Here is a 55,989-nt window from a genome sequence, read left to right as displayed (position 1 = left end):
TTTTTAGATGAGAGATCTCTTGTTTTTTAGATGAGAGATCTCTTGTTTTTTAGATGAGAGATCTCTTGTTTTTTAGATGAGAGATCTCTTGTTTTTTAAGTCTATTTATTTATTCACTCTACATCCTGAGTGCAGCCCCTCTCTCTTCTCCTCCGGGTCTCCCCTCTCCCCCTCTTCTCTCTTCCACTCTCCCTCCCCCCAAAAAAGGGGAGTCCTCCTCCCCCTGTATCAACCCTCTCCAGCACATCAAGTCACATCAGGACTGAGCACATCCTCATCCGCTGAGGCTAGCCAGGGGGAAGTGATCCAAAATCAGTCAACAGAGTCCATTTTAACACCACCTTCCACTCATCAGGTGATCCACATGAAGCCCAAGCACTCCATCAGCCACATGTGTGCAGGAGTTCTAGGTTTAGACCATGCCTGCTCCTTAGTTGGTACCTCAGTCTCTGTAAGCCACTGTGGGTCTGGGTTAGTTTTCTATGTTGGTCTTCTTGTGGGGTTCCTGTACCCTCCAGGTCCTTCCATCTTTCCCCCACACTTCCACAAGACCCCTGGAGCTCCCCTCCATGCTTGGCTGTGAGTCCTAGCATCTGTCTTGACCCACTGCTGGGTGGAGCCTCCCAGAGGACAGGGCTGTCTGCCAGCAGAGCAGAGCATCATTAATAGTGTCGGGGGCGGCTCTCTGTGGTGGGGGAGGTCTCAGGTTGGGCCAATCACTGGTTGAAAATTCTCTCAAGCTCTGCTGCCTCTTTTGTTCTAGTATAAGAATAGCCACAGAAACCACTCAGACTCTGGTCTCAGATACATAAGGATGGTTTATTGGAACATCTTTTCCAAGCTGATTGATCAGGGCCACAGTAAGGTCTTGGCAGCCTAACCATAACATCTACAAGTTCTCCCAGCAGGATGTTTATAGAAAGAACCAAATGCAAAAGACATGGGGAGGGCAGTAACACATTTTGGCTAACCATACAAAGCAATATTACATTTCTGGCTAACTAGACTGTTGGAATAGTGTTCTTGTGGAATGTGTACAATTTACCCTTGTTCATTCAAATGCTGATTTCTCTACCCCACTAGTTTAAATTTGGACATTGCATTGTGATGGTCTCAAGTTTGTGTAAACATACTATACTACCATTTGTTCTCTGTATTGCCAATAGAACAACCAGCCAAAACTGAGCAAAGGAGAGACTAGGGTGGGACATCCTGGTCTGGAAGGGAGGAGAAAGAAGTGAGTGGGAGGAGGGTTCAGAGAAGAGAGATCTGAGAGGAGAGGACCTGTAAACACCAGGGGAGATGAACCAGACCTAAGATATGACTAGAAAGCAACTATAATGTGGGAAATCTGAATGGGAGGAAGCTATGTGGGCTTGGAGGTTTAGGATGGAGTAATTATTGCCTAATATCATGCTCTAATTTAGCAAATCCTAGTCTCTGTTTAACTAAAAGACAAATCAATATTAAATATTAATAATCAACAACACTAGACAAACTATTATCAGCTAATAAAATGCCTGCACTTCTTATAGTCAGCATAAGTTTTGGGTCAAAGGTTTTGTGGGTTGGTTGTTGTTCTCCTCCCTCCACTAGGAGTCCTGCCTGGCTAGGAGATGGTCCCTTCAGAGGAGTGTGACCTGTAGCAGGGCTCCAGCTTGTCAAAGAGATGCTCCCCTCAGTTTCCCTTCTCTCTCCCAGCACTCTCACATCCCGTCCCCTTCTTCCCCCAACTGACCCGCAGCCTCCCTTTCCTAGCATTCCATCTCCTGTCCAGTTCCCTTTCTTCACCCACTTCTGATGTCTATTCTATTTCTCCTCCTGAGTGACATTTAGGCAGCATCTCTTGGGCCCTCCTTGTTAATTATCTTCTTTGTGTCTGTGGATTGTATTAGGGTTTTCCTGTACTGTATGTCTAATATCTGCTAATAAGTGAGTGCATGCCATGTGTGTCTTTCTGGGTCTGGGACCTCCCTCAAGATCTTTTCTAGTTCCATCTATTTGACTGAAAAATGTCATGATTTCCTTATTTTTAATAGCTGCGTAATATTTCATTGTATAAATGTACCATATTAAAAAATCCATTCTTCAGTAGAGGGACATCTAAGTTGTTTCCAGTTTATGGCTGTTAAAAATAACATTGCAGTGAACATCATTGAGCAAATGTCCTTGTTACACAGTAGAACATCTTTTGAGTGTTTGTTCAGGAGTGGCATAGCTGGGTCTTGAGGTAGCACTGTGTTGTCACTTGAGTTTTTGATCTTAGCTGTTCTGACTGGTGTAAGACGGAATCTCAGATTTGTTTTGATTTGCATTTTTCTCATGACTAAGGATGTTGAGCATTTCTTTAGTGCTTCTCAGCCATTAGAGATTCTTATGTTGTGAGTTCTCAGGTTAGCTCTGTACCCCATTTTTAAATTGGATTATTGGATTTGTTGGTGTTTAATTTCTTGAGTTCTTTATATAGTCTGGATATTAGCCCTCTGTCTGATGTAGGGTTGGTGAAGATCTTTTCTAAATCTGTAGGCTGTTGTTTTTGTTCTATTGATAGTGTCAGTTGTTTTACAGAAGCTCTTCAGCTTCATGAGGTCCCATTTTTAAATTGTTGATCTCAGAGCCTTGCTGTTGGTGTTCTGTTCATGAAGTTGTCTCCTCTGCCAATGAGTTTTAGACTTTTCCTGGTTTTATGCCAGGACCTTTATTCCACTTCAACTTGAGTTTTGTACAGGGTAATAAATACAGATCTATTAGCATTTTTCTTTTGTCTTTTTTCATTAATTAATTCCTTAATTCAATTTACATCTTGGTCATAGACCCCTTATTGCCCAGCATTGTGTTCTAGGTTAGCTAAATAAACCCAGTATCTGTGTGGTGATTTGGTTATACAGCTGTTTAGGATTAACAGCAGCTTTACTAGAAGATAAATCAATAGTAAATATTAATCATCTCATACAGCAAATGGTGCCCAACTAATCTAAGCATCCACACCCTTTAAACCATACTTTATCATAATTTGGAGGGGGGAATAAGCTCCCAGTGATACAAACCAAACTTAAAACCTAAAAACTCCCAGGTCAATTACTATCTGTTTAAGAGAAACTCTTAAACCTGCCCAGAAGCAAAAGCCTCCCGTGGGCAGACCTGAGACTTAACAAAACTGGCTGCTGCTGCAGTTTAACTGAGGGTAAACAAGCATGGCTCCTTTATACTGTGGCTGGCTCAACTGGCTCAGCTCCACAGACATGGCAGGAAAGAAAGTAACTGGAGGCAGACAAACCTCTAAACAGAGTTTGGCCTAAACTGCATCTAAAATAAAAAATTGCCATGGCAGAGGGAGTTTTAATCCCTTTTGGTTTCATTTTAGCTGTCATAGTCATGGATCTGGTTGCAATATGTTTAAAGGTGTCGGTTCTTTTCCATACCTTCTCCAAGAAAGTTGAAGGAGAAAATGGGGAAAAAAAATTGGAATACTAAGTTACAGACAAGAAAAAGGGCACTCTTCCTAATAATTAGATCAATAATGGCTAAAATTCAAAGCTCTCTGGCTGCAAGATACTTGTCAGCTCTTTCTAGTAAGGGTCCACCAATTCACAGAAACATCAACTAAAATAACCAACTGGGCTTTGTTTGTTACAGCATAAATTGGCACAACTGACCCCAAGCTTAAAATTTTCTTGTCTCTTTGTTTGATTTTCACTTAAAGGCTTTGAGTTACATCAATGTTAATTTGAGAAAAAATATTTAAACAAGTTGGTGCAGGCATATGCCTTTATTACCAACACAAAGTTAAAAGAAACAGGTAGATCTCTGAGTTCAGGATCAAACTTATTTACATAATAAAAGTCAGGATGGCAAGCCACTTACGGAGATAGTCTAAGATTCAAAATGACAAAATTTTCCTTAAGGTTACCATGTAAATTCTTTTTTTTAAATAATAGATGTCATGTCCTTACTGATCTGAAGGTTGGGTTCACATTATTTTTAGGTTTATGTAAAGACAGATAATGTCACACTGCTCTGGAAACTGCCTTATCCTTTTAAATGTGAGACATTTTCATGGGGGAAAAATGTTGGTCATGCCTATGTAAAAAACAAAACAAAACAAAACAAAAAAAAACAAAAAAAAAACAAGAGCCTTAAAGATGGCAAAGTATATGCCAACCTAGTTTAGTCCTAAAAACTCAAAAATTATATTCATATGTTTAAAAAACAAAACTGTCCTTCCCATATCAAAAAGGGAGCAAGCCAAAGATAGCCAAACCAATGTAAAAATCCAGGTACAAGAGGCCTAGGATATACTTAAATGCTAAAGGTAAGAGAGTTTATATAAAGTTTGTCTACAAAGGCATAACTGCCCAGTCTGTATAAAAAAGGGTAAGCCAAAAAATAGCCACTATCAATGTAAAGCCCAGGTACAAGATGCCTAGGGTATGCTTAAATGTGAAAGGTAAGAAGGAGTTTAAATAAAGTTTGGCTATAAAGGCATAACTGCCCATTCTATATAAACAAGGGGATAGGACAAATAGTTATGACATATGTAGAAATCTAGGGTTAGGCCTCAAAACAGGTACAAGATACCTACAGTATGCTTATATTTTAAACTAAAAAAGAGTTTATATAAAGTTTACTTAAAACATGTGTTTTCTATTGCTCAAGGCAACCAGCTTGTCTTGGCATAACACAACAGGCACGCACGAGCCCAGAATGATATTTTAATCTATCCAACCTTGTTTTTATTTCAACATGATAATTATTGTATGTTCAATAATAATGGTAACTTATATTGCTGACCCCTTTACATGGGAACAACTCTAAAACTGATTGAGACATAAAATATGTCTCCAGAACTCCAACAATACTTGGGCTATAATATCCTCAAAATGTATTATGCTAACCTTTTAATTGGCATAGATAAAATTGGCTTTCAGTTTAGTTTCATCCTGCACATATCATATATTTATAATATTAGAACTCTATAATGCTTGTGAGAAATTATATGTTTTCAGAACAAAAGAACTGGACACCATAGATGCTGGATCAAACCTAACAGAATCATTCTTCAGCATGCTGAGACATTGACACATCTGTTCCAGCATCTTGCATGTTCCAGCATTCTGCTTGTTCCTGCCTCAACTGCTTCAATTACTATTTCTCATCAAAGCCTGCTCCCAAAAGAACTTTGAAGAAAGCTACTAATCTTAATTGGCCCAGCATTTTAGACTGTTCCAAAGAGGACTTTTATTAAGCCTGAAATTTTTCAACATTCAAAGACTGGACCACAAATGTTATTGCTTGCTTAATTAACCATTTTTTTTTCTGATTTTATTTGGGCCCCCTACAGGATTTCTGCATGCCCAAAATGTCAGCTAGAAGAAATCCATGAGAACAGCGTCCAATTTTCCGTTAAGGGGGTTGGGTAGGTTTTTGGTTGTTTGCTATGGCTACAAAATTTTATTGTCATTGGGAGATGTGTATTATTAATGGTCTTATTCAAAGAGAAACAAGGAATATACAGGTATATCATATGGGAATAAGACAAAAGGTAGATTATTGAATCTACTCAACTTAGGGTTTTATTTGTTATTCTCCAATAAAGTTAATTTTAACTCGTATAGGAATTTGCATATCGATGCAAAAATAAGTATTTTTGATACATTGGTATAAGCTTTAGGTTACTGATACAAATTCAAAGTTACTTCCAATACTTTTAATCTACTATTAAAATTGGATTAAGGCATTAGGTAATCCAAGTTAATTGCTAGTTATTCAACTCATAGTCATATCAGACACTAGTCTAATTTATCTAATTTATACATCCTAGGTTTAACAGATAGATATGATTTTGTGGACAGATCGATTACATAAAAATAGGTAGTCTTCAAAAACTTCAGAGACCTACAGTATATGGCATTTAAAAGTATCTTTATTATTTTAAAGATTTTTTGATAATGAGACAAGTCATCTCCTGGCAGCACCCCACCTACCTTGAAGAAGATGATGAGCATCGAAGAACCTCCATATGGAGATGGCTTCAAATGTGGCAAACAAGCCACTCGGGTAAAGAAAATACCCTCACTTCATGACAGACAAATTCTGCCAAAAATGGGCAAACTTAAATGCAGGACAAATCAACTGCCAAACTCTGCCAAGACAGGGTAAGCAAGTCCTAAATAGTTCCTGCTTCACATATGTCTGTCAAATATTCTGAGCCAGAAGGCTGAAGATGATGCTCCAGTGTTATAAAGAGTTATGGGTAACTGTTCAGGCAGCAAACTGTCTCTGTCAATTTTAATTTTTGGAAGCTGCTAACATGCACTTCCTATTTACTCTAATAACTAATTTTATTCCTTCTCAAGTCTCTGATGGGGTTGAAGACTAAATAGTCATAGTGCCACAATTTAAGCTTAAGTTGTTTAGAAGTTAAGAAATGCTTTCTTATAGGGAATACCAATAAGGTTAAAAGTTAATTTAGGTATAGAACTTTTAACTTGTCAAAATAGATAGAATAATCAGATACTTTCTCCTAAGTTGCTAAATACACATGGACTGAACATTGCACATGTAGATTTTCCCTAACAGTTTTCATAATTTCATAATTATTATTGTATTGAAAGAAAAGGAGCCTTTTATTGGACTTAAAGTGGGAAATGTTGGTATAATGTTCTTTTGGAATGTATACACCTTACCCTTGTTCATTCAAATGCTGATTTCTCTCCCCCACTCTCTGGTTTCAATCTGGATATTGCATTGTGATACTCATTCTAAGCATCCTGTCTTAACTCTTGTGTAAACAGGCCAAAATAAAGCAACTAGGCATGATGTTGAGCTGGGAGGAGCCAGAGGACAGGAAATGAGTGGGAGGAGAAGGTGTGAGAGGAGAGCGAGGAGAGAGCGGGAGGAGAGAGATCTTGGAACTACATGGAGATGGACTGGACATAATAGTTCACAAAAAGCAAGTATAATGTGGGAAATTTAAATGTTAGGAAACTATGAGGGCTTGGAGGTTTAGAAGGGAGTAACCATTGCCCAGCATTGTGTTCTAGGCTAACTAAATAAGCCCACTCTCTTAGTTATATGATTTGGTTATACAGCTGTTTAGGATTAACAGCATCTTTACCAGAAGATAAATCAATAAATATTAACTGTCTCCTACAACAATCCCTCCCTCCTCTTCTCCCAGTCCCATTTTTCTCTCTCGCATCTCCTGTCCCCTATTCCTCAGGAGAGCCCACTTCCACCCAGACACCCCAGATCATTTATTCACATGAGGACTGAGTTCCTCTTCCTCCCCTGTGGCCTGGTAGGGAAGTCCCATCAAAGGGAGGTAATTAAAAGGCAGGCAACATGGTCCATGTCAGAGACATCCAAAAGTCCCTGAACTAGCGTGTATACACGAAGCCTAAGATGCCCATCGGGCTTATCTTCTTGGGGTCTGTGCACTGTAGAATGTCTATCCTGTACTATATGACTAAAATCTGCTTGAAAGTGAGTCTATACCATGTGTGTCTTTCTGAGTCCGTGTTACTTCACTCAGGATAATCTTTTCTAGTTCCATTTATTTGCCTGCAAATTTCATGATTTCTTTGTTTTTAATAGCTATTCCACTATGTGAATGTACCAGTTTCTTTATCCATTCTTCAGTTAGGGGCATCTAGTTTTTGTTCCCAGTTCTTGGCTATTATGAGTAAAGCTTCTATGCACATAGCTGAGGAAATGTCTTTGCTGTACAGTGGAGCATCTTTTGGGTGTGTGCCCAGCAGTGGTGGTGCTGCATCTTGAGGTACGGCTATTTTTAGTTTTCTGAGAAAGCACAAGGTTGATTTCCAGAGAGGTTGTACAAACTTGCACTTCCACCAGCAATGGAGGAGTTTCCTCCTTTTTCCACACCCTCAGCAGCATGTGTTGTCACTGGAGATTTTGATCTTAGCCATTCTGACAGGTGTAAGATGGAATCTCAGAGTTATTTTGATTTGCATTTCCTTTCTGACTAAAGACATCAAGCATTTCTTTAAGTGCCTCTCCTCCATTCGAGCTTCCTCTCTTGAGAACTCTCTCTTTAGCTCTGCATCCTATTTTTAGTTGGATTATTTGGTTTCTCGATGTTTAATTTCCTGAGTTATTTATATATTCTGGATATTAGTGTTAGGCTCAAATCATGAGCCTGATACTGGAGAGGCGGTTGAAAACCCAGAGATGGATCTTTGCAACAGCAAGAAGTTTATTTTTGGCCATAGCGTGATGGGGCCACTCTATAAATCAGCAAAGAGTGGCCCCAAGAAACAAAAGCCTTGGGTTTTCGTAGGAAAAAACACGGGGAAGCTCATGGGTTTTAGTCTTGGCAACTCAGGATTGGATGAAGAAGCTATAAGGTAATTTATTTCTAAGATAATTGGTTAGTAGTAAGTGCTCAAATTTCTGTCCAGCTAAGAGTGAATGCAGCTGCAATTAAAGGTGGGGATGGAGGGTGATTAGCTCATGCTTGAAGATCAGAGCTGCAGGCTTTTGGCTGGAGGTCAGGGTCTACTCAGAGGAAGGTTTGAGTCCATCTGGGTTGGTTGCTAAGAAGCGCTGTCTCGCAGACATGTCTGGTCATTCTTTTTGTTGGGTGAAGGTCGTTGCTTGCTTGCTTTCTTATCTGTCCTCACAGACGGTCAGGGTCACATTCCTTTGTTCTCTGGAAAAGTACTACGGGCTTTAGCGTAACCTGGTCCTAAAACTCAAAAATATAGGTTTTAGAAGACATATAGGTTACAAAGTTAGTCTGATCCTTTCATTATCACTTTATCTGAAAAGTATTAATACAACAGTAGCACAGCAGCAGGAAGAAATCAGAAGCATTTTAATCTATTTATCTATTTTGGATACTTTAAATCATATATTTTTTTAGGCCCACAAACATTTTTTAGATCCTCATAACTTAAAATTTTGTATCTTTAGGCCTTCTAGCCAATTATTCACCATGGGACACAGGTGAAATTGTTGGGAGCAGTGACAGTCCTTCAGCCAAAGGAATGGTAGAAGGGTACATCTGAGACCCGCCTTTTGAATCTGATGACAAGGTAGACTGTGACTTGACCTGACAGTAGCAGCTCTAGGAGTGAGGCTTAAGGCCTGGTCACTGCATATGGAGAGGACTGAGAAGGCGTCTGAAGCCTCTCACAACAGAGGTTGGCAATGTGACTGTGGGGCCCGAGTGTGAGGTTAGAGCAGACCTGCAGTTTTACTCTGGGCTTGGCAAGGATGGTGGAGGTCGCTGAATCTGGGAGCCATCTGTCCTCCATCAGGCCAAGGAATTCAAAGTCTGGAAGTGTCTGTGGCACTTGTGCTGTTGAGCCCTTATGGCTGGGCACAGAGGACAACCTGGCACAGGAGCATTTTGACTTCCAGAGGCCATTCTGCTGGTAGATAGGGAATGCTTGTTGAGGCAGCTGAGGGGCTTGTGTCCTTCCTGGCTGCATTTGAAACAGGTCCCTAGTGGAATTGACTTAGGCTGGACCCCTGTGACATGGGGCACTGTAGACCTCTTGTTTCCTCTGCAGGAATGCCAACAGCCTCAGGGCAACAGCATAGTTGGGTTTGTTTGTTTGTTTGTTTATTGTGGGTTATTAATATTTATTATTGATTTATCTTTTAGGTAAGCAGCAGTTATTCCTAAACCAACTGTATACCCAAATCACCACAGAAAGATTAGGGTTTATTTAATTAACCTAGAGCACAATGCTGGGCAATAGTTTTTCTATCCTAAACCTCCAAGGGTGCATAGTTTTCTACCATTCAGATTTCACTTGCTCTTAGTCATATCTTAGGTCCTGTTCATCTCTCCTCATGGTTCCAAGACTTGTCCTGCTGTCTCTCCTCTCCTCCTTGTCCCCAACTTGCTTCCTTCTCCTCTCCGGACCAGGATGTCCCACACTATTCTCTTCATTGCTCAGCATTGGGGCTGGTTGTTTTATTAACAATACAGAGATCAAATGGTGGCATGTTTACACAAACTTGAGACAGGTGATGCTTAGAATAAGCATCCCAATGCAATGTCCATTGAAACCAGCTAGTGGGGTAGAGAAATCAGCATTTGAATGAACAAGGGTAAATTGTATACCTTCCATAAGAACATTATATCAACAGTTTGTTTATTTCCTTTTTTTTTTTTTCCCTGTAGCAGAGTCTGTTGGGAAGACTTGGCCCGGCCACCTCCTCTCAGGCTTTAAAGACTTTAAATATCATTTTTACCAACTCTGTATGAGGACTCAGCCATTTAGTTAAGATGGCAGTGAGACCATGCTTCTTTCGGTGGAATTACAAATATATTTTTAGACATGTTAAAGGACTTGATCATCTACAAGATGATCAATTGCTAACTTGCCTTTGTTAATAATCAATTAAATACTAGGATTTTAGGTTCTATCCTAATTCTGAATTAGAGCCCTTTTAGTATTAAAATAAAGCTTTTAATCCATAAACACAGTCCATAAAGAGGCTGGGAACTTTTTGACCTTCATAACCTTGAAAGTTTAGCATCACATAAAGAACGTTTTGAACCAGGATACAATATACAGCACATTGTAAAAATTTATACCACTTTAACACGAGACTTGTTGCTTTCTTAGTCTAAAAAGGAGATGAAATAACAAACAGAGTTAACTATGATTAAGTTGCAGTTATGATAAAGTATAAAGATGAAGATGGAGATCTTATAAAAATTTTTGATAGCTCTGACCCTCCATGAACACAATATAGTAGAGTGGGCAGAGAGAAGGAGACAGGACTTTGAGAAAAGTGAAATAGGAATAAGTTTTTTTATATATATTATTTCATTGACTACTCTTAGTATTACTGAATAATATAGTCGTTTAGGTTGGATTTTGGCTGTTGAGGCCAGAGGCGTATCAAATGGGAGAGAATATGAAGGAACCGTTTCTGCAGAGGAGAGGTGGAAGGGATGCAGCCTGCGGACACAGGTGTCCAGGGACAGAGGGAGAAGCAGCAGCAGGCACAGGCCATTTAGTGGTTCATTAACCGGCTAACAAGGGGGTCAAGGGCTAAGCCTGGCTAAGCCTAAGAAATTCCTGGCACCTGGTACCAGGAATTTTGGTAGAAGCCAGAAGCTGAGGAAGAAGGCTGAACTCTCTTAGGGGAACCCGGTCCACAAGAAAGGATTAAGGCAGACAGGCAGCTTTGAGAGACCAAAGAATTAAAAATTAGTTTTTTGAGTTATTGGTTTAAAGTTTAAAGCACAAGCCTGAATAAAGGCCAGACAGGTGGAGACATGGCCAGCCATCTGTGGGAAGGAACCAGCCTTACTGCATTCTTTCATGCCCATTAGAGATACAGTTGCTAGGAAGCAGGCCTCTCTTCCCTAGGACAGACAAACAAGGGAAGCCAGGCCATTAATGGTTTGGGGGCCTTCCTATAGCCAATCAGTTTAAAATGCAACATCCCCTTTTGTGTTTCGCCCAATAGATGCTTGCCAGGCAGGAATTCCCCTGCTTTGGGCATGCTGGGAGGGACTGGGACCTTTAAATCACCCACCTACCCTGGGCATGAGGCTGCTTTCCCAACCTGCTCTGTCAAGAGGGATTGCGACCCAAGCTATAGCCTGTAATAAAAAGATTCTTATGTGTTTTGCATCGGACTCCACTCCTGGGGGTCTTTTTTTTTGGGGGGGGGGTGTCTCATGATCTCAGTATAACATTTGGAGGTCCCATTGAGATCTCCCAGACCTCCAGGACCCCGACCCGGAGGGTCTAATGCTGGCCAGCAAGTGTTTCTGTGCAGTGTTGTGTTTTGTGCAATGTCTCTGTGTAATGTCTGTGTCTTGTATTTTCTGTCAGTTCTGGAAAGCCTTGAGGTGTCTGTACAAATGGATAGGAGTGGACATACTCGAGAGTCTCAGCCGTGGGGGTCAGGGAGATGTCTCTGGCCGTGGGGTGGTTCAGGTAGAGCCCACCAGTCAGTTTTTGGTGGACGCTCAGGTAGACCCACCGTCTGCTCTCCTCTCTGTGCCACTTGTGGTTTCCATGGCAGGGAATACATGGTGGGCCACTTCTGGCTTTGGGGCAGGGAAGCCATGGCCGGAGTCTGTGAGTCTGTGAGCTTCTGGATCCACTTCTGTTTCCAATCACGGAACGGCTCCTTTGTTCATGTTTATCTTTCTGTTTTGTTCCTTGTGTTTATGTGTCTTTGCTTGCATTGGACTGTGACAGACACTATGGGACAGACTTCCTCTAACCCCTCCTTCTTCCTCCCGACCCCCCACCCACGCGTCGTTCCCTCTCCCAGGCTGCCATCCCCCGCCATCCCCCTCCCCTCTGGAGAAGCTCCTGCGGTGAGCATGGGCTGGGTGGGGATGTGAGGGTGGCACTGAGAATGAATTGTCAGGGACTGCTCCTGGCCAGCTAGCGACTGCTGCCAAGCACACCTTCATCATGGCAGCCAGACCACCCTGCCCCAGTGGCAGCAGCCCCGCCCCCGGCAGCAGCACCTGCGGAATCCCGGGGCTGAGGGAGCCGCAATGAGAATTGAATTCAAAAAGTAGCAAGATGTTCCCCCCCTGGGATGGCTACAGTATGCAGAGCCCTAGGCTTGGCACCTCTGCCAATGCTCTGGTCTCTGGTCTGGCGGAAAGACAGGCTGTTAGAGTTGGGTGGAGCCCAATTTTGGGGCAGGCTACCCTTCATGGAACAGGACGGAGGGTCCATTGACAGATGGGTTACTGTTCCTTTGATTTTTCCTCCCTTTCTTTTTGTGTGCATTGTACCAGGACCTTGTTTTCTTATGTTGTTCTTTTATGAGTTTGTTTGTTTGCTTATGATGGTTTCAGTAGGCAGGTGACCAAACAGCTGTGCACTGTGGTGACTTTGCCTGCCTCATGCTCCAACACTATAAGCCGGGGCACCTCTGGTTGCTGGTGGGAGCATGCCTCAGGGCAGGAGAGGTAGAGAGCAGCCGAGAGCAGGGTGGGCTGACTGAGCTGGCCCAGGCTGATTGGGTGCATGTCCACCTGGAGGGGAGAGGAAGGGAGCTCTTGCTGCTTAGAAGGGCCCCACTCAAATGGCAATGGTAAACTTCCAAACCATTGTGGTGCCCACTACTCTTCCAGGGTCAGCAGGAGAGGGCAGAGGTGAGGAGGCATGCCAGGGGATGGCTGCATCTTGTGGCACCCAGGAAACACTGCCAGCGAGTCCCAAACTCCCTCATAGATAACAAAGTGCTTGAAATTGCGGCTGGATGGAACAAGAAAAGTTTTGTCTGTCTGTCTAAATGTATGTATGGCCATTACATGTTTATTTCTGACTGCTCTTAAATGGTTGATATGCTCTGTATGTCTTGGATATAGATGAACAGTTATTGGATATGGTCAAAGGTGAAATTCAAACTCTTGTTTAGAACATATATGTGTGTGCATATGTGCTTGTAAGATCTATAGAAGCACAGATGTTTTTAAATAGCAACTATGTGGCCTGCCATGTGATGTGACTTTGCCATCTTAATTGCCACGTGGTATGGGGTAGGGCAGAAGAAAGAAATTCCAGAACCTCTTAGTCACAATGAATTCTGTTTATCATCCTATTTCCTTCTAGCCTAAGAAGACAAGTCTCATTTTAAGTTGGTTTTGATCTTAGAGATTGGATTGCTTGCACTGGTAAAATTTGGTTTTGACTTTTAAAATTATGGTTATGCTTTGTGATTTCACTCCTAAAAAGGGGGGGGGTACTTTATTTTAATATTGCAAAACAGATTTCTTCTAAAAATGTGTTTAAGGCTTTGAAACATTGTAAAGTTTATCAGGCATTTTATAATGTCTTTATGGATTTTTCATATTTATACATATATAAACAATTCAGGCTTGCATTTTTGCAGCATGCTGTATGTGTGATTCAGCTCCGGTTTGCAAAGATCTATTCAGATTAACAGGCTGATCTGAAGTGTGTGCCTGGCTGCCAGTTTCTGAGTGAATGGATCAATGCTGTTTCTTTCTGGCCGATGGATTTGGTATAGCCAGAACAGTTCAAGTACGGTTTTTAAATTGTTCTATACTGTTCTATTATGCAGCTCGTTCTAAAACTTGTTTGATTACAGTGTCTGAACTTGGTTACGGGAAACTCTTAGTGTTCCACCGTGCTAAACCGGGGGAGGCGGCAACACCAAGTGACACGTAATGGCAATGTTTTAAATAGCCGGCCACAGCCTATAACAACACGTGGCTGGCCTCCATGTTGGTTCAGGGATATAGAGTGTGGAGTCATGGTTTCACCACTGTCTTTGCTGAGGGCTTCCAGCTGTGTTCAGTTCTCTGTTTAGTGCTAAGTGCAACTTCTGTTCTTCAAGCTTTTTGCTGTTCAGTTTAATGCAGACAGGTGGAGACATGGCCAGCCACCTGTGCGCAGGAACAAGCCTTACTGCATTCTTTCCTGCCCCATAGAGATACAGTTGCTAGGAAACGGGCCCAGATCACCCCTCTCCCCTAGGACAGCCAAACAAGGGAAGCCAGACCATTAATGATTTGGGGACCTTCCTATATCCAATCAGTTTAAAATCCCCTTTTGTGTTTCGCCCAATAGATGCTTTGCAGGCAAAAATTTTCTTTCTTTGAGTGCACTGGGAGGGACCTAAATTTTTAAATCACCCACATACCCTGAGCATAAGGTCATTCTCCCAACCTTCTGTGTCAGGAGGGATTGTGACCCACGCTATAGCTTGTAATAAAAAGATCCTCATGTGTTTTGCATTGTACTTCACTCCTGGTGGTCTTTTGGGGGTTGCACAATCTAGGCATAATAGCTTCAGATTTGGGGATATAAAGAAGTACAGAGGGATGCAATGGCCCAGCAGGGCCTAGAGAAGACTGCATATTTGCAGTTCCAAAAACAGTGGAAGGAAGACAGCTACTTGTAGTCACCTGCGATCACCACCTGTAAACACCTGCACTAGGGTCTGGGAATTAAAAGAGACAGGGAACATGAAGAAGTGACACCAAGACAGTGCTCTGATCAAGGTGCTATCTTTATTACAGAGTAAGTCACTTATACAGACAAACCACAAGGGACTTTCCAAGTTAACATATCCAAGCAAAACAGGAGGCATCTGCTGAAAACATCAAGAATAGGGAGCCAGCATGACTTGCAAGCATGTGACCATCTCAGGTCCAATGGAATGGCTACCTCAGTTCCCCCTTTTTCGTTTATGACCAAAGACTCATAAGGCTTCTTTTCTTTTAATACAATAATAATTATGAAATTGTGAAAACTGTTAGAGAAAATCTACATGTGCAATGTCCAGTCCATGTGTATTTAGCAACTTAGGAGAAAGTATCTGATTATCCTATCTATCTTGACAAGTTTAAAGTTCTATACCTAAATCAACTTTTATCCCTATTGGTATTACCTATAGGAAAGCATTTCTTAACTTCTAAACAACTTAAGCTTAATTGTGGCACTATGACTATTTAGTCTTCAACCCCATCAGAGACTTGAGAAGGAATAAAATTAGTTATTAGAGTAAATAGGAAGTGCATGTTAGCAGCTTCCAAAAAATAAAAATTGACAGAGACAGTTTGCTGCCTGAACAGTTACCCATAACTCTTTATAACGCTGGAGCATCATCTTCAGCCTTCTGGCTCAGAATATTTGACAGACATATGTGAAGCAGGAACTATTTAGGACTTGCTTACCCTGTCTTGGCAGAGTTCGGCAGTCGACTTGTCCTGCATTTAAGTTTGCCCATTCTTGGCAGAATCTGTCTGTCATGAAGTGAGGGTTTTTTCTTTACCTGAGTGGCTTGTTTGCCACATTTGAAGCCATCTCCTTATGGGGGTTCTTCGATGCTCATCATCTTCTTCAAGGTAGGCAGGGTGCTGCCAGGAGATGACTTGTCTCATTGTCAAAGAATCTTTAAAATAATGAAGACACTTTTAAATGCCATATACTGTAGGTCTCTGAAGTTTTTGAAAACTACCTATCTTTATGTAATTGATCTGTCCACAAAATCATATCTATCTGTTAAACCTAGGATGTATAAATTAGATAAATTAGACTAGTGTCTGATATGACTATGAGTTGAATAACTAGCAATTAACTTGCATTGCCTAATACCCTAAACAGTTTTTAATAGCTGTTTAAAAGTATTGGAAGTAACTGTGAATTTGTATCAGTAACCTAAAGCTTATACCAATGTATCAAAAATACTTATTTTTGCATCAATATGCAAAATCCTATACCACAGTTAAAATTAACCTTATTTGAGAACAATAAATAAAACCCTGAGTAGATTCAATAATCTACCTTTTGTCTTTTATTTCTATAAGATATACCTGTATATTCCTTGTTCACTCTGAACAAGATCATTAACAATTATAAACATCTCCCAATGACAATAAACATTCATAGCCAAAGAGAACAACCAAAAACCTACCCAATCCCCTTTAAGGAAGATTGTATGCCGTTCTCATGGATTTCTTCTAGCTGACATTTTGGACATGTGGAATTCCTGTAATGGGGCCCAAAGAATCTTGGGGAAAAATGGTTAATTAAGTAAGCAATAACATTTGTGGTCCAGTCTTTGAATGTTGAGAAATTTCAGGCTTAATGAAAGTCCTCTTTGTAACAATCTAAAATGCTGGGCCAATTAAGATTAGTAGCTTTCTTCAAAGTTCTTCTGGGAGCAGGCTTTGATGAGAAACAGCAATTGACCCAACACTGCCTATCCTGGAAATCCTACCATGATGGCACAGTGCATGCTGGTTCCCAAAAACTTCCTCCACTAACCTTGTCAGCTACTACAGATAGTCTGTGACCATTCATCTCTCTGAGGACTGGTCCTGTTGCCACGGAAGTCTCGGCCTTTGCATTATGTCAAGTGGATGCTTAGTATGTCTTAGTATCCAGGGAGAGTCAAGAATTTCCTAAGAAATGCCTCATCCACCCTCAGATTCCCAAAGTGCCTAAGAATGAAGACCCCACTGAGACAGTGTCTTCACTGAACACCTCCCTGAAGGTGCCTGGGACTCAGGCCTAGATCTTAGTCCACTCGTCAGAGTTGATGAGAAGTTATCTGTCAGCCACACAGAAATGCTTCTGGTAGGCATCACACTTGTAGCACTCCAGGTGATACACTTTGTCTTTCATTCGCATCGTCATCTCGTAGGCACGGATGTGCTTGTCACAGGAAGCACAGTCCTCAGATAGGTCTTGGCTCTTCTTCTTGATGGCCGAGGACATTGGGGAGGGAGGCGACATGCTGGATGGCAGGAATGCTCCCTTTGTGCTGCTCCCTTCCATCCCAGTCCAGCTGCCGTACCTTAGTCTCAAATAGGAAGACTGAAGAAGGCACATAAACTTTGGTCCCTGGTCTCTGGAACACGTGTTTCAGGCTGCAAAGACTAAGGTGACTTCCATAAAGCCTGAAAGTGGTTTTGCTCTTGAACAGGTACGATGCTCCACATTATGTGCTGAAGGCAAAGTACAACTGAGAGTTTGTTAACTATTGGCTTATATGTCTAGTCTGTGGAACAAAACTCTCTTCACATAATTTTGCTTATTACAGTTCTTTCTACCAAGACTGAATTTAAAAGTATCCACATTTTCAATTACAGTAACAACACATTAATAAATTATAAATTAACAATTTTTTTGTATTTGCTTTAAAAATCATTTATCAAATGCTAACTTCCAGATTATCTGGAAAACTAAAGATACAAGTTGCTAGAAATCTGGCATCCCAATAAAATTCTGATTTCTAAATGTATATGAAATGTCCCTCAAATCACTCCAAGTCCCACTGCAGAAGTGTTTATCTCACCCTTTTCATAAGGTATTAAGTTTACAACTTGCTAAACATTTTACCCAAACATGGGAAAACTGGCTGGAAATGCATAGCACAATGAAGTAGGACAGAGTCACTTCATCCCCAGCACTGAGACCTGCAAATCTGGACTTTTCAAAGTTGCATAGCTGCAAGATGGTCATTGCTAACAAGCTATTGCTCAGTTTTATTTCAGAAGAGACAATGTATTCAAAAACTGTAGTTCAGTAGACTGTTCTACATTTACTCTTTGGATGGAACAAAAAAAACCCAAGAACATTAAAACAGCAGCTCTACAGAACTTAATAAAAAGTAAATCAACTTTGCAATTGGTTAACTTCGGCGTCTGAATACAAAATGTTTATCAGTGTCATCTATGCAGTGACTAGTCCAAGATGTGCAGCATTTTCAAAATCCCTGTGTGTCCCTTATATGCAAATTTCTTTCCCCCATAAGTTAACAGGCAATCCTTTAATGATGAAAGGTTTAACAGTTCCTGAATTTTCCTCCTCATCTTTCCAAGTAAGGATTTGAGAACTTTGTTCAGTATTTTGAGAATGCCCAATTCCGTGAAGGTGGGTAATGGTAGGCCCTTTAAGCCAATTCTGGAGCCTGTAGTTTTTTACCCTCTTGGTCCCAAACCTCTATATTCAAAGTCCCACTTTCAGGAAACCAGGGACAATTAATATCTACTTTATGTAAAAAGTCCTCAAAAGTTCAACTTTCAAACCCAACTCCTCGTGTTTTGAGTAACTGTTTTGAGTGTTTCAATAAACGCTCCCCTGCGATTGCTCTGTCCCATATTGCGCTGTCTGGCCCTTACCTTACCCTTTCGCTGATGGGCGATCACCAGTGTGCTTTCGTTTTGGCCCAATGGATGTCCTAAATCACAGTGTTCCTCAGCAGGTCCCTCATTGTCAGGTTCAATCCTGGGGTTTCGGTACCACCTGTAGTCACCTGTGACCACCAATAGTAACCGCCTCCACAAGGGTCTGAGAATTAAAAGAGACAGAGAACACAAAGAGGGACACCAAGACAGTGCTCTGATCAAGGTGCCATCTTTATTACAGAATAAGCCACTTATATAGGCAAACCACAAGGGACTTTCCAAGTAAACTTAACCAAGCAAAACAGGCGGTGGCTGCTGAAAACAACAATAGTGAGTCAGCATGATTTGCACACACGTGACCATCTCAGGTCCAATGGAATGGCTACCTCAGGTAATGAATGGGGCTAGTAGCCTTTAATAAAGATGGTGGCAAAGTCATGACTTTCCCATAACCAAAATGGCTGCCAGTCATGTGACTGCAGCCATGCGTGTCCCAGAATCAACATCGTGACTAGCCATGTGTTGTACACAACCCTGGTGGCATGGTGGGCCTGGCCCTGTGGTGGCCTCAAGGCATGGGGTGGTTCAAAATTGTCCATGTGTGGCACGGCCTTGTAGCATCAGCAAAATTTAAAAACTCTGCACAGACTGTTGGTATAATGTTCCTTTGAAATGTATACACCTTACCCTTGTTCATTCAAATGCTGACCAAATGCTGATTTCTCCCCACCCCTACCCCCCACTCTCTGGTTTCAATCCGGATATTGCATTGTGATACTCATTCTAAGCATTCTGTCTCAATTTTGTGTAAACAGGCCAAAATAAAGCAACTAGACACAGTGTTGAGGGATGGGAGGAGCCAGAGGACAGGAAATGTGTGGGAGGAGAAGGGGCGAGAGGGAGCTAGGAGAGAGAACTGGAGGAGAGATCTTGGAACTACAGGGAGATGGACTGGACATAATAGTCAACAAAAAGCAAGTATAATGTGGGAAATCTAAATGTTAGGTAACTATGAGGGCTTGGAGTTTAGGATGAAGTAACTATTGCCCAGCATTGTGCTCTAGGCTAACTAAATAAGCCCAGTCTCTGTGTGGTGATTTGAGTATACAGCTGTTAGGTTTAACAGCAAGCCTTACTAAAAGATAATTATTAGTAATTATTAATCACCACTTACAACAACGGACCCATGGAGGGGCTTGTGGCAGCAGGGCCAGAAGTTCTGGCCCAGTGGCCTGGTGCCAGCAACTTTAAAACCATCCTCACCCACATCAGGGCCTGAGGTCAGGTGGCATGCAGTGGGCGATTGTTTATGTAACACTAGTAGCAGCAGACAGGCCTACAGATGAAAGCTGCGGCTGTTTGGAAATAGGTCCTGAAGTTTGGTACCAGGAGAGACAGGAAATCCTTTGCGTGTGTGGCAGACAGAAGGGAGTCAGCATGGGAAGACTATGAGAGAGCGACTAGACGGAATAAAACCAAGTTCTGAAAGTTCTCCAGATCATTTGGGCTGTCATGAGACAATTTAGAAGCTATGTGTTTCCAAAATCCTTGAAGGTCTGAATTGGGTATGCTGTTCCCATGAGAGAAATAAGCCGTGAACCCAACCCATGGCATCCCACTTCGTTCAGGGTTGGCTACGACCAAGTTGGCAAAAACTGGTCAAATGTGTCATCACAGGGTTTGCCAGGGCCAGGGCCAGGGCAGACGCCCAGGGCAGCGCGATTTCACCTGGCACCAGGAGCTTGAGCAGGAGAAAAAGAGAGAGGGGGGAGACTTGCTGGTGGAAGAGAAAGTAACACCCCGGGAAAGGATCCAAGCCATTGATGGTTAAGCTGAACAGGAAGGGAACCCACCAGTCAGTGTTGAACGGGGCACCTCGTGATGGGTGGAACAGAAAGCAAGGTTGTTGTGCACAACATGGCGGATGTAAGGGTCCCTGCGTGACCGCACAGATCCCCACGGGTCTGGGCACCAGTACTGTAATGTATAAAGATACGGGCCCAGGCGACATGTATGGTATAAGAGTCACTGTAGAAAGGGGGAGGGTAGAGAGAAGCTGAGGAAGGGGGCAGGCAGGCTATATCCTGGTGAGCCCTGGCACAGGTGGTGACATAGGATGTTGTCAGGACCCTAAAGGCCCCTGAGGGCAGGCCAGTTTAATTGCCTGCCCGTATAACACTCTTGGCAATGCTTTTACTCTGTCCCATATGTTTGGGTGTGAGGTGCCTTTGTTTCCATTGAATTATAGTGTTTAATTTCTTTCTTTATTTCCTCCCAGACCCAGCGGACATTGAGTAGAGGGTTTTTTCAGTTTCCATGAGTTTGTAGGATTTCTGTTGCTTTTGTTGTTGAAGTCCAGCTTTAGTCCATGATGATCTGATGGAATACAAGGCATTATTTCAAATTTCTTTTATCTATTGAGGCTTTCTTTGTGTCTGAGTAGGTGGTCAGTTTTGGAGAAGGTTTCATGAGGTGCTGAGAAGAAAGTTTATTCTTTTATGTTTGGATAGAATGGTCTATAGATATTTGTTGGGTCCCATTGACTCATAACATCGGTTAGTTTCATTATTTCTGTGTTTAGTTTTGTCTTGAAGATCTGTCCATTGGTGAGAGGGGTGTGTTGAAGTCTCCTGCTCTGAATGTGTAGGGTTCAATGTGTGATTTAAGTTTTAGTAATGTTTCTTTTACAAATGTGGGTGCCATTGCATCTTGGTCAATTTTTCTTTTGATGAGTATGAGTATACTTCCCATCTCTTTTGATTAATTTTGTTTGAAAGTTTATTTTATTAGATACCAGGATGGCTACTCCAGCTTGCTTCTTGGGTCCATTTGCTTGGAAAACCTTTTACCATCTCTATCTCATGTAATCTTTACTGCAGAGGTAATGTTTCTTGTATACAGCAGAATGATGGGCCCTATTTTCACATCTATTCTGTTAGCCTGTGTCTCTTAATTGATGACTTGAGGCCATTGATAATTGAGTGATATTAATGACCAGTGGTTGTTAATTCCTGTTATTTTGGAAGTTGGTGGTGGGAGACAGAGAGAGAGAGAGAGAGAGAGAGAGAGAGAGAGAGAGAGAGAGAGATGTGCTTCCCTTCTTTAGGTGTTGCTGTTGTGGGGTTATTTATTTCCTGTTTGTTTTTTTTCCTGGGTGTAATTAGCCTCCTTGGGTTGGAATTTTCATCTAGTATCTCTGTAGGGCTTGGTTTGTAGATAGCTATGGTTTAAATTTGTTTTTGTCATGGAATATATTTCCTTCATCTATGGTGATTAAGAGATTTGCTGGATATAGTAGTTGGGACTGACTTCTGTGGTTTCTTAGTGTCTGTAAAATATTTGTCCAATCCCTTCTTGCTTTTAGAGTTTCTAGTGAGAAGTCAGGTGTAATTCTCATAGGTGTGAGACCTATGTATGTGCATGTGACCTTTGTATGTGACCTGGCCTTTTCCCCTTGCAGCTTTTAATATACTTCCTTTATACACTTAGAGTTTCGATTATTATGTGGTGGGAGGATTTTCTCTTTGGTGTTCTGTAAGCTCTTGTATGTTTATGGGCATCTCATTGTTTAGGTTGGGGACGTTTTCTGCTATGGTTTTGTTGAAAATATTTTCTGGACCTTGGAGCTGGGCGTCTTCTTACATTCCTTTTATTTGTAGCTTTGGTCTTCTCATAGCGTCTCAGATTTCTCAGATGTTTTGTATCAGGAACCTTTTCGTTGTAACATTTTCTTTGCTACCCTGATGGATGCTGGGCTCCAGGACCACAGGTCAGGGCAGGTCCCAGGAAGTGGCGCTGGGGAAGTGGAGCACAGAGGTGGGCAGACTTCACCACTGCTGCTGGCAGGCTTAGGAGGCCAGGAGGCGGGGGAGGGGTCTCACCTGCTGCTCCCTGGTTGGTGCTGGTCTCTGCGGCAATCTATAATTTCGTATTTACAAAAAATATATAGACTTACTAATGCTGGGAAATACTGGTCTTACAGAACTCACTTGTAAAGAGCCTATGGAAATAACTGTGCCTCTGAAGGGAATGCATGCACGCTTTGCCCCACAGGGAAGCTAACCGGCCCATGCACCCGCATTTCCTCAAAACCTATGACCATTGTCCAGAAGATTCCCTTTAAAATATTGTTGACGATACCTTGTGTATGGCCTACAATTACATCTATATATCATACAGAGATTATTTACCATGATTTTACGGGTGGCTCTTCAATAGGACAAGGAGCACATGTTTTATCTACAAGCTCCACGTGCTCCACAGAAGACAGCGCACAACCCCGGTTGTACAGCTCAACAGTCTAAATGCGACCTAATCCCTCAACTTTTATGAGACGTTTTCAGTCACTGAATATTTTAATTGACCTCATATGTAAATTATCACATGACAGATACATTGAAAATGGAACCCGGCCTCACCTGAGGAAAGAGATGCTGCAGAATTGTGAATGTAGAAGGGGAAGGCCAGAAACATTCGGAGTGAGGTCTGTGAGACTGGGCTTTGCAGTGGGATTGGTGGGACTTCTGTAGCTTGAGGTAGAAATTGAAGAACGGCACAGAAATGAAAGGAAGGTTTGAGCACTCCTTCACCTGAGCTTCTCTGCCTTGAAAAGAAAAGGTGAATAAAACCACTTGTACTGAAACAGGACAGGAATGCTGGACTTCTGGTAGCTTTGTTGCTAGAGAACCAGCAGGAAGAGCCTGGCTACTAGGGAAGCCAGAGCAGCCATGCCTGTTGCAGGCTGGAGGCTGCCGTGAGTTGTCTGTTACCGAGACTATAGAAACTTGCCCTGCCGGTGCCTGGTCACAGTACACTTCCATCCGATGTACACTCACAGCATTAGCAGAATAAAAACCTTGTATCCTGTCAAAGATACAAAATGGAGATAAAAAATGGAGACTCTTCAATCTGAGGTGCTTTAGGCACTGGGGATCCGAACCACCCATATTCCTTTGTATTCATGACACCTGAAACCTCAGTGTTTTAAACTTGTGCCTTTGTACAACAAAGCAAATACTTAAAAACAGCAATGTAAATAGCCTGGTATAGATTTCAAAAGGAAAACAGGAGAAAATTGGAACCAGAGAAGTTTTTGTTTGTTTGTTTTTTGTTTTTTTTTCCCTCTAGAATATTTAGTCTAGATAATACAGTAGCCAAGGAATGCAAAAACAATTACATATTTCTCAAATTCCCATGGAGGTCAAAAGGGGTTAAACCAAAAGTACAATCAATAGAAGGTAGATTCTTTACAAACTTTCACCTAAAATGTTTTGGTGCAGTCTGGGAATTTGCTACATCAGACTGCATATAAAATGCAGTGAGTGCACTCAGGGTCAGCCGCTTTGGACCCAGAGAAGAGCATGTCTGATTGCATGCGGGTTGATGCCCTAGGTCCTGCCTCTGAGAAAAAGGTATCGGACGGGTCTGATGCTCTTTGGGTGGATGACACCTAAATGAACATCGGTACAAAGTCCCAATTTATTTCTAATATCAGAGATCAGACCTCTACTCTTGCCTGATGCGTCTAAAACAAAAAGGGGGAACTGTAGAGAGCTGCGGAATGCTATGCCTTAAAGATGGAGCTGGTTTCCGCCTTCCACCTTCCCGATGGTGAGTGCTCTCTGTCACGAACAACTCCACATTTGGCTAAGGCCGAGGATCTGGCTTGCTTCCATGTATGTGGACCTATCTGCATTGCCCCCGTGGCACGCCTGGGTCGGCTACCCAGAGGCTATTTAAGCTGTGGGCTGGCTTTCCCCGGGGTCCGAGGATTGTTCAATGTTCCTGAATAAACTGCATTGGAAAAAAAAAATAAAAATAAAAAAGAAAAAAAAATGCAGTGAGAACTGGAGCCCTGAAGTAAGTCCTTCCTCTGCGGAACTGTGAGGCTTTGTTAATAGGCTTCTACTCCATTACAGCATCAGTTGGTTGTGTACTGTTACACTTACATGGGGAGACTTAACAGACTTCCATCTCAGGTAATACATTTCTCTACCAACGTAATAAATGAAATCAAGACAAATTAAAAATGTATAAAAGCAGGTTTATTGGGGACAGATCTCAGGTGGGTTCACTGGTCTCAGAGAACAAGCCAGAGATGTCACCATGCAGACAGGAAGACACAGAGAGAAAAGGCAGAGAGAGAGAGAGAATTCAGAAAGAGGTCTAGGATGGCTTGAAGACCTTTTATCAGCAGCACATACCTGGCCAACTGGTGGTGGCAAGTGATGTTATAGGCCTGTGGGATGCCTGCTTTGTGTTTAGTTAAACATTTCTCCATTTTTATTAAAGAAATGAAGACTTTGGAAATCAATCTGGTGCTTTCTCAGAAAATTAGGAATAGTGCTACTCAAGATCCCGCTATACCACTCCTAGGCATATATCCAAAAGATGCTCAAGTATACATTGAGAACACTTGCTCAACCATGTTCATAGCAGCTTTGTTTACAATAGCCAGAATCTTGAAACAACCCAGATGTCCCTCAACAGGGGAATGAATACAGAAATTGTGGTACATTTACACAATGGAATACTATTCAGCAACTAAAAACAAAGAAATCATGAAATTTGCAGGCAAATGGTGGGAACTAGAAAAGATCATCCTGAGTGAGGTAACCCAGAAGCAGAAAGACACATATGGTACATACTCATTTATAAATAGATGTTAGTCAAATAATATAGGATAAACATACTAAAATCTATATGCCTAAAGAAGATAAACAAGAAGGAGGACCCTAGGGAAGTTGCTCAGTCCTCACTCAGAAAGCAAATGGGATAGACATCAGAAGTGGGAGAAAACAGGGAACAGGACAGGAGCCTACTGCAGAAGGCCTCTGAAAGACTCTACCCAGCAGGGTACCGAAGCAGATGCTGAGACTCATAACCAAACTTTGGGCAGAGTTCAGGAAATCTTATGAAAGAAGGGAGAGATGAAAGACCTGGAAGAAACAGACGCTCCACAAGAAGAGCAACAGAACCAAAAAATCTGGAACCAGAGGTCTTTACAAAGATTGATGCTCCAACCAAGGACCATGCATGAACATAACCTAGACCCCTTGCTCACATGTAGCCCATGGCAGCTCAGCTTCTAAGTGGGTTTCCTAGTAAGGGGAACAGGGGCTGTGTCTGACATGAACTCAGTGGCTGGCTTTTTGATCACTTCCCCCTAAGAACAGCCTTACCAGGCCACAGAGGAAGACAATGCAGCCAGTCCTGATAAGACCTGATAGGCTAGGGTCAGATGGAAGGGGAGGAGCACCTCCCCTATCAGTGGACTGGGGCAGGGGCATGGGAGGAGTAGAGGAAGGGAGAGGGGATTGGGAGGGGGTGAGGGAGGGGGATACAGCAGGGATACAAAGTGAATAAATTGTAATAATAATAAAAACAATAAAATTTAAAAAAGAAAGGAGGAACTAGGGAGGGGTGTTGGTGAGGTGGGAAGGAGGATGTTGTGTTCTTTTTTTTTTTAAGATTTTATTTATTTATTTTATGCATATTAGTGCTCTAAGAGGGCAGTAGAAGGTATAGATGGTTGTGAGCCACCATGTGGTTGCTGGGAATTGAACTCAGGACCTCTGGAAGGGCAGCCAGTGCTCTTAACTGCTGAGCCATCTCTCCAGCCCGACATTGTGTTCTTTAGACTGCTTCCTGCTGTTGAGGGCTGACACCATCCTTAATGACACTGTGAAAAGTGAATGCTACCTTTTTCACATGCTGTTCTGGCTCTGTGGGACTCTCTGGGCCTAGGAAAGTGCAGCCTTACCTGAAGAAGTCTGTGAGGCTGGACCATCTGGGACTCGCTGCTTTGAAGCTGTCCTGGATGCAGATTTTGAGGCAACAGCCAAACCTGCCAGAATGCCGGAACTGATGAATAGATTAGGGGCAGAAGATAAAGTTAGAAGTTTAGGGACAATTTTTTTAAATGTATATTTGAGACTTTTAGGCTCATGGTCTTCATAATAGTTGGGGGAGATGAGTCCCCCAACCAGGGCAAGAAGGAGGGATCCCACCCTCTGGAATAGGCAGTAGGCAACTTTAGGCTGTTGATTGACAGGGGTACTCACCTGGAGTCCATTTGACCCATGAGACGAAGATTCAAATCAATGTTCTAAAGCTTACAAGAATGTTTTTTTTTTTAAGTTTACAAAAGACATAAATTCTAGACATATTATCATCACCATTGTTTGCAATCTGTACTGAAACCCACACTGCAGAAAAGGCGGTGCACTCACACCTCTGTGTCACAGTACAAGCTTGGGGAATGATTTTGGATTAAAAGCATGAACGGCCTTTAAGACAAGCTCAAGGAAGACGAACCTTTCATGCTGGGGAAGGGGCAAAGCTCACTTGATGTTCATTTTTTTTCCTTTTCTTTTTCTTTTTTAATCATGTTACAGACTGATCACAGCTCCCTCCATCTTGTCCTCCTGGTACCCCCTCTATTTCTTTGAAGAGAAGAGAATGCCCCCAAGGGTACAAACCCACCTGGCACCTCAAATGGCAGCAGGACTAAGCACATTCCAACCCCCTGAGGCCTGACATTGCAGCCCAGCTAGGGGAAAAGGACCCAACGGTAGGCAGCAGAGAGCCTCTACTCCCACTGTTAGGAAACCACGTCATGACCAACCTGCACATCTGCTACATATGTGTAGGGGTCTAGGTCCAACCTTTTGTGCTCTTTGGTTGGTGGTTCAGTCTCTGTGAGCCCCCATGGGCCCAGGTAGTTGACTCTGTGGGTCTTCTTGTGGTATTTGACACCTCTGGTTCCCTCATCCTTCCTCCCACTCTTCCCTGAGTTAGGCTTATTGTGGGTCTCTGCATCTGTTTCCATCAAGTGTTGAATGAAGCCTCCCAGAGGACAATTATGCTGAGATCCTGTCTGCAAGCATGGCAGAGTTTCATTAATACTTTCAGCAGTTGGCTCTCTCCCATGGGGTGGGTCTCAAGTTGGTTTGCTGTTTTCTCAGACTCTGCTCCATCTTTATCCCTACCTTTCTCATAGACAAGACAAATTATGGGGCAAAAGTTATGCATGGGTTGGTTCACCCCCCCTCCACTGGCAGTCTCTCCTGGCTACAAGAGGTGGAGACTTGAGGCTCCATGTCCCCACGGTTAGGGACCTCAGCTAGGGCCATCCCCAGAGCCAGGGCCTCCCCTGTCCTGGAGACGCTCTCCCGCTAATTTATGTTCTCTCTCCCAGTCCTCCCATTTCCCCCTGCTCTCCCCACACCTGATCCTGCCCTGTTACTCTACCCACGCTCTCTCCCTCACAGCTTCCTCCCTCCATATACTCCAGATGTCTATTTTATTTCCTATTTATTTCCTCACTCTCAACTCAGGAACTGTTAAACTTTGCAGTTTGGTGCCTGAACAGGAACCTTGAGATACAGGGAAGCAGTGAAGGACACCGGGGATGTTGGCGAGCTTGGATCATAAAGAGAAAAGGATGTGGTGAGTAATGGTGAAAATGGAACAAGGCAGTAGCCTCATTTTTTTTTTTTGCATTGAATTTAATTAGAAATAGTCTGTATATGCAGCAAAGGACTGAGAAAATAAAACTATCAGGGTTAGAGAGAAAGAGGAAAGAAAGATGGAAGGCTTTGGGACAAAATGAGATTAAACCATCGGCTTCTCCAGAAGACTTATATGTCCCTCCTAATGATCATTTCTTGTTAGAAGAACACTTTGATGATAACTTCGAATCTGTTGAGGTTGCAGAGTTGGAGGAATATATAGAAGAATATAAAGAAGAATATATAACTGAGTTTTATGGTTTTTCAGTTATAGAGCAACCTGATGGACAGGGTAATATGGTAAGAGTCCATGCTCCTATACCTTTTAAAAAATTAAAAGAATTAAAAATTGCATGTGCTCAATATGGTACTACAGCATCTTTTACTCAAGCTCTGTTCCAGTCCTTGTCTACTGAGGCCCTCTTCCCAGGGGACTGGAAACAATTAGCAAGAGAAGATAATTTATTGTGGAAGTTAAAAGTTGCTGATCAGTGTCAAACAAAGCTAAAATCTTCTGACAGCTTCTCAGTTTTTCCATTAAGAAAACTAATAGTTAATTCTACAAAGCTTCTGTGGTCATAAAAATCAGATTCAACAAATAGCAAGGTGTTTTGTCTGTCTGTTTTGAATGTAGAAGTTTACCATGTAGAAGTTTAGTCATGGTTACAGATTAGTGGTCATTGGATATGTTTAAAAATCTGCAAAAGGGGGAGGAATCATATCCCCAAATCATAATCATGCCTTAAATTTTTTGGATGTGAAAATACAAGGCCATTCTGCGGCTGGTCGATTGTGGCACCCTAATACCAAATATAATTATGCCCAAGTGAAATGGAAAGATCTGATTACTGGAATATGGCAGGGCCCCGACCCTGTATTAATATGGGGAAGAGGGCATGTTTATGTTTTTCTGCAGGACATTGAAGGAGCCAGATAGATCCCAGAAAGGTTAGTGTGATTTGCAGATGTTCCCCGGAAGGAGGATGTTCCTGCTGCTGACCATGGTGAATTCTGTCCCGATGGTGAATGGAGAGCTGTATCGGGCTTTTGCTCCTGACCCACCTTTGTTACATTCTGCTCCTGGGAGAAGATGTTGTGCAGAGAAAACTTTTATGGGACTGGACTTGTTTGGTAATCAGGACAATTCTCAAAGAGGACTGACTATGGGACTTTGGTCTGATTCTGGTTTTCAGCAGACCTGTATTTGGAAGCGTGCCACAGAAACTCTTGGGAGGCCCTGTAATTGCCTATGTAAATTCACCTTATGCTTTGTTGTTTAGAAATGTTAACATTTTTATACAAGATTCAAACTTTAATGCTTTCTTTTGCCATCAGTGTAAACTAAAACTGTATATCTAAGCTTTCAAATGGACAACAGGTTCAGGTTGTTTGACTTCCTTTTGCTATAGTTCTTGTGAATGCCTCTCAGGCTTGGTATTCTGATAAGGGGTCATCTTTAAGTCACTTTTATGGAAGGTTACAGGACTTTGCTTATTACTCTTATTAGGAGCATGTCTCCTACCAGTGATAATTAAGCTGATCTGCATAAGATTAAACTCCAGTGTCTACCCTAGAGGAGGTTGCTAGTCAAAGACAGGTAAGATCTCTCTGAAGAATATTCAACCTAAGACATGGCATGAATGATGGAATTCATGTACCAATGATGGGTAAGAATATATCTTTCAAGAGAGACAACCTAAAGACAGGCCACAATCTTCTGCTCCATAGCTCTTAAGTTATGGCCAGTTTTTAAAATATAAAGAAGGAGACCTGTGGAGAGCTGCTTGTTTGTCAGGATGCTTTGTTATTGAGCTCTCAGCAAAGAATGTGTTTTACCCTGGCCTTCACCTGGAGACAGGAATAGGCAGGATGTTTTGCCAAGTTTCCTTTTGTTTGTGTGAGGATCACACATACAGGTGTAAACAAGTTTGACTTCTCGGACCCCTTCATTGTATCAAGGTGCTTTGCTCTGACTATAAAAAGGGACTGTGGAACAAACTGAGTACCTAGTTTCTGCTGAAAGCCCTCTCGACCAGACCCCATGTGTAGTGTGTTGGTTTTTTAATTTTCTTTCAATCCTCACTCCCCACTCAGGAATTGTTCGACTCTGCCAGTGGGCTCCAGCAGTACACTGGTATTTTGCATGGATGTCTGTGTAAAAGTGTGTGCAAATGGTGCCATGCAGTGGTAAAGCATGACTTTAATCTCTTGGGAGACACAGGAAGGTAGATCTTTGAGTTCAAAGCCAGCCTGGTCAACAGAGAGAGTTCTAGATCAGCCAGAATGACACGGAGAAACCTGTCTTGAAAAAACAAACAAATGTCACGGTACCGGTAACCACCAGGGAACAGCAGCATGCTCCAAGTACCATCTTCTTGATCCACACCATTTCCCAGGCCACATGTCCACGTGCATTCTAACAGACTTCCAACCATCGGGGAACATCAGCCATCAGGGAGCAGTACCCACCATGGACTAACAGCATCTGGCGTATGCCATTTCCTGGTCCCCATCTCCACCTGCAGCAGCCATCAGAGACTACCAGTTCTCATTGTATCCAAGGAAATCTGCTACTACCCAGACAAATCAGAAGACCTCTGCCATCTGGGATGACCAGCTAAATCTACAGTCCCAGAGACCAAATACCATCAGACACCAGCAGGCCCGCTAACACCAGGGACAACCAAATGGCTAGAGGTCAGTGTAAGAAGACAAGCAACAAAACATTGGGCCATACAGCACCACTAGAATCCAGACATCCTACTTCAGCAATCACTGGACATCCTAAGACACCTGAAGTGCAAGGAAAAGATATTAAATTTGATGTTATAAAAATAATAGAGGCCTTGAGACAGGAAAAAAAATCCCTCAAAGAATTATGATTAAAGAAATACAAATCAAACAGGTGAAGGAATTGAATAAATCCCTTAAAGAAATACAGGAAAATATTGAAATGGGAGAAGGAAATGAATAAAACCATGAGAGCCCTAAAAACAAAAATAGAAGCAATAAAGAAAACACATTCTGAGGCAATCCTGGAGATGGATAACCCAGGAAAGGCAACTGTAACTACAAACAAAAGCATCACCAACAGAGTACAAGAGATAGAAGAGAGACTCTCAGGTATAAAGATATGATAGAAGAAACTGATATATCAGCCAACAAAAATCTTAAATCTAAAAAGTTTCTGACAGAAAACATCCAAGAAATCTGGGACAGTATAAAAAGACCAAATCTAAGAAAAATAGGAATAGAAGAAGAAGACTCCCAGCTCCAAGGCCCAGAAAATATTTTCAACAGAATCATAGAAGAAAACTTCCCCAACCTAAACACACAAGACGCCTACAGAACCCCAAGTAGACTAGTACACTACTAGCAGTAGACAGAAAAGAAAATCCTCCTGCCACATAATAATCAGACCACTAAGCATAGAGAACAAAAAATGAATTTTGAAAGCTGTGAGGGAAAAAGGCCAAGTCACATACAAAGGCAGGCCTATCAGAATTACACCTGACTTTTCAACAGAGACTCTTAAATCCAGAAGGGCCTGAACAGATATTCTGCAAGAACTAAGAGACCACAGATGTCAGCCCTGACTACTACACCCAGCGAAACTCTTAATCACCATAGATGGAGAAAACAAGATATATCAAGATCACCATCTACCCACAAATCTGGCCCTACAGAAAATACTAGAAGGGAAATTCCAACTCAAGGAGGGCTAACCACACCTAGGAAAACACAGGAAATAAGTAACCACACATCAGCAAAACTAAAAGAAAAGAAACACATGTGCACAAATACACACACATGCCCCCCCGCACACGCTACCACTGCCCAAATCAAAATAACAAGAATTAACAATCATTTATCACTCAGCATCAATGGACTCAGTTCCCCAATAAGACACAGGCTAACACAATGGATGCAAAACTGAATCCATCAATCTGCTGCATACAGGAAACACACCTCAGACATAAAGATAGATGTTATGTCAGAGTGAAGGGCTGAAAAAAGCTTTTCAAATCAAATGGACCCAAGAAGCAAGCTGGAGTAGCCAGTCTAGTGTCTAATAAAATGGACTTTCAACCAAAAGTAATTAAAAGAGATGGGGAAGGACACTTCATACTCATCAAAGGAAAAATCCACCCAAATGATATCTCAATTCTGGACATCTATGCCTCAAATGCAAAAGCATCACATTCGTAAAAAATCACTAAAACTTAAACCACACATCAAACCCCACATATTAATAGTAGGAGACTTCAACAGCCTATTCTTACCAAGGGACAGATCATTGAAACAGAAACTAAATAGAGAAATAATGAAACTAACAGATGTCATGAATCAAATGGACCCAACAGACATCTACAGAACATTTCACACGAAAGAATATCCATTCTTCTCTGTGCCTCACAGAGCCTTCCTCAAAACTCATCATGTCCTTGGTCACAAAGCAAGCCTCAGCAGATACAAGAAAACTGAAATAACCCCCTTGTATCTTATCAGACCAGAGAAGCTAAGTAACAAGGAGGACCCAAAAGAGGATGCTTGAATTTCACTCAGAAGAAGAAATAGAATAGTCATCAAAAGCAGTTGAAAAAAGGAAACAGGAAAAGAAAGGAAACACTGAGGTAAATAAGGGTGGGGTCAGATGTGGGGAGAGTGGGGTGAGAAGGCAGAGTGCTCGCAGAGTGAGAAGAAACCATGGGCGGAGTTATCACGTAGACAAGCTGCTGACCTGCAGTAGGGTGGGCCCCTAGGAAGATATGGGGGTGACTCTAGCTGAAACCCTTGGAAGTGGGGGTCATGGAGACTGGAGAGGCCACCCTTTAACCCAAAAGGACTCCTGGAGGAGGGAGGGGAACACCAACACACCCAGAAAAAAACTTCCTCCCAGAATCTACCCTGCCCACAGGATGTGCAGGGATAAAAATAGAGCAGAGACTGAGGAAAGGGTAACAAGTGCCCAGCCACCCTGAGACCCACTCCATGGGAGAGAGCCACACCCTGACACTATTGATTATGCTCTACTGTATTTGCACAGGAGAGCACAGCATAGCTGTCCTCTGAGAGTCTCCAGCAAAGGATCAAAACTAAAAATGAGACTCACAGCCAAACAATGGGTGGAGCGTAGGGAGCCTTATAGAAGACAGGGGGAAAGATAGAAGGACCTGGAGGGGACAGGAGCTCCATGGGAAGACCAACAGTCCCAACTAACCTGGGCCCAGAGGGGCCTGCAGAGACGGAAGCACCAGCCAGCGACCACACATGGAGAAGACCTAGACATTCTACACAGATGTACCCAATGGGCAGCTGAGCCTCCATGTGGGTCCCCTAGAAAGGGGATGGAGGCTTTGGTCTCTGTTGCATGCTTTTCTATCACTTCCCCCTTGGCAGGATCTCCCTTGACAGGACAATGTGCTAGAGGAAGTGCTCAGTCCTGATGAGGCTGGCTGTTCTGGGATTTGTGTGCACGGCGGGGGGGGGGGGTGTCCCCTCTTTCTGAGGAGAAGGGAAGGGAGAATAGGGGGATGAGGGAGTGACATAGGGAAGGAACCAGGAGAGGAGAGAGGGGCTAAGTCTGAGATGTAAAGAGAATAACTATACAATATTTAAAAAACAGGAAGAGCAAACAAACATGAAACAGAAAAGGTGGTCAATCCCTTGGAAGCAGAGTTACCCACACTTGTGACCTGCCATAAGGGTTCTGAAAATTCAGCTCTGTTCCCCAAGACCATCCAGTGCTATAAACCCCTGAGCCATTGTTCCAACCCCAAGACCTGTCTTAAAAAAGTAAAAAGACAGGTGTGAGAGATAACGTCGTGGGTTAGGACACCAACACAAGGGTTTGAGTGTGAAACCCCAGCACTCACATAAATTCTGATACAAACTTTGTGCCTGATTCCCAGGGCTGTGAGGGATAGAGACGAGGTTCAGGGAGTGATGGAGACAGTGATAGAACAGGAGACCCTGAGATCTCCTCTGGCCTCTGTGCACACGTGAGAGAGGGCACCCATACATATATCTGTACACGCGCCACACGCAGCCCCTACCTTCAAAAAGAAGAGCATGTGCAAAACGTGGTCTCCTTTATATAAAGTTAGATTTCTCTGTGTGGTGCATGAAATATGGGACTAAATAGTTTTATAGCGGGTGAGCAGGGGTAGCTTCCACTTGCCACCATTTGCTGTTTGTTTGTTTGTGGCCACGCCAGGCTCTCCTTCCACCCAGCCCCAGGTCCCTCAGGAGCACTCAGGTGGGGCAGATGAAGGAAAGGAGTAAGTCCACTTCATTTCGGACAATGAGCCTCCCCGGGTGGATGCTGTCTGGCAGAGCCAAGCTGGAGGTCATTTCCCATGCATCCACAAAGGCCACCCGAAGACCAACAAAGGCAGCTCGGAGCAAGCGGTTCACCTGGAGCGTGAGCCAGTCACTGCCATACACAGACTTATAGCCAGTGTTGGCCAGTTTGATAACGACCAGGGTGCTGGGTGCCCGGTCCAGCAGGGCTTTTACAGCCTCCCGAATCCCTTCCAGTCTTCGAGCCAAGACGGATGGAGGGAAGGTGGTGAAGTGGGCTCCCATGCCCAGCACCACCACCGTGTAGGGGCCCCCAGCCAGGCCATGGAGCTCTCTGGCCACAGAGTGCAGGGAGGCCACTGGGGTGCGGAGAGAGCGCAGGGGCCAGCTGTGGGCCCTCCAGTGCAACACTGTCCCCCGAGTTGTCTCCACAGCCATCAGGGGACCCGCCTGATATGTGACATGGAGGTCAACTGGCTTCAGGGCTGTGGGAAGGGGAGAGAGAAGACATTAAGATAGGGAACAAGTGTGCAGCCCAGGCTGGCCTCACACTGCACATGTGCAAAACATTATCATGAGCTCCTGATCCTTCCGCCTCTACTTCCCCTTGCTGGAGTGGCAGGTGTGTATCACCCTACCCAGTTTCCATCTTATGTACTCTCCATGTAGCCCTAGCTGACCGGAGCAAGCTAGACCAGGCGTGCCTCAAAGTCAGACCTTCCTGCTTCTGCCTTCCTGATCCCAGGAGATGTGCAGATCCCAGTTTCACACTCGGATGTTTTTGTCTTTTAATTTTATGTGTGTGTGTGTGTGTGTGTGTGTCTGTGCAAGCATTTGAAGACAGAGTCTTAGGTAGCCCACGTTAGACTTTAACTCTTGGCAGCTCAGAATGGCCTTGAATTCACAATCTTCCTGTCACATCAAGAGAGCTACAGCTATAGGTGCGCAAACCACACTCGGGCTGAAGCAGTATTCATGTCTCCACCCATAGACGGGGACACTGAGACCCTCCAATGCTGTGTGTTTTATCACGATCCCAGACAATGCTGGCGGGGTATGTAGGTTAGGGTTTGCAATGCTTGCCTAGTGTGGTGTGGCTAGTGAGATGACTCATCAGCTGAAAGTTGTGCAAGCCTGATGGCCTGAACTTCATCCCTGGAAGGAGAGAAGTGACTTCTGAGAGCTGTCCTGTGACCTCCACAGGACCTGTGCAATGACACGTATACAAACCTGCACACACTTATTACTCACACACACACAGACACAGAGTTGTTAAAACTCAACCAGGCTGGGCTTGGTGGAGTATGCCTTTAAATCTACCATTCAGTGTGCACAGGCAGGTGGATTCTGTGACTCTGAGGACATCTTGATCACAAAGGGAGTTCCAGGCCAACCAGGGCTACATAGCGAGACGCTGCCTCATAAAACAGAGCAAACCAGCTCACGCCTCCACTCAGGTGCCTTCAGGAAGACCAGCATCCTGCCCCACCTGTCCGCTAAGCCAGGGGCCTCCCTCAGCACAGTTGCTGTCTGCCTTCTGCAGCCTGAGTGCACACATGCTCCCCTCATGCTCACTCACAGGGCACCGTGTCCCGCAGATACTCCCACCACTGCCGGAGGGTGGAGTCCCCCATCATGTAGACCATGCGGCCAGCCAGGCAACTCAGGATGCTGTCCGCAGTGGGGAAGGAGCGGCTGGAGCAGAACGTCGAGTGCCATCTGTCTTGGTGGTAGAAGCCAGAGGGTTTTAGAGACAGGTGGCCAGGGCGGCATGGCGGCCTGGAGGGCAAGGCTGGAGGAGAAACACAGATTTTTTAAAAAATGAACATCTTATAAAATGTGTGACACTGTTTACAATGTTTTGTAAATTAACTTTTTTACATGTGTTTATTTGTGTGTGCAGGCCACAGCACATGTGTGTACTCAGAGGACAGCCTTCGGGAGTCAGTTCTTCCCTTTACCACGTATGTCCCAGGGTTTGAACTCAGGTCATGTTTGCCCACTGATCCATTTCCATGGTCCAGTCAGGACCATGGAAATGGATCACAGTCTCACAGAGCAATGTGAAGTTCTATTATGGTGTGTGTGTGTGTGTGTACGTGTGTGTGAAAAAGTCTTATAAAGCTCATGGTTGTCTTAAACTTGCTATTCAGTTGAGAAAGGCTTTGACTTTTTAATTCTCCTGCCTTCACCTCCAGAGTGCTGGAACTCTGTAGTGGAAGTTTGCTTTCTTTAAAAACTCAGTTATGTTATGTAAACATGGTTTTGTTTGAATCCCAAGTTGGGATAGGGGGCTGCCCACAGCAGCAGACTATCTCCCTTGTGTAGGCTCTGAGATGGGCATGAGCTTTTGCCAGCTGCAGATAGGTCAATTCTGAGGACTGTGGAGAGGGAATGAAGGCCACAGCCTAGAGAGAGAAAGGGGGCAAATGATGCTCCCCCCTGCTGGTCCTGGCTGCTGTTGATGCAGTTTGACATGAAGAAGTTGGAGATATCCTGACTATGAAGACTGAACTTGCCCCAAGGAACCCAACAACCCTAACCATCAGGAAGCAGTAAAATGAACTATGGCCCTTCTGCCCACTACCCTTCTTTCTCTCTTACATAGTGTTCTGGAGTTGGGAGGGATTGGGGTGGAGAAGGGATGTAGAGGTAGAGGTATAAGAACCTAAAATAGTTGAAATATAGACACCTACAAGAGGTGCCCAGATATAGGGCTTGGAATAGTGGAAAATCTGGTTTCTAATGCTGTAGAGGAGAAAGCAGGGTATGAAGGAATTAATATACTGTTTCAAGATGTCAGCAAAAAGTTCATAGTAGCTACTGCCACTGGGTTCTCTCCTGTTTTGCTCCCAGAGGGGATTTTCTATTTTTGCTTAGTCTTCTTCCTGTATTCCATTCAAAAAAGATTGGGAGAATGGTTGAAAAATTGGGAAAGTTGCAAGTGGATATGTGGGGTCTAAGAAACAAACAATGGATAGAATATAGAAACCAGAATTATCACTCGATCCTCTTACGTTTGAGAGGATTGCAGAGGCTGTGCAAGTAGAGAGTTTGTGGCTTGAGATGGAAGAGCTTGGAAGCGAAAGCACCACTGGAAAAGGAGAACAAAAGGGTACAGACTGAGAAGCAGAGTTTCCTGAAATTGCCACCCTGCCCAACTCCATGCACTTTTGGTGTCAAGTTCTCACAGCTCCTGGGCAGGTTGGGACCCAGGAGAAGTACAGGGAGAAAGGGTTAAAGAGAAACAGCCTGTTTCAAGAGAAAGGGTTAATCTTGAGCAAACTGAGCTGCCAGAGGAGAGCCTGGGGTTACAAGCTTACCACCAGCAGCTTTCTCAGTAGCCAGCCAAAGCCTTAGATACCACAACGCTTGGTGCCTCAACTGCAGTAAATATGGTCATTTGAAAAGAAATTGGGACCCAGCTACTAAAAGCCTCAGAGCTCAAAACAGCCCCAGTGTGTTAATTCTGAGAAATATGGTACTTTCTGCCAGAAAAGCAAAGCCATTTCTGGCACCATTGTGTTCAAGGCACAAATGGCTGATTTTCTCGGGGTTTGTAGACACTGTGGTAAAAGGCATCATTGGCCCAATGAGTGCAGGTCCAAGAGTAACACACGAGGTAATCTCTTGCCATTAGCAAATGGCTTTGAATTCCTAGCTCAAGACTCAGCAGCAAAAAGTACAAGCCATTCCAGACAAGAGCAGACCAGAGTTATAAGGTTATACAAGAAACCATTGATTCAAAAAGTGTTTGGTTCTTTCACAATAGTTCATTGCTTTAAGAAAGCAACAAGTCTCATTCATACTAGAGAAAAGGCCAGTTTCTCTTCTTCTTCTTCTTCTTTTTTTTTTTTTTAAGACTAAAGGAGGGAAGTGTAGTGGAAGTTTTGGTTTCTGTCAAAACTCAGTTATGTGCCAGGCATGGTGGTACATGCCTTTAATCCCAGCACTCAGCAGGCAGAGGCAGGAAGATTTATGTGAGTTTGAGACCAATCTGGGCTACAAAGCAAGTTCCAGGGTAGTCAGGGCTACCCAGAAAAACCCTGTCTCAAAAATATATATATATATCAAAACAGAACAAATAGTTATGTTATGCAAACATGGTTTTGTTTGAATCCCAGGTGTGAGATATGGGGCTGCCCAGATTGCCCACAGCAGCTGACTATTTGCCCCATGCAGACTCTGAGAGGACCCTGAACTTTGCCAGCTCAGATAGTTTAATTCTGGCAACTCTGAGAGACAATAAATGCCAGAGCCAGGAGAGACCCAGGGTCCGTAGCTCTGAGGAAGAAGAGGGCTGCTGCTTCCCCCTGCTGCTTCTGGTTGCTGTTGGTGCAGTTTGGTGAGAAGTCAGATCTGCTAACTCTGAAGGTTGGACTTGCCCCAAAGAACCCAATGACCCTAACCTGCAGGAAGAACCTAAAGACGATTACAGTCCCTTCTCCCCACTAACCTTTCTTTCCTCTATGGTTTTGGGGTATTTACAGGGATTGGGGTGAAGGAAGGAGACATAAAAGCCCACATGAAATAAATCTACAATTAATTGATTACAGAGCTCCAGGTGTACACCTCCACACTCAGGATGGAGCACTGTTCCTGTCTCCACTTAGAGATGGAAACACTGAGTTCCTAGAATATTATAGTTTACGGTAATCAAGAAAAATGATGATGGGCCAGGCATGGTAGCTCATGCCTATGGGGGCAGAGGCAACCAGTCTATGAACTGAAGGCCATCTCGGTCTACATAACAAGTTCCAGACCAGCTAGGGCTACATAGTGAGACCCTTCTCAAAAGCAACAAACAAAATGAACATAAATGGCTTGAAATGCAGCTGAGTTTGGAGAATGTTTACCTACTATGTTTATTGCTCTGGGTTCAAATCTCAGCACTGCATAAGCCAGCTCTGTCAGCTTCTGGCCTGTAACTCAGGAGACAGAGGCAAAGGGGTCAGAACCTTGAGTTTGTGCCCACAAAATGACATAGTGGGTAAAGGCATTTGCTGTGGCAGCCTGGTGGTGACTTGAGTCAATTCTCCAGGCCCCACATAAAGGTGGAAGGTGACAAGTACTCCACAGAGTTTTCCTCTGACCTCACACACACTCATTATGGCATACACATACCCTCACCCACACATGGACACATATGTAATCATAAACAGGTGAGTAATTTTTAAAGGCCATTAATGTGTCTCAGTATCCAGTCTTGATGGCCTGAGGTTGATGCTTGGACCCATGCATTGAAAAGAGAGAATCTATCTCAGCAAGGTGCCCTCTGACCTCCACACCTTTACTGTGCCCTGCACACACACACACATACACACACACACACGTTAAAAATTGAAAAAAGGAGGTTCAGGTCAACTTGTGTTACCCAAGACTGTTTCAAAAGCAAAATAAAGTAGCAGATGTGAGGAATGCACACCTCTAATACCAGCACTCTTAAGGCCAAAGCAGGTGGATCTGTGTGAGTTCAAGGCCAGCCTGCTACATATAGCCCACTCCAGGCCAGCTAGGGCTGCATAGTGAGACCATCTCTAAAACAGTGAAGCAACAACAACCTCAGCTGAACAACATCAGAAGCCCTGTCAGAAGCAAGGATTACAAGCATGTGAAGAAGGGCAAGTGGAGACCCCTCCAGGCCAAGGTTGTGTGCTGATGCCTTCCTGTACCCAGGGCTTAGGCCCTGCTCTCTCCACCACACACCAAGGAAGGCTACAGGAAGCCAAAGGGACAGAGATCCAAGAAGCAGGAAGAGCCACAGAGATGATCCACACGAGTGTTCGTTCAACCTCATCCTCCAAAGTCAGAGCCCAAGCCTCAAGAGGACCCTTTGAAGCAGGGAGAAGGGACCCAGAGGGAAAGGGGAGAGCTGGTGCTGTGGAGAAAACACGGAGGAGCCAGGACTTAGGGACACAGCTGGAGCGTGCCTGCCTGGCACTCACGAAGCTCTGGGTTTCATCCTAAGTTTGAATTCAATACAAGGAGAGGCCACGCTTGAACTGTGACTTTCCTGTTTCCAGAGTGCCAACATGGTAGGTAGGCACCACACTGCCCAGAAGCTGAATTTACCCTGGTGTTCTTTATTTATTTTTTTAACATATGTGCATGTGTGTATCCCATCTGTGTGCAAAGGTCAGATGGAGGATTCCCTTAGGCTGAAACCTTAGGCAGTTGAGAGTCACCCAACATGGTTGCTGAGATCTCAACTCAGGTCTTCTGGAAGAGCAGCCAGGGCTCTGAACCTCAGAGCCCCTGTCCAGCCCTTGTTCATGTACTCATCACTCCTGACATCCTTAAGCTTAAAGGTTTGGCATCAAGGAGGGGATGGATATGTGTCCAGCACGGATTGTGGAGGTGGCCTCAAAGGTGTATAGTTATTGTAAATTCAGGACATTGCATAGATTATATATGTACACAGCTGTTGTTTTACGTGTGTTACACCTTAATAAAATATTTTCTTTTTCTTATCAGAGCCAGGGATGGCATCTTGTACCTTGTCCAAGTACTGGACAAGTATGCTTCCTTTAAGCCATATATCCAGCCTGTAAAGTGGGCTTTTAAAAGCACAGTAAAAGACAGTGAGAGCATTTGAAGCCAGGAAGTATGCTGTTACAGCCTCAGGGCTAACCACAGTACATACTTCCCTGGCAGGAAGGAGGTTAAAGTCCTGGAATAAAACCCATGTTAGGGCTGGGGAGATGGCTTGGTGGGTGATGTACGAGGGTGAGGGTCTAAGACAGACCCCTGGAACATGTTGAAAACTGGGTGTGGTGTGCCTGGAACCCCAGCACTTGGGGAGTTATAGACAGCAGAGCCCAGGGCCTCACTGAGCAGCCAGCGTAGCTGGAACAGCCAGCTCCATGCTCAGTGAGACACTTGTCTGAAAAATCAAACAGGACCTTTCTATAGGATTGGCCATGTTTACTGCCCAGAACATTGACCTGCTGGCTGGGTGCTTCATCACAGCTGTAGCCCTTCCCCTAGCCTAGGGCTTGGTGGCTGGTGGCCAGCACCTTCCCTGGCAGGAGTGGTGGCCCATACGTCCAAACTCCTCAAGTACTTGGGTCAGTGTCCATCCGTTTGGGGCTTAGAGGATGCTTGCAATAAGGCTGTTTGAACCCTGGCCCAGACCTTCCAAGTGGCTGCACACTTGGATCACTGTTCCTGAGGCTCTAGACCCAACTTTGCCTTCTCTAGGGCACTGTATGTGGTCTCCTCAGGGATAAAGCAACTGGTACATTCCACCCTGTGCCCAGTGTTCTTTGTGCTCGTCAGTGGTGGAGCAGGTTTTTTTGTTTGTTTGTTTGTTTGTTTTGTTTTGTTTACAAAGACTTCATTCTCTCTCTGTCTCTGTCTCTGTGTGTTGTGTGTGTGTGTGTTGTTCATGTGGAAAATCAAGCACCACCCTCACTCCAGCTCTGTCTGCTGTTGGGGAGACTCCTACAGATCTTCTTTTTCTCCCATGTCAGTCTCCCTGTGGGTTGGGCACACGATGAACACAGGGGTCCCTCACTTCTCTGAGGGGGGGGGCATAAATGCCTCCAGGTTCTTCTGGTCTGAGGGAACCCCAGGAGAGGGGTTGTGTCCCTCTGAATACTGTGAGTGTCTGGTTAGTCAGGGCCTCTTGGTTCACTGTGTTGCAAACACATTTAGAACCTCTATGGAGCCACATGCAGTGGCACATGACTGTAATCCCAGCACTCAGGGAGGCAGAGGCAGGCAGATCTCTGTGAGTTCAAGACCAGCCTGGTCTACAGTGTGAATTAGGAAAGTCAAGGCTACATAGAAACCCTGTCTCAGAAAACCAAAAACAAAAACAAACAACAACCAAAACAGAACCTTTACAGACAATAATATGGACACTGGTCCTCCCTTGCTAGCTTGCAATGGCTGGAAGGACCAGAATCAGCTCTTCCTTCCAGCTTGAGCTCTGCCCACCACCTACCCAGCCACCCTTGGGCTGGCAGGACCCCAATTTTTCCTGCTCTGGTTGCTCTCAGTTATCAGATCACTGCCAGAGATGAAACTGCTTTCCCTGCAAGAAACAACACAACTTAAAGTAAAATCCAATAAGATAGAGAGCAATTGGGGGGAACATTCTGACATCAGCCTGGCCTCCATATACATCTCTGTACAGGAGAGAGAAGCCCACCCATAACACACACACACACACACACACACACACACACACACACACACACTCACAGAAACAAAAAGGCCCACAACCCATCCAAGCTGATGATTATTTCCAACACCAACCTGTTCCAGCCTCACTCACCCATATTACTCCTGTTTCCAGGCTCTGCTGGTGTGACCAGGAAGGCTGGGATGCCTGAAGGGAGTTTCTGGTCAGTCACATTCCTGAAGAAACACTGAGTGTGAGCTTTGAGGGCAGTTGACCAGGGGATATTTGATTTGCAAAGAGCATGCCATGATTGACTGGCTATTTATCCTCTGCCTAATTCCAGGCCACCACAATAAAGCCAGAACACTAACACGGGGAGAGAAGAGTAGTTAGGAGGAACAGACAAGGAGGAGAAAAACCTTCAGTAATAGTTAAGATAACCAAAGAGCCACGTAGATCTCTTTCATACTAAACAGAGCTCCACAGCAAGTGAGAAAATGTACTAAAGACATTTATTACTCTTTCTAGTACATGTACTATTGTACTAGATGTACTAATTAACGTACTAATGTACTAATGTACTAGTACATTTATTACTAGAAAGAGTAATAAATGTCGTTAGTATTGTTACAGAAACACCGGGTCACTAGGAAAATAACCCTCCACCCGCATCTCCCCTCATGCCTGCCTTTTTGACACAGGATCTCATGCTCAGGCATCCCAAGCCAAGAAGGTCCTTGAACTTGACTTTTCTGCCTACACTAAAAGATCACCCTTAAACACCAAGGAATTCAAGTTCACTCTGGGCATCAGGAATCCCTAAATGATGAGGATGATGGTGATGATGATTGGGATGGTGATGATGGTGATGATGATGTTGATGATAATGATGGTGATGGTGATGATGATTGTGATGGTGATGGTGATGGTGATGATGATGAAGGTGCTTGTTGCCAAGCCTGACATTGTCAGTGTGATAGCTGGGCCCCTCATGGTGGAAGGAGAGAACTGTCTTCCTCAAGTTGTCTCCTGACCTCCACATACCTGCAGTTAGAACTGGGAACATTCGAGAGTCTAGGTGTCTTACCCAGCCAGCAGGAGTTCATCATGTGGTGTGGTCACCTTCAGGTAACGTCCACTCGAGTGACCCACTAAAGCACTGCAGGGCAAAGTTGGGGGCTGAGCACAGAACCAGATCTCCCCAGAAACCACATCCTTGTACTGGCAGGTCGGCCCTCTGGCTCCAGTCGACTGGGGGTCCACGTTGCAGGTGACAACCTCTTGAATGCCATTCGTTCCTTGGAAATACCCTCTAAAATCCACGGTGGCCCGTGTTTCTCTCCAGACTCTCCTCAGGACCCCAACTGCCTCGCTGGAGTGGATCAGCCTCACTTGCACCTGGGCCCTGCCAGCCCAGAGCAGGGGGAAGGACAAGAGGTAGGTGCCATTCTCCAGGTCCTTCACCTCCCCTGGCACTCCTGCCTTCAGTTCCGGGCCCAGCAGCTGTGCCCGAAACAGATCCCCACCATGAGCCTTGGGCCTGCCCCAGTGATCCCTAGCCACAAGGATGGCCTCTAGGTTGCTTCCCAGAATATAGGTGGCCTGGGCAGGACCCGCCAGGTGGTAGGTGGAGGTTTTGGGGCTGGTTGAGGCCAAAAAGTCACTGTTGTGCCCACCGGTTGGAGGCCAGTATAGAAGGCTGGTCAGGTTGGTGAGTTCTTGAGGGAGAGAATCCCAGTTGACAGACTCTGAGACGTATGCAGCGGCAGGAAGAGGTTGTGGGATCCAACGGGTCACGGGTTCAGGCCAAGACATCATGAGATAGAACACCTGTGGGTAAAGCAAGAGAACATGCCAGTGTGCTGTGTGCCCATTTTACTCTTGGAAGGAGGCGCTCCACGTGGCTGAGAAGCTCCTAGGAGACCCATCTGACTCTGCCATTCTGTACTCCTAAGCCTGGCATTTGAGTCACCATGACCTTCGTGTGGAAGAGATCTCACGTCTGCAGTGACAGAGTTACTGGAATTTCTGGGGAGTCTCAACTCACCCCATATTACTAAGGAAACTGGGGCACCATTAGAGTTCTTCTTTATCTTCATTTTATTTTTAAAGATATTTATGTATGAATTCTTTGCTCACATCTGTATGTGTACCACATGCATGCCTGCTGTTCAAGGAGACTGAAAGAGAACATTGAATCACCTGGATCCAGAGGTACAAATTGCTGTGAGCTGCCCTGTGGGTGCTGGGAACCAAACCCAGGTACTCTGTGAGAGCAGCCAGTGCTCTTAAGCACACAGCCATTTCTCTAGCTTCAAATACCTCTTATGTTTTTTCTTTTTAAACAGTGTGCTTTTGTGTGTGCATGTATGTATTTGTCTGTATACACAAATGGATGTATATGCATACACATGTCCACTGTGGCCCACATGTGAAGGTCAGAGGACAATATGTGGGTTCATTTCTCCTTTGTCCATGTCCAGAGGATAGTAGCTTGGCCACTGTCTCCATTATCTGCTGAGCCATCTTGTTGATCCCACTGTTGACATTATCTGACAGATAGAGAACAGTACCACACGTGTTTATAGATTCTGCAGACCCAAGAACTTAACAATCTAAACTGGAGAAAGAGAACCAAGAGGAACCTCACTGTGTGCACTGGTAGCTCAACAACGTTTGAGGGTAGGTAGGTCTAAGAAAACGGTGCTAAGGAGGGCCAGGAAATGGATTCTGTGAAAGTTTCCCTGATTACTATGTTCATAGATCAAGAAAGTACATACCATCTGCATATAAATGCTGTTTCACTTGCCCCATATACTGAACACGCTGAGAATCAACATCTTAATTCCTTGATTGTGTGTTTGTGAATTATAAACTGACTATTACACTTAGAAGCCTGATGGAAGGCCCGGCGGGTATATTTGTGGTCCCTGGCCTCCTGAGGGCAGGATGATCAGTAGTTTCAGGTCATTCTTGGGTAATTTGAGGGTTCGCTGAGGAGTGTAGCAAGGCCTGACTGGATGAATTCCTGAGTGAATGTGTGCTATATCCACCATAATCTGCCCAAAGGCACTCCTCTACAGAGGCTTCCTTGTTGAGCGGTATACCCTAAATCTGCTTCCTTGTTCAGCTGGATACGATAACCCCAGCTTCTGTTTCACAGTATTTAAGAAATCTGATAAGCTATCTGGGTGTGCCGATTCTCCATAAGAGAACTCTTAGCTTTTCTGTGTGCCCATGTGTTTATCTTTTATTCTTTCCCTTCCTACCCAGTCACGTCCTTTGCTGAGGCTGTGCTTGGATATGAAAACCCTGGGGTTACTGGAGATCCTGTCACAGACAAAAACAAAAACATGAAATAGGGGCAGCAAGGTGGCTCAGAGGGTTAACGTGCCTGCTGTGTGTAAACCTGGTGATCTGAGTTCTACACGACACGGAGGAAGCAGCTCTCTCTCTCTCTCCTGTCTATCTCTGTCTCTCTTTCTCCCACACACCTACATACCCCCATCCCATCCCATTATATACCTTTACCTTTCCACACATTACACAAAATAATAGTAAATTTAAGAATTAAGCAAGAAACGGAGGCCTCACGTTCTCACTTTGCATGAAGCATCGAAAACCGGAGGTCAGGCCACATTCGAGCGCTCAGAGGCCAGCCCTAACGACAGCAAGACCACAGCAGGACCACACCTTCCAACTTCCCAAATGCCACCTCCATTCTTCAGCAGGACCACACCTTCCAAACTTCCCAAATGCCACCTCCAAAGGAGGACCCAATGTCCAAATGCTGGAGCTTCTGGGGGCATCTCTCACCTGTACTAGCACACATGAGATGACAATTGGTAACTTAAAAAATCTGTAGTCATGGGGCTAGAGATGGACCAAGAGTTAAAAACACATATTGCTCTTGCAGAGGACCTTTTGTATAAACTGAAAGCCACTATCATGGCTACTATCATGTGATGATGGGACACAACTAGATTTATAGGTACCCAAACTTAGGGGCCATAGAAATGCCCTCTGACATACCCATCCAAATGTTTGGTCCCTTTAGGCACAGGATGGCCCACTTGTCTAAAAGCTGTGCTGGCTACTGCTAGTTCAATGAAAAAAAGCAACCAAGCTAACTCTGGATCCGGATCTTACACTCACCAGCACCCAGTGGCATGGTTGAGGCCCTCCTCTGAGGAGCACCAGAACCTTGGCTGTCTAATGACTGTATGACCCAGTACTAGGCCGTACTCCTGGCCCACCCTCCAGTCTGATTTGAAAAACCCACTGCCATCAATTCAGCTACCTGCATGCCTGAAGACACAGGGGCTCCTCCATGACTGTCAGAGCTGAGAGCTGAAACCAGGCATATTGCAGTTACAGCCCTTTAACCAAAACGATCCAACCCCAAGCCAGGTTCCTCAGTCCAGAGGGCAGAACTGATTGGTCTGACCTGGGCTCTCAGATGGGAAAAGGAAGGTCCACTCCATCCATGGACTGTTTGTTTGTTTGCCTTTTGTTTTTTGTTGTTTTACAACTTGGAATTTCCACAGTATGATCTATAGAGAAAGAGGGTTTATCATCACTGAAGGTGGGAAAAGATATAAAAATTCTTGGCCCACCCTAAAGGGCATTTGGCTTCCTCCACAAACTGCTGTCCTCCACTACTGGGCTTTTGACCTGGCTGCCCAACAAAGGGTCCTAAGACCAATGGGGTCTATTGACATTCTGATAATACACCACAACCCAGTACTTCCTGAGGCTCCGTAGTAGAGAAGAAATGGACAGCTCAAGCCCACAGACTGATGGAGGAGCCGAGAGAAAAGATCATTCTTCCCAAAACAACTGGCAGGACTGTTGGTAAGAAACCTTCCCCAGGCTACTCACCCAGGGTCCACAAAACTCTCTGCGTTACTCAGACCAAGGGATGTTATACCGAGACTGGACAGCTCAGGGGAGATGTCTCAGCCCATTGCCAGCTCGGTGCTTAAGGCAAACAGTGTCCTTAGCCAGGATGGAGTCCAAGGAAGAGACAAACACCCCTTAAAACTCTTCACCAAGATCTGGCCTGCGGGGGCTGGGGAGGATAACAGCACTTGCTAGTTTTTAAAGGGACCTTTTAAGAATGAATAAAAGTCCCTGGAGGAATTTTAGGCTCCTGTGGCGCAGTCTGGGTGGGGAACACCTCACAAGGTGACTGTCTGCCCTCCAGCAGTAAAGAGAGCTGGTGTTACACCACCACACCCAGCTCGAGAAAGCAGAAGCCACAGACACTGCAGCCCAGAGGACGATCTCTGAACTCTGGGCCCTCCTACTCCCTGCCCCTCTACCTCCTCCTAAGCCTTGTGTTTTGCACAATGGGTATGGATACAGGTCACGGTCTAGCCACCATTTGTAGGTTGGACCTAGGGAGACAGACACCAGGAAAGGAATTAGCTAGTGTGACTACAGACCAGCAACCTCTATTCATCTTGGCCTCTACTTGTTGATGCCTGCTCTTATGCCTAGTTGCATGGAGAAAAGAAAAGACAGGAATTTATCTTTTGAGGTAGAAATCGGTGTTTACAGTTCTCTGCACACTCTGGAGGCTGGGCTCCTTGGTTGTTGAAACAAGGGAATTTCCATTTCGAAAACAGGGATTGTAAAACTGGCTTCCAGGGGAAAATAATTCCTTTAAACAAAACTCTGTCCTTTAGGAGACAGAAAAAAACCCAAAGAAACAGACTCTATGCTACAGAAAGGGATCCTGGGAATAGAGTTAATCATTTCTGAAAAGCAGTCAAGCAGCAGGATTGCTGGTTATGCTTAAGCACCCTGTACTGCATATGGACAGGAACTAACTGGACTGCTAGTCATTGGGGGACAAAACTCACTGCACTGGGAACAGCCCAAGTTAACCTTACAGGGCTTGCAAGGGGCTGAAACTTGTCTAATATTCAAAGCATTTTTTGAGACAGTTTCTCTGTGTAGCCTTGACTGCCCTGGACTTGCTTTGTAGACCAGGCTGGCCTCTAACTCACACACACACACACACACACACACACACACACAGAGAGAGAGAGAGAGAGAGAGAGAATAAATTAGAAAGATGGGCAGAAGATCTCTGTGTGGCCCTGGTTGTTTAGGGACTCACTCTGTAGACCAGGCTGGCTTCAAATTCAGAGGCCTACCTGCCTCCGCCTCCCTAATGCTGGGACTAAAGGCATGTGCCACCATGCCCAGGGCAGTGATTTTTCAATAAAGGAGAATTCAAATGACCAAGAAATCTGTGAATAGACCCTCAGCTGAATTATGAAGAAAGTGAATAAACCACCTTGGAAAAGCTCTGCATATTTATAGAAATGATATTAACATAATATTAGCAAGGATAGAAAGCAACCACATCTCTCAATACTAAAAGAGACTGGGCAGTTGTTTTCATACTTTAATGTGTGTGTATGCTAGGACCAAGCAATTTGGCTCATATAAATACTCACTGCTACAGTGTGGTATGCACCAAGACACTGGGACAGAAGGCTCATGGTAGGAGCACTTAAAACACTCCCAAACTGGGAGCTGCACCTCAGGATGATTGTGTAAGATGCAGGAAATCCTGGAGTCCCACGTGGTGGTACAGGCCTCCTCCAGTTGCATCACCGGGGAGGCGATTGCAGAAGAATCAGAAGTTCAAGGCCAAGGCTGGGGCTGTGGCAAGAGCCTAGCATGTGTGAGGTCCTAGGTTCCATCCCCAATGCTGCGGAAAGGAAGAGGAGGAGGAAGAAGAGACGGAGGAGATTGTTCAAGGTCATCCTCCCATACACGACCAGCCTGAGACAAGCCTGGGCAACAGGAGACTGTCTCAAAAAAGAAAAAAGAAATGATAATCCCCAAACTGAAAGTAACCAAATTCCTTTTACTCTTCTTTCCTGTTCTTTTTATGTCCCCCCTCCCTTGCCCCTGATCTTGTGAGACAGTCTTCTCTACGTAGCCCTGGCTGTCCTCAGACTCACTATGTATCTCGGGCTGCCCTCAGAATCACAGAGATCCAGCTGCCCCTGTCTCCTGGGTGCCAGGATCAAGTCAGGTGCTCCCCCACACCGACTCTCTATCAACAGCACAGTGGTCAAATAAATCATGGTAATTCACATACTGGAATGATGGCAGACCTTAACCAAGTGGAGTTTGCCATAGCAACAGATGTAAAATGTATGAACCTCATAAAGCATGACACACATAAACCCACGCTTCCTGATGACTCTGCTCTGAAGTTCAAAATTAACTATACTGTCATAATTCAAAATGCTGCACACCGCTGGGCTCAGAGAGGCAGAGGCAGGTGGATCGCTATGAGTTCAAGGCCAGCCTGCTCTACAAAGTGAGTCCAGAGCATCCAGGGCTACACAGAGAAGAAAACAAAAACAACAACAACAAAAAAAGCTGCATACCTTGAAAAAAAAACAAAAAACAAAACAAAAAAAAAGAAAAAAAGAGAGAAATACAGAAATCTGATGATGCTAGTAAATTTCTCTATTTTTTCTTTTACCTCCTATTTCTCTTTTTACTTTTTATTGAATTTTTGTGAATTTCACATCATGCACTCCAATCCCACCCATTTCCTCATCCCTTATCCACCCTCTGCCCTTGTAACTTAGCCCCCAAAAGGAAAAAAAAAAATCTCCCTATAAAAGTTGCAGTGTCCCACAGTATACCCTTTTGTCCAAATATCTTTACTTGCAAATGCTGAGGAGTGGGGCCAGCTCCTCCACCTGATGCTGTGTGACATTGCCTGGCTTGGGACTCATTTTTCTAGAGCAGGCTGGCCTCCAGCTTACAGAGATTCATCTGCCTCTGTCTCCCAAGTGCTGGCATCAAAGCTGTGTGTCACTGCACCTAACTCTGCATTCTTTTAAAATACTTGTTCTTATTCATGCATGTATGTGTTTGCCACACATGTTCAGGGCATATGGAGGTCAGAGATGGGTGTCAGGTCTTCTGGAACTGGAGTTACAGGGATTGTGAGTCACCAGACACCGATGCTGGTAACTGAACTCCGGTCCTCTGGAAGAGCAGCAAGCATTTTTAACCACGAGCTCTCTCTAGCCCTCTACTGCCTCCTTTGTATCCTTCCCTCTTCCAGCTGATCTTCCTTGCCAGCTCAAATAGTCCCCTTCTCCTTTCATGTGTGTGTCCTCATTAGTTTAAGGCAACCTAACAGTGGTTTAAACACTGAAGGGAATGGAATCTCTCCCCCACAGCGACTGTTAACAGCTTGTAGATCTAAGGAGGGGAAAGGTCTCTGAGCTGCTCTCCAGTGAATACCTTTATGTTTCTTTCTTTCTTTTCTTTCTTTCTTTCTTTCTTTCTTTCTTTCTTTCTTTCTTTCTTTCTTTCTCTCTCTCTCTCTCTCCCTCCCTCCCTCCCTCCCTCCCTCCCTCCCTCCCTCCCTCCCTCCTTCCTTCCTTCCTTCCTTCCTTCCTTCCTTCCTTTTAGTGGTTTTTTGAGACAGATCTTACTGGAAATTGGCATAGAGCATGTTTCATAGGCCAGTTGCTCTCAGAATAATGTCTGATCTGTCTTTTTATAGTTCAAATCATTCAGTTTTTACATTTCCATGCAGAAAAAGTTACTGCTCAAATACCAGTAACAATACCCTGTGAGTTAAAATTCCGGTTTTGATAAACAGGAAAAGCTTCCTCCGGAACAACTGTTGGCTTTTTCTTGAGTATAACTTCAAAGAAGAAATAAAGCGGTACCCTAATCGCCTACTAGCTTGCTTCTGTTCGTGGCAGGTATTTAAATCTGTTTTCTTTTTATGCTTTATGAGACAGGCTTCTTCTGTGTAGCCCTGGCTGTCCTTGAACTTGCTCTGTAGACCAAGCTGAACTTAAACTTAGAGCTCTGCCTGCCTCTGAGTGCTGGGATTAAAGGCGTGCACCACCTCTGCCTGGCCTAAATAAAAATTATTTGCTATGTGAGTTTCATACATGTATACAATGTATTTTGATCATATTCATTCACATTATGGTCTATCCTCCCCTTCACCCACCCCAATCCTCTGTGTGTGTGTGTGTGTGTGTGTGTGTGTGTGTGTGTGTACACTAGACCTTTTTCTATTCTCTGACCTTTTCACTCCAGGCTAAAAGTGAAACCAAAAAACTTCTTTCTCTTAATCAGGAACATAGAGAACACCTTCTAAAAAATAACTGAGAACTTGAGTTGATGGTGTGGAACATGGCCATCACCGTCTTCGCCAGGGCAGCTGTGACAGCCTGCAAAGGCGTCTGTAGTCTTTCTTGTGTAGCCAGAGGGCTCGGGGAGGGTCATAAGAGCCTCACCTGGGAGTCCAGCTGCCCCCGTCCCTAACCTTGTCCAGCTGTCTGCAGTTCTTCTCTAGATGCATGTGGTGTCTGGAGGTGCTGGGGCATAGAGAAGCTCCTAACAGGAGAATTTCTGCAGCTTCAGGGAGTGTTGCTTAGAGCCTAATTTTGGCTTGTTGTTTTTGGGGGGGAGGGGGACAACCTCTTCCCTGTGCTCCTGTAAGGAAGCCCATTAATCTCATTTATTCACTGACCCAGACACAGGTAGAAGTGCTCTCTTTCTGCTGTTGTGCTGTGTAGGGCAAGCAGACATCGCTCATGGCTTCCCAGCCACAGTCCTTATTCTCACTCATGCTTTTTCTCCATCGGGACTTCCCTGGACAGCTTCCTCCGAGCCTAGACTCCCTGATGGACCCCAACATGCCCCTGCTCACACTCCTAGAAAGTTCTCCCTGCAGTCGATGCTCCTGAATACCCCTCAGGAGTGGGAAGAGGAAGAAGGAGAGCTTCCCCCGGGTCACTCTCCAAGATTAAAGCATTAACCAAAGCAAACTTAGGGAGAAGCAGTAATGGAGCCAACAAGAGGCAATGAAAGTACTTACCAAAACCAGAAAGACTAACCCCACAGCCAGAATCCTGTAGCCCTTGGAACACGCCATGGACGGAGCCTGGATCCTGGGCAGCCCAGTTGTTGAGTTATGAACGCGAATCCGGGTAGCTTAACAGCATCATCCGTTTAGCAGGCCCTCCCATCGTAAAGGAGCTGACCGGCTGTGGTGACTTCCAGTTTCCATGAATACCGTCACCTGATGTGCGTGCATGCTGTCAAGTGGCGATAAGGCACTAGCGGTCGTCTGCTGAGGGCGGGAAGTCCAGACGGCTCAAGTGCATAGGTGCCGAGGCAGAACTCAGGTGGAAAAACAGGATCCTCATTCACGTGTGGCCTTGTGTGTGGGAAGACTCCTGGCTCCCGGCAAGCCGGCAGGAAGGCGTGCCCAGCACAGTGTCCTCTCCACAGACACCCACGGGAGTACATGGAAACCTAACTTTCACATTTCGCCGAGGTTCCGCGTGTAATACCTGATCTAACCATGCGAGGGCGCGGGGAGGCGCGGGGACCACCGGCGAGGACGGAAGAGGAAAGGACCGGCGGGGAGGACCGCGGTCGCCTCAGGCTAACTCAAGCGATTTCTTCCAGTCTCCGGCTCACTCTGGCTCGCTCTGTCGGGAGGACGGCTCTCTTCTCTGCGGGCTGCCGCAGGCGGGCTGGCCTGCGAGCTTGGGGCGATTCTCCCGCCTGCCGCTGCTCTTCCCTGCGGTGGTACCCCGCGGCAGACGTGGGCCTCTGCATCAGCCCCTTTACGCGGTTCTGGTTATTCAATTCAGGCTGTCGGGCTTGCCTCGCAAGTGCTTTGACCTGCCACTCGTTGCTTTTACCCCACTCATGTTAAGGTTCGTTTTTGGGTGACAGATGTAGCTTCGCTTTAAATCGCCTAACAGGAGAGACTTCCGTTAACATGTGAGTATGTTGAAACTTTCTTCTGTTTATAGCATTTCAGCTCTTTCTGACTCTTCACTGTAGAAAGAGCTTATATTGCATCTTTTAAACAAGGATTTGAAGATTTATTTACTTTAGCTCACGTGCACGCGTGTTTTACCTGAGGATTGTGTGTGCACCACAGGCGTGCTTGGCGTCTTCTGCGACCGGAGGAGGGAGGGTCTTTTGCAAGTCACGGGTGGTTGTGAACCACCGCGTGGGTGCTGAGAACTGGGCCCAGGTCCTCAGCCCCGAGACCTCATGCTAATCTACATGAATACGGCGAGTGTGTTGGAGGCCAGCCTGGACTATGCTGAAAATGAAGGAGCCACCAGGCAACCTAGGCTGGAGGAGGAAATCAGCCTGTTAAGGGTTATACTTCAGGGCAGCGGCCGCTCACCAGTTAGCTGTCCTCTTCCCCGACCCTGGCCTTCTGCACACCTACCTGATTATTACACTTCTTAGACAAGCTTTCCCTATGTAGCCCTGGCTGGCCTGGAGCTCTGTATATAGACCTGGCTGGCCTGGAACTTAGTGCTTCCTGAGTGCTGGGGTTAAACGTGGGCACCACCATACCCAGCAGACACTTATTTCATTTAAATTACTTATTTAGCTCCCCTCTCCCTGCCCTCGCGCGCGCGCGCGCGTGTGTGTGTGTGTGTGTGTGAGTGTGTGTGTGTGTGAGAGAGAGAGAGCTGTGTGTGAGATATGTGGTGTGTGTACCTGTTAGTGCAGGTGTGTGCACGTGTGCGTGTGAAGGCCAGAGGCAGACTTTCCGGGGTCTTCCCACCTTTATGTTTTGAGGTGGGGCCTCTCACTTGGCTAAGCAGTGTGACCCAGGAGCTTGAGGGATCTGCTTGTTTCAGCTCCTCTCCCCACCTCATATTGGGGTTATAAGAAGCTGGAATCCCAGGATCTTAGACCAAGCCCTAGGTTCTTTAATATCGAGGGCTCGGTGAGCCAAATACTTCTTATGAGTAAAACCATCTATTGGAACCTCAGTTGTGGGGCAGGCAGCAGTCTAGCAAGCAGCACATCCTTTGCAAAATGTCACTAAAGGGCTGGTATGGGAAGAGCCCAGCTCTGCTCCAGTCCTAGCACTGCCCTGCTCGAAGAAGCCTGCCCGCCACTTCGCTGTAATCCCAGCACGCAGGAGACTGAGGTAAGGTTAGGTAAGGGGCTCAGGCTACATGGGGAGTTTGAGGCAAGCCTGGGACACGCAAGACTTGGTCTCTAAAAGCTAAACAAACAGAAACAAACAAGTAGGAAAGAAAGAGAAGCATCAAAAACATCCCAAGGTGTGTACCAAGAAAAACAGAAAAGGCTTGGCAGGAAGACTGTAAATTCCAGGCTTGTCTGGCTATAATGTGTGCCACACACAGGAGTCTTTGTCTAGCTTAAAGCCTTGTGCCTCCAAATGGTGGAATACACACCTCCCTATTTGTTTCATTTGTGGAGTATTTGCCTAGTATGCAAAACTGCCTTTGTCTGACCCAGCACCACATACACTGGTTTTAGGGCATCGCTATTCCAGTCTTCACAAGCAGAGACAAAAGGAGAAGGATCGGAGTTCAGGGCCATGCTGGGCATGGTTGGCCCAGAGGTCCTTGTACGTCCCCACCCCTGTCAGTCTGTTTCTGCTCCATCTCGGAGTGTCCACGCCATCGTGATAAGACACCATGACCAAAAGGGACTTGTTTCAGCTCTCAGGTCACAGTCCACCACTGAGGGAAGTCAGGGCAGGTGCCCAGAGGTGGGCACTGAGGCAGAGGCTGTGGAAAGACACTGTTAATGGCTTTCTCACCATGGCTTGCTCAGGGTGCTTTCTTACACCATCCAGGAGCACCTGCCTTGGCTGGCACTGCCCCCAGCAGGCTGGGTTCGTCAACATCGATGCTAATCAAGAAAATACAATACAGGCCTGTACAGGCGAATCTGCATTTTCTCAGTGCAGAGTCCCTGTTCCCAAATGACTCTAGCTTGCATCAAGTTGATGTAAAGTTAACCACGGCACACCGCACACCAACATCTGGGACTTATTTTAAAATTTTCTATATCTATATATTCTACTTCAAAAGATTATATTACTCCTCATGTATCTGGCTCATTTTACTATTTCTGGTCACCCGTGTTGTGGAAAATGGTAGGGTATCCTTCGCAGTTAAGTCTTAATAATAATATGTTCAGTCCTTTTAGTTATTTACTTTTTGAGACAGGGTTTCTCCGTGTAGCTCTGGCTGTCCTGGAACTCACTCTGTAGACCAGGCTGGCCTGGAACTTAGATATCCGTCTGCCTCTCCTCCTGAGTGTTCTTGGATTAAAGCTGTGTGCCGCCACTCCCCGGCTTGTTTTCTTTCTTTCTTTATCTGCTGACGACGTTGAGGCTGGTTCTACATCGTAGCTCTTTTAAATGGTGATTCAGCAAACCCATCTGTCCAACATACCGATTTCGTTTCCTTTTGCTGTATGCCTAGAATAAAATGGATGAATCACATGGTATCTTCTTTAAAATTTTAAATATCTTACTTTTCTTATTTTTACTTAATGTTTATATGTGCATGGTTATGTAGGCACAATGCCCCTGGAGGCCA

At 44.7% G+C, this 55,989-nt stretch overlaps 1 protein-coding gene and 1 long non-coding RNA gene across 5 annotated transcripts; both read right to left on the bottom strand.

Annotated features, from left to right (window-relative positions):
* Positions 1 to 18,714: 18,714 nt before the first annotated feature.
* LOC110564358 (uncharacterized) lies at positions 18,715 to 26,839 on the bottom strand. 2 transcript variants are annotated; one of them, XR_009586361.1, is made up of 3 exons: positions 26,391 to 26,839; positions 23,047 to 23,231; positions 18,715 to 22,546 (listed from the first exon to the last, which is right to left on the bottom strand). It is a non-coding gene; the product is annotated as an uncharacterized LOC110564358 (long non-coding RNA). The 2 variants fall into 2 exon arrangements; XR_009586362.1 differs by lacking the exon at positions 26,391 to 26,839 and adding an exon at positions 23,413 to 23,775 and having other exon boundaries at positions 23,047 to 23,227.
* A 7,376-nt stretch (positions 26,840 to 34,215) lies between these two features.
* LOC132648014 (NXPE family member 3-like) lies at positions 34,216 to 52,880 on the bottom strand. Of its 3 annotated transcripts, none has more exons than XM_060367954.1 (6): positions 52,464 to 52,701; positions 43,659 to 44,401; positions 42,725 to 42,807; positions 39,300 to 39,365; positions 36,023 to 36,235; positions 34,216 to 34,928 (listed from the first exon to the last, which is right to left on the bottom strand). In XM_060367954.1, exons 1-6 carry the CDS (start codon positions 52,518 to 52,520, stop codon positions 34,396 to 34,398), a joined length of 1,695 nt encoding a protein of 564 aa, XP_060223937.1. In that variant the 5' UTR covers positions 52,521 to 52,701; the 3' UTR covers positions 34,216 to 34,395. The 3 variants fall into 3 exon arrangements, with proteins under 3 accessions (XP_060223937.1, XP_060223936.1, XP_060223938.1); XM_060367953.1 differs by lacking the exon at positions 39,300 to 39,365 and adding an exon at positions 35,527 to 35,598; XM_060367955.1 differs by lacking the exon at positions 39,300 to 39,365 and having other exon boundaries at positions 52,464 to 52,880.
* Positions 52,881 to 55,989: the final 3,109 nt, after the last annotated feature.

The sequence above is a fragment of the Meriones unguiculatus genome, chromosome 15, assembly GCF_030254825.1.
Source record: "Meriones unguiculatus strain TT.TT164.6M chromosome 15, Bangor_MerUng_6.1, whole genome shotgun sequence".
In the NCBI taxonomy this organism is placed as follows: Eukaryota; Metazoa; Chordata; class Mammalia; order Rodentia; family Muridae; genus Meriones; species Meriones unguiculatus.
The sequence above is the reverse complement of the archived record's forward strand: the minus strand, read 5'-3'. Positions and strand labels throughout refer to the sequence as shown.

Excerpts from the sequence above, each read along its gene's own strand:
- LOC132648014 (XM_060367953.1), bottom strand. The coding sequence starts at position 52,520 with ATGGCGTGTTCCAAGGGCTACAGGATTCTGGCTGTGGGGTTAGTCTTT. Across the intron at positions 44,402-52,463 it reads GGTTAGTCTTTCTGGTTTTG|GTGTTCTATCTCATGATGTC; the intron begins GTAAGTACTTTC and ends CTTTACCCACAG. Across the intron at positions 42,808-43,658 it reads GATGAACTCCTGCTGGCTGG|GAATGTGACTGACCAGAAAC; the intron begins GTAAGACACCTA and ends GTGTTTCTTCAG.